Here is a 72,089-nt window from a genome sequence, read left to right on the forward strand (position 1 = left end):
TGCACGACATATGCATACTACCTTACAGCTTGTACTGTATATCCCATTTTATTAGCAGAAAGTGGTCAGCATCTGGAGTGTTTAAACCAAAAAACAAACTTAGGTGAACTGGATTTTACTTCAAAAAAAGATATTCAGTCAAGGCAAATCCTGAAAAAAAAAATATTACACAAAAATCTGCCATGTCCTAAACAGCTGTGCAGTTGTGTTCCTGGCTAACACCTTCTAGTGCCTGATGAACATACAGCTAGGGCTATTCTGGCACCTAAGGGGATAGCAGCTTTAAAATAAAAAAAATAATAAAATAAGACTATTCAAACAATTCAGATCAGCCAATGATACCACTAAATTTCAATCTGTACAACCTAAGTAGTACTTACAAGTGTTCTATATTACAGAGTACTTACACTACATACACATATACAGTAGGCAACTTAACTTCATTGAAATAATTATCCTAGCGTCCAATAACATTTTCTTCTCAAACTGTTCTGCGCATGATCTGCCTTTGAGCAAACGACAAGAACTTCAAAGGAAGGGCTCAGCTGACTGATAAAATAAACATGGCGGAATAAACTTCAATACTTAATTAATAGAAACATGTATGTTGAGGTCTGCAACGTGTTTTCAAGCAGACTCTATCCCATAATAAAACAACAAAAAGGGAAAGCCCACTGGTTATTTTCGGTATCGCTCAATCAACTGTTTTTGCACCCACATACTTGATAATTCTTTTATCATTTACAGCACAGCATAGGCAGAATAAAATCAAATAAAAAATAATGATAATAAACACAGGGACAAAGGTTCGAGGAATCACAGCGTGCATAACAAGAGTTCCTAATATTTACACAACCAGCCTCAGTCCATGCTGGAAATATGGTGTGTTCCCAATTTTCAAAAAAATCAATTAAGTCAAAATAGAAGTTGCAGGTGGAACAGCTCTTTAATACTGAAAAGGAAAAAAAAAAAAAAGAATATATGCCGCAAAGATGGATGCTGAGGCAGAGAGAGGACCGGGAGGCACAGTTGAAACCTGCGTATTCAATATGCTGTGACGATCAGAGGCACATCCAGCGGTGGGTGAATCTTGGGGAGTTTCCAGTTACTGAAATTATCAGGACACTTCATTTAAATAGAAAAGGCTGATGTGTTTGTATGCGCTCCACTAAGTAATGAAGTCAATGCTCTAACGCCCCCAAAAGTTCCCATCAGGTGCTATTTTACATTCCTGTCTTCAGAACGAAATGACCCGATTGTGACAAAAGCCTTCAGTATTTGCTGCTATAATATGATGAGAATGGTCACTAGTAGAGTCAAAGTAGAGGCAGCCCCCTGGGAAAGTGTTAATGACAACGTTCAGAACAGTATGGGCAATGACCATTTCGAAACCTGCTATGCAGAAGGGCCAGAACTTTGTGAAGAGGGTTGAGTTGGTGCTGGGGTATTTCCTGCAGGCTGTGAGCAAGATGAGTTAGAGGAGGAGGGAGGGGAACCACTCTGGAGTTGTGCCTGGAACTGGGCAAGCTGCTCGGGACTTGCCAGTGTCTTCAGCAAGTTGTTCTCCTGCTCCAGTTGAGAGTTCTTCTCAATGAGCTCTTTAATCTGCTCCTTCAAGACCTCTACCTCCTCCCGTACAGCATACATCAGATGGCTCTTCACCAAATCCTGCAAAGTAAATACATCAGTGTGGTCAAATGTCACACACAAACAAAAGTAATAAGAAGAAATATTTTAGAGGGTGAACAAGCCTTGGAAATACTCAGGTGTCTACAACAGAGGTTTTGCTCTGAGCACATTAGATGTTTTAGGTCAGTAAAGCATGCAGTTACTGCTCCACCTGTGCTAATCTGAGAAAATCCTGAAGAAGGCATCTAGATTATTTGAAGACTAACGGAATGAATGTGCTGCAACATCTATACTTTGAATTTAAAAAACGTGTGAAGGAGTTTATACCACGTGGCTTGTTTCTGTCAAACTAGAAGAGCCCAGACTAACAATACATTGAACATCTATGAAGGTATTCCAGCTGCCCTCGAGGGCTAGTATCCACAGCATTCTGGGATTCAGTTAACAGGCATTCACCACATCCGATGGGTCCCACCTCATGGACCAACTATAAAGGCATCTAGTGTACCGCGTGTTATTAAATCACTTGACCAACACACACTTCTTTATGTTTTAGTTAAGATGCCCTTTTAGCTATAAACCACTATTCCAATATTATATATTAAATTTAATTCTACATTATAGTAAATAAACATAGATCATAAGAGCAAATCATGGGTGTCGGGAGGGAATACATATATAGTCCCGTATAACTATCGGGACCAGGACAGCCCCTGAATGTCCAGCACAGGACACGGCCTTCCCTGTGACAGGCACGTGATGAATATGGATGCTCCTCAGGAACTTGACAAGAACTGACGGCATTAAAGACCTCTCACCCAGGGTGCCATATTTTGGGACACTGTGGTATCTAACAGCCTGCCATCTTGCCAATGTATGTGTGTTAAAGTAATACACTGGCACGCATGGGCCAAGCGGCTCTCGCAGCCTTAGCCGGATACTGGCTTCTAGTTGTCTAATTATCATGAACTTTGTATCTATCGCTCTAACAATGCTGATGGGAAAAACAATGCCATGTATGCACCTCACAAACAAAATGAAAACAAATACACACACACACACTAATATATATAATATAATATATATAATATATATATATATATATATATATATATATATATATATATATATAGTTCTATACATATTTTGATATATATATATATATATATAGTTCTATACATATTTTGATATATATATATATATATATATATATATAACACATGTGTGTATATAGTATATAGATTAAATATTCTTTTAAAGGGCCAGCCCCACATTGTGCACAGGTTACAGTGTCCCCCATTATTGTAGACTTGATGCAGCATGGCTCAGTGACAACAATAGCGAGCTCTTCCTGCAGCCAGCCCGGCGCACACCGGCTGCAGCTAGTCTGAGCCGAGCAGGTTGCCGCATAGTGCTTTCCTCCTCAGCGGTGACGTCACGATGCCCGAGAAGCGCCCTCCCACTCAGACTCTCCAGCAGCCAATCAGCGGCGGATATATTTATAGCCGGGAGTTAAAGGTTCTCCTCCTGCCTAGTAACAGCGAGCAAGGAATCGCGTGAGAGCAGCAGCGGTGCTAGCACAACCCTGGGCAGCGCACCAACAACAAAGAGCGGGCGCTAACCGCAACCGTTCTCACTACCCCAGGTGTGCTTCCCGCAAGTGCCCCGGCACCAACTGTTATTAAATACCCCTATTACACCAACACCGTGATGGGATAAGGTACGGCGGGATGATACACATCCTACCCAGCAGGGATCCCAATGCACTGACTGTGTAACAAGCACCCAGAGATACACGTAAAAGCCCTTAACGTTGTGTATTGGTCCGCAATAAACAATATGTAACACGGAACTTACCATGGCTTGCTCGATCTTGTTGTCGATCGCTACAACACTGGCACCGGAGGCGCTGAAAGAGAAACAGAAACGGCGTTATTAGCGCCCACGCTGCTGGACGAGCAAACATCCTACCCGATCACCACACAGCCCTGGGTGAGCCCCGGCACATCTGCCTCTTACCGGGGATACCGTAACGGCTCACACACCGTGCTCCCTAGCAGACACCCCCCCCCGCGCCGATACACAGGTGCTACGGCACCCTGAGAGCGTGATCACCCGCTGATCTCATTACCTATTATCCAACTTCACCGCCGCGCTATCAGTGCCCAGCAGCGAGGACAAGAAGGAGATGGAGAACTGCCTCAGTTGGTAAACTCCTAGATCCATTGCTGCTGCCGCCACCGCGCTACATTGGGGGGATTCATGAACGCCCCTGGCTGGTGGTAGGGAGGAGATGAATGGATGCAGGGCTGCCAGGTGGATGTTGAGGGTTAGACCTCCTGCCGGGTGGCTGCCATACAGGGCGCGGGCAGCGGGAGCCGCGGCGGGCTCTGTGATGCTGGGATGAGGATGCTGCTGCAGGGAGAAATGTCCCAGATCAACGCTTCCCAGGCTCCCAAGATCATTACATAATGTATGCATACTAGGTATCGCCCATTGGCGGAGCGCAACTCTGGCTCCGCCCACCCAGCGATCCGTTGGAGGGGGGATGTTGGTTGCTCTCGGTGAACGAGATGGGGAAGCCCTCATTAAACGTCACACCGCCGGCTATGGGTTGCAACCATTTTCTGGCGACAATGACACCTCTAATGGGGGGGGGATGTGCCATCAAAGGGCCTGAGAACGGTCCCAGCTTCTAAGCCTGGGATTTAGCCTCTACGCGGGCCAGGCTTCTATTAACCTTCTGACTGCCACAAGCACCTGCATGCGCCACCCCCCGTACCTCGGGTTACCATTCATTCATACTGCTGCTGGTCTAGGGACATTTACCCGGTGTCTTCTATTGGTCTCCCCACCACCCTCAAAGGGTTTAACACCCCCCCTCGTTTCAAGCACATCGCTGCACATCGATCTAGGCTGTATGGCGCTATTACCTACATCACACGAGTAGCGAACTACCCCATATCTGCCCAGTATGAAGGCGGTACAGGCGCTTTATAAACAAAGCATAGCTCACACCAACCTGCCACGCAGTACGAGAGACACCTGCCAGGCGATGGGCCACAGGCAGCCTATGGATTCTATGCTGTGGGGCTACGTATTGTACGCTATGAAGCGACGCCAACCAACAGCCGCACCATTTACAATGTTATACTGCCCCCCAGTGGAGCAATGGAGCATTTCAGTCCATTTGTGCTCTATCTGCTTAACGGCCACAGACAGCCCTGCTACACAAAACCTACAACATGTGAAACCATCCAGCTTGGGTAAAAACAGGGGTCTACAGCTAATGTGGACTCTTGGGTCAAAGGTGATACTTTTTTAATCAGACTCTACACTTTATTTCTACGGTTACCAACTTCCTCTAAAGACTTGATCTTCGCTTGGACCTATACAGGTGTATTCATTGTCCCGGTCACTGATAATGTGACCATATAAAAGGGTCCAACATAAGAGTGAATAGAATCTGCACTGCCATGTGTTCTGGCAGCCCGACATACTCAGCAGTGCTTAACTGACTTGCCAAAATAGGTAATGTAATAGAATTAAGTTTTAAAAATATACATCGCTTTTTGTATCTAACCCCGATTATGTCTGCACACAAAAAATTCACTTGTTACAGTAAAGTAAGTTAAAAATAAATTTAACATATCAGTCAAATGTTATAACAAAATGCTGTCCATTTATCAGACGGGATCTTATTAACACATAAAGTGCTTCTATTGATTGAAATGGGAGATCACTCCTGCATATGATTGGCTTCAAGCAGCCACAAGCGGTGTAAAAAAAAAAAAGAGACCATAGATGGGCAGTGTGCTGCAGCTTCTCCTTAAGGTAATAGCCGTAATAGCTCATTGGTTGGCCTGGAAGACACAACTGTCCCTTTACTCTGATGGAGAGTACATGAACGCCATCATGATTTAAGGTTCAATAGGGATATCTGTCACTTTGCAGCATGCCGGATATGTAAAATTATTTTCTTTTTTTAATGAAACGTATACCCATGCTGGCTGGACACTACGTAAACAAACCCAAATTTGAAGCAATTATTGTAGAAGATCTCATCATGTGACGCAAACTGAACTGAAACTAAGACTGTTGAAGGTATCGTATAGTCCATTAAACAATATTCCTTAATATGTTAATATTCCATCCAATTTAAATCCTTTGCATATCCCGCCGAGTGACTACGTTAAGAAGTCTGCCGTACGCACATCTAGTGGGTGTAGTGAATGAGTAGAAGCATTTCTTACATCACCGAGCTTTACTAGCGAGAGGTAAACAAACAGACAGGGTGTGTGGCTGGAATCACGTCAAATAACCAAAAAGAAAATATTCTAACACGTTTTTACATTAAAAGTCTGATGTTTTTACATGTGCAATTCTAGGTAACATTTTGCAATTGCACACGATGGGCGAGCCAGAAAGTTACTGCCCGTATCAGGACGCTCTTGTGCCGAGGGCTCTCGGTTGACGGCTGCTCTCTCGGACTTTATGTCTCCATTTGATTTTCCATTCATTGCGCGCTGTGCATTATACGCTTAGACATTTTAAATATGTCACGGGGGTTTCACTTATTACGCTTGTGGTTTCCAGCCTCATGCTCTAAACACCGGGTCGGTTTGTGTAAGTCAGCCAGCATGCTGATGCAAAGGCTCGCAACACGTATACCATACATGTGAATGCTTTCATGTCAATTTTGCATTGAATCAATACACAGGACTGTACAATCTGATTAGAATAAAAAAACAATCATTTTCATGTGACAACAGATGTCCTGCAACCATCTCAACACCATAAGAAAATGTTCCGGTGACCCTCTCAGAATACCCCTGCGCATCGCACGGACCGCTGATGTACAGCGTGTTTAAGAGCCGTGTCCAACTGCAAAGCGACTTATTATACCTTTACGTTTGTCAGGCTTTTCTTTGTAGAAACGGTGTAGGGCCTTACACATACATACGGTTTGTACTGCGCGTTTCATGGAGGTGGTTGGATGCAAAGTGCCGATGAGGCATTTTTACCCTAAAATGTATAGATCAGGGGACGGCGATTACATACATAAAGAACGTTTACAAAATACATTTAGCTACAAGGTTCCCAGAAGTCGATGCATTTATTCTTTCCCGCGGATTAGCTAAGGTACAATCAAAACAAAAAAAGGAAAGGCGACCGCATTTGGAAAAGGGCAATTGTTTAAAAAAAATAGAAGTGACCTTTGTAAACTTCATAAGTGACAACAGACTATTGTGAAATGATACATTACTACACAAGCATGTGAAAGGTGCCCATAAAAGCTGGGGCCAGATCCATCAGGACAATCACTAGCTTTCGGTGTAGGAAGGTGCAAGCCAGAGGCAGCTGGAGCCTGAATGCGCCGGACAGACGCACAACAATTAAAGTGGTTAATCTTTCTCCTTGTTAGCACACAAAACTGCGTGATGTTATGGGTTGCAGGGAGCAATCTTGGATTACAGCACGCAAGCCATTCACGTTCTAAGTAGCCACTTGTTTGCGTTGTGACGGCAACCGCTCAGGAAAGCACTTGGGTTTGTACAGGATAAATACAAAAACCAATGCTATGTACCAAGAGGAAGCCTTCAAACCAAAAATAGAAATACCTCTTTAGATGCTGCTCCAGCTCCAATACAAGCACCTTCATGATTTCTACGCAACAGCACCCGCTATGGTGAATTCTCCATTGCACTGAAACCTCCAGGGTGAACCTGCCGAGTAGCTTGCAAAGGAAACAGTCATGTGGAATCATTTCATTCGTCTTTTTCCGGGCAGCTCGTTCCCATTTCTGCACTCGGGGCGCTTTGTGATTTCTATGGTACACCGAGGGGGGGGGGTGATATCCTTGCAGTCTAGGACACGCCGGCTCGCGTACGTTTGCTGTGGTTGTTAGTGGATGGCTTGCTTTGTAATCAAGAGGAGGAAACGAGGACAGATGATGACATCACAAGCTGCTGGTCACGTGACATTGTTACATAAAGCTTCAAGAAAGATTAAAATCTTTATGACTGGGAGATTTCATGTCTGAGCTAACATGGTGCTCACTTTCAACGGGGAAGGCTAATCCAGTTATGAAAATTTCCCCGTGAAGCCTGGCTGCTAATTGAAGGCTTTTTCCCCTATAATCGACTTATGGAGCCAGTTACTAAATATCAGTGAACACCGAGAACAGTCCACCACCTACCAAATCAATTCTAACACCAAAAATCAACAGGCATTGCTTGGGTGATATTAAATTCACATGTAACTAGCATTAGGACAGAAAGCCCGGCAGGGTAAATATACCTTTATGGCAAAAATAACCATATGGTTTTTAAAAACAATGGGACATTTTACAAAAAGCAGCACGTTCTAGGTGTTCTCAACAAAACAGGTTAGTATAGAATGGGGTTGCTAGGATACGGTACAACAAGCCGGTCCGCACCATAAAGCGCTCGACCAGTTTTACCATTGAAGAGCAGAACGTCAATGGAAAGTCGTATTCGTGTTTGAACACCAATCCAAAGAACCAGACTAGTTACCAGGACCAGAAACCAACAATTTGCTTCAGTAAATATTTTCTAATATTACCGTACAATGCTATGTTTTAGCGTTATGACAGGCCTACGTACATTTACACATGCTCTACACTTGCTCAATGAAACGTGCCAACTTCAACTAAATACACGGCTATATCTCTTTGCTTTATTATTTCAGCATTTAAATAACATTTCACTCCTCAGTGGCCAGCAGCTATCTGACACGACTAGTCCAGCGACGGGAACACGAGGTTTGAGTGTTCCTTTACGTGTACACGCTTTTGAAGAGACGTCTGTAGCACGTTTTGAATGTTCCAAGCTCATTTTCACTTCGCTTCCACACTGACCTCAGATGCACCATGCCTACACCATTGTTTTATTTTTATTATTATTATATGCTTGGTATATCAGTTTACAAATGTTCCAGGTAAGACCAGTTACCAGAAGATGTCTTAAGATTTAACTAGTCATTTCTTGTGCTTCCAACCCTGTGCTATACTCTAAATCCTTGTTTAAAGATTGTATACCATGCAACAATAGGCAGAGTCAAACGCATAATAGCACAATATATTTATTTTTATTCCTTTCTTTTAGACATGCCCATGCCAGTACAAGTATTTTATTTTGCCTCTTGTACAAAGTCTCAAATATATGTAATTTCTGAACAAAGGGCACACAATCAAGGCGATCTGAATCTATAACCTACACGGTTTTATGATAAGTCATTCCATATACCCCATTCTACACGGCTGCGGAATACGATGGCTCTATATAAAAATACAATAATAATATGTTGACACAAAATCACAACACACAAAACCTGCGTTGGCTGTGTGAATCTCTAAAGTAAGTCATGGTCTCCTATCTCCTTAGCACAATACCAAGATCCAGGGACCTCCAACAACAGTAAAAAGAGTAGCAATGAATATCTGCTATAAGATTTTTAGAGTGTGACATCATAACATTAGCCATGTTTTGCAGTAATTGTTTCCACAAACAGAGGTAGGCATCTTGAGACCATACTCAGCCCTTCCCATGGGGAAAGGAAAAATAAAATCCATAATGGAAAATTAAATCAGTTATAGTGTTGATTGAGCGTTGCTTTACTTTTGTTAAACTGGTTTATCTCTCAGGCATCCAGGAAAATGTTGCAGTGGACACAGCGGATGCTGGTTCGGGGGACCTATGCCTATCTCTAAATTGGGTTACCTGCTATGGTTCCAAAAAATTAACCCAGAGCGACACCAACATTTTCTAAAAGCAAACTCCATGAGAAAATAAAAAAAAATGTTCACTGAATTAGACATAGAAATGTGTATGTCTGAATTAAAAAGTACAATTCTTACACGTTTCTGCACCTGATATAGAATCTATGGCTTGAAAAAGACTGAATTCACGTGAATTTACATTTGCATACATCATTAGTTATGTCATCAGTATAGTGTACAGCACAGCAATAACACCTTTTATTAACCCTGTCATACGCAAGATCCGCATTATACTACCAAAAAAGGGTAACAGCTGCAACCGAACTGAAATCATTGCTAAGTTATGTGTGAACACACTTTAGATGTAATAGAAACCAAAGTAAAGTTCTTAAACCAACTAGATTAACCAGGGGACCGAACGTATTGAGCTGCTATGAAAAACAACCTCTGGCTACAGCTGAAATGCCTCAAGTGCAAAGATCGGTTTTCTTCTGCTGTCACATTCAAGAACTCAGCGCCGGGCTACGCGTTTCTCTCATTGTGCTGAACTGATCAGCCTCTTATATAAAGTGACAGGTCGCGCACGCATGAATCACCATTCCGGGTACATCCTGGCAAGTTCTAGCCACGGACAACAACGAACAACGCAATATATATTTCATACTTCAGGGAACTTACTGGCAGCTTGTTTTCTTGCTAAAAAAAATGTGTAAGCATTAAATAAAAGCAGGGTATTTGTTTCATTTATAAAGCTCAGAAATCCCACTAGAGTTTTATTCACTAAACAGAAGTCCGGAGGAAGGCCGCCTTTTCAACATACAGACCTCACTACCTACTACAAAGGACAAATCTCACAGTCTCTCCTGTAAAAGTACTTCGGCCCTGTACGATGTATAGTTAAATCTGATTTCACGACAGTCACCCAACTATGTATTACACATGCTGCCCCTCCAAAGGCTTTCATGAATAAACCCCTCTACCAACGTAAAAACAACGGATGGAAAAGGGACTCCCGCTAGCCACCGCGACCATGGATTTTAAACAGAGGTGTAGCACTAAACGAGGCATATGTAAAGCAGACATCAAAAACGGTCCTCAAGATCCTGGCGGACTCTGCGGACATGTATGAAAATGTAACGGTTACTTATACAGAGCAATTCAGGTGCAAGGTGGTAAAAGTGGGGCAATCAACATGGACATTCCATTGGTTGCTATGGTGACTGCACCAAAAGTTCTACGCTCTAAGAGTATATTCTGATATTAGACTAGTCTGAATGTGCTCATTTAGCAGTAGGGTTTTGTGCATCTAAGTATACAGAAATGGACTGAGGAATGCTAACACCAGCATATTATTTTTATGACAATGCACCAAAGATAAATATTTAATCCTGATTCAGCCGCAGGTGTCTGTTATATCATTCCTTCCTGTGGCCAAATTTTCAAAGCTCTCCGATTTATTACGCTAGTGCAAAACAAAGACTCAACAGCTAAGGATGTGCTGACAGGACGCAAAAAGTAAAAATACATTGATCAGACATTAAAAGTGATAACACTAAAATGTTTGTGATCAACACAATTACCGGTATTACATACGTTAAACATTTAAAGTGTTTGTGTGTTTACCATGAGAAGGACCTAAAACAGACTACCTGCATGTCATTGCTTTAATGTGGTTACATGGCTATCCACAATATTATAATTATATGTATATATATTTTTTTTAAATGCCCAATTGACTACTGCAGAGTTACACTTCAAATAGTAGACCCGGGGAAGGGGGCTGCAATGAGCAGACAATAATGCAAATATTGAACCCGCTAACGAACATCCTGATGAGCCATTTACAAAGAACACTCTAGATAAGGGCTGGGTGTTATGATTTACCAGTGGGGCGTTCGGCATATAGTAGGGGAAATATTTTTCTCCTTGAGCATAAAATTCAGTGCTGTATAGAGTTATGTAGGTTAGCATTGACAAAAAAATGGCTTTGTCTCCTTGTGTTCCCGTAAACCTCCTTTATCTGCCAACATGGAGGCCGCCATTGTGGTCAGGTGATACGTCTGGTGTCTTTCCCTGCGCAAACACTGCTTTGAGCTCTATTACAGTGCTGGTGAAGGTTATTTTTCTCTTCATGGACTGTCGTTAGTCAGTGTCCAGCTGACTGAGCCATTCTGTTTACCAGGAGATGTATGATAAGGATGGCTAATAAGACAGCTGAAGACATGTTATGAAAACACACAATGTTTTTGAAAACATTTAACCCGATAGAAATAACAAAAACAAAATGTGAGTTACCCTTTATGTTTAAGGCTACAGAACTCCGGACTCATAACAAGGGACAATAGTAAAGGGTTAAGTCAAGACACCATCAGCTCAAACCCATCCAAAACGAATACAATGCGTCAATCCTCCCGAGAGCAGCTCACCACGGGAAGCAACAGAATACGACAGTGCTATATAAATCAATGCGTAGCACCTTTAAATCGTAATGTTATTGTTATGTTATATACTACTTGTTATGTCCTGTTTACCCACTGTACAGCGCTATGAAATACGATGGTGCTATATAAAATAATTCCTTAGGGAATATCCAAGTGGATTAGAGGGGTTTCCATATCCCTTGGGCTCTTTCCTCTTTATCCAATTTAATGAGGACATCTAGCGTTGTTATCCACCAATCACCCTACCTCTTCCTCTCCTTCCCTTTAACCTTTTAGCTCCCTGCAGCACATCAGATTCACTTCCATTGTTAAAAGCGGTGGGAAGCCCTTATAGTGAAATATAACAACCTATGGTGCCGTCAGCCATATTTCTCATGTACCTATTTTTCCCTTCCTAATAGCATTCTGTGCACGAGCTCTCCCTTGTTGACTTCCTTTCTCTTTCCACTCCCTAGCCTTTACCCTGCGCCTGCTACTCTATTGTTCGAAGTCTCAAAATAAACCAACAGCAGCTAAATGTTGTTAAAGGTACATGCCGGCCATCATATGCACTTTAATTGCATTGAAGGTTTTTGTCACCAGGATTGCATCCAGCTATTATATTCATCCCATACAATACACATACTGTGTGCCGAGCTGAGGATACTACGGTCCAGTTTTCCTAACACGTTATATGCTGCCCGGATCTAGCCTATGATTTAAAGGAGATCACTTGCTGTCTGAATCCTGCATCTTACTGTTCCATACAGTAAACATGATTTCAATAGGCATGATAAACATTGGCACCCCCTCCCACACGTGTAAACTATGGGGAAAGGGATCCCAGCTTTCTGCTCCAGCCCATGAAGTGATCACTGCTTTATTGTTAAGATGCTAATTGTTATGAACCGGTTCACGCAGCCATTGTAACGGTGGGGTGAAGGGAGGAGTGCTAACTTTTGGACAGGGCATTTATTCGATAACGCTGAATGCGACACGCTGCCTTCTATTAGGGGAACTTAAATAAAATAAATACTGCCAACAATTACACCGATTAACAAAGGAAGTGCAAGCTAAGGATAGTTTCACTTTACTTAACCCAAAGCCCACGGAAACTCCGGCCATCACACGCAGCGGTCCAGGAGAGTAAGATAAACCGATCATAGGGAGCATTTATGAGAGTTTCAATTAACTTAAAATACCCTGGATCTACATTATCAACAAACTGCCCACCACTGACCGATGTTAACATAGTCAACCATTTCACTTACTGAACTGCAATCACACGCACCACATGCAGCGATGTATTTATCTTAAAATTGGAGAGCGTTACTCTATTATAAAGCGACAAGTATTTTTTTCAATTTTATACACTTATAGTTTTCTGTTGAATTTTTTTTTTTTTTATATAAAATACAATGTTTTCAGACAGATATATAGTTGTCTTGTGAATGTGTTCTAGCTCTGGTATCCTGTTAGACAATCACCCAGACTCCATACATGTATTGCCTTTCGGTAAACACTAGAAAAACATAATCTTTGCCCCCAGCCGGACACTCCGACTAACGAAAGCCTGTGGAGGAAAACAATGAAAGCAGGAGTTTGTTAGCCTTGCCAAAATGAATCAGCTCAGTGTGGGGATTATACGGGAAAGTCACCCAAAATAGCACATGATTGACACTAGCAGCAGGCTACAGGCCGACAGATAATTCTGTTCCAATCAACTTCCTTTAAAGAAAACAAATTTCCTCCAATACTACACTACAGTATACAGCATTGTTCTCGGGTCTTCTCCTGTAAGTACTGTTATATGCCTGACCCAGGGCAGTGCCCCATGTGTATATGTTCTCGGGTCTTCTCCTGTAAGTACTGTTATATGCCTGACCCAGGGCAGTGCCCCATGTGTATATGTTCTCGGGTCTTCTCCTGTAAGTACTGTTATATGCCTGACCCAGGGCAGTGCTCCCTCTGTGCACTTCTGCTAAACCGTTAGACAACTCTTAAAGAGATAAACCAAAAAAAAAATAATTATAAATTATTATACGCATTTGTGTAGCGCTGGAGACCAGAGTCCCAAGGACCACCAACCAAGGGTTATTTAATGAAGAATATAGTGTATATATTAATAAACACCTAAAACCAGGACAAAATACATTTCGTGTCTTTTAAAAGTGCACTTTTTCCTTGCTGTTAAAAGCCGTAAGGGGGCATCCATTAAATAAGAAAATGCAAGAAGAAATAAAATGTGTTATTTTGTCTGGCAAACATCGAAGATAGGACAATAAAAAGAAAATGCTCTTGTATATGCAAACATACAAAAAACATACACTGCAAAATAATTTTACTGCCGGTGTCGTGTTCTGGTATTGGCGAGTTCTGGCGGTTCTCTCCCAAGGCTACCTCCACCCACCTTGGTAAGCCACAACGTGCTTTATTTTGTAGGTCTGTAGGCAAGCTGGAGGCTTCCTAGTGCTTGAAACGGTAGAGGAACACTGCTGCCACACGGTGGCTACCATTGGCAAAGCATACAAAAACCTAGTAAAGAGAGACGGCCGCTCAGTAAAGGGAGACGGCCGCTCGGTAAAGGGAGACGGCCGCTCGGTAAAGGGAGACGGCCGCTCGGTAAAGAGCACCGTGCCAAGACAGCTTGATACTATTGTGTTTGCAACAGTCAAGTTCCAAGCATCATTCTACGTAAGACAATGCAGGCAGAACAAAAGATACCACGACCAAGCTGGAAGCCAGAATGGGTGATTTTAAGTAGGATGTATAAACTACATAATCACATATTCTTTTAAGCCTTAAACACTGCCCCCTTACACAATAATCACATGTATGCTGCCTTCACTGCACTGCGGCGCAGCGAAACTGGTGTCATACAGATACTCTAACGTACCACCGGTGTTCTTGTGCTGCTATTTTATTTAATACCTGTGATCCCTGAGAACCCCTTTAATTCCAAGGGATTGTTGTACCCTAAAAATCATACTATTTTGCCATTTTTACCATGTGTTGGTTCAATCAAGAATCTAGTTTCTGTGTTTGATGTAGCCTACACAAATTATACATATTTTTTTTTCAGGACAAGCAGGGCTTTCTCTTGAAACCACAGAAATACACTAAAATAGTAGTATCATGTGAAAAAAAAACCTAAAATATTTTCTGCAAGTTCACTTACATATTTTGTGCTACTGCTGAACAATCATCCAAGTGCACCATCCATCCCGATTACCCTATAGTGCACTATTTTTAATACTACCAGCTTACAGGGTAATGATGATAGATATATATATAAATGAGAGAGTGAGAGAGTATAATATATATATATATATATATTTCATTTAGATTTAATTTTATAAAAACAGAAAGTCTAATCCATCAATAACCAACATCAGCTGGTCAGTGGAAAGAAACGTTGACAAGCGTATATTAAATCTGGATGCCAAGGATAGTCTTTGTGGGTCTGCATATTTATTACCAACATACGCATAGCAGAGCAAACATGAACCATGAAATGCATAGGACAACCACCGAGCTATCTCAAATAAATAAATATTATATTATATATATATATAGGATTTTCAATGTATAATTCTAATAAAGCATATAGGAACATTAGCACCCATACATATTGCTGGCCCCCAATCATACTCCAACCAAATATACAGCGAGAATAATCTTCCCCAAGTTAAAATAGCAAATTTCTTCATACTACTTATCCTTTTATTTAAATACAAGGGATATCTTTTCCCATCAAGAATAGAAATAGTCAAATTAAACATGTCAAATCATTTAGCCACATAAAACCACTATTATGCAAAAGCATGTATTTCAACAGGCTACATAAATACATTTCGTGGTACAGAGAGAGTACCAGGAATGTTGAGGTTGGTCACACGGTGGCAGTAAAGTATCAGCTATATGTCCTACAGCCAGAATGCTCTGGAGCGCCATCTAGCTGCAGACACAAAAAGAACAGTAAGAAATCTACAAACCTGCACTATAAATACTGGAGGCACTTTGTACCTAGTAGCTTGGTACTTGGATATAAAAACAAAAAGGTCAGGACAAGCATGTTAAGGGTGCATTCACTAAATCAGATGTTTGCAGCTCACAGACTTCAATACACACTGATAGCACAACCCAGTGAGCGTCTCGAAAATAAGTCAGAAGGAAGACCGAAGACAATCTCACCTCTTGCATTACACAGGACGAGCTCAGCCCTTCTTGGAGGAGTTTACTAACGCTGAACCCTCATGACAAAAATAATTTAGGGAATTCACCCCATAGCGAATAGGGAGCGCATTTAACCCCTTAAGGACAATTGCCTATTTTCTTAAATGTTTGTCTGGGACAAGAGCGATTTTGCTATTTTAGCTATGTGTGCATTGAAACAGAATTGCACACATATTTTTTGAATGTATCCCCACATATTATATATTGTTTTTTTAAGGACAGACAGGGCTTTCTTTTGAAACCATCTTTAGAGAATTAACCCTTTGTTTACTCTTATTATAATGGACAAATGGATGAAATTACACAAAAAAATTTTTTTTTTCCAGTTTTGTTAAACATAATTTATAGAAAACTAGCGCAACTAAAGAAAACTGCCTCAAAATACATTCACATATTTGTCCTGAGATTGGAAATACCTGACATGCCTAGGATTTTCATGTATTTTTGTTAGTTATGGATCATATATTGAAAGGAACAAATTTCGACAATTTTATGTGATGGGCCCTTGTCTGTTTCTGGACCCCCTGGCAGTCCCCAAGTTTAATTTACCCCATCTTGGCAGTCTGTTTGCAATAGTAGACCCCCAAGGCAACGCGGCAAGTGGTATTTTGTACCTCTTCAAGTGGTCATTTTTTAACCATTTCCTGCCAAAAATTAGAGTAACATTATTTTGTCATTTTTTTTACACAAAAAGTGAACTTTTTGTGTGAATTGTGTACACCTGGTGGGTGCCGCTGCCACAAAACCCCCCATTTTGCATTCTGCTGTGTCCCCCCAGTACAGCGGTGCCTCCAGTTTATGCATATACCAGGCTTTTCTGTAGTTATAGGGTCCTATAGCAGACGTGTAATTTTCAGCTTTCAAACGTGGAATTTGGACCATTTGATTGTAGAGGTCCATGTCTGGTTTTGGACCCCCTGGCAGTCCCCAAGTTTAATTTACCCCATCTTGGCAGTCTGTTTGCAATAGTAGACCCCCAAGGCAACGCGGCAAGTGGTATTTTGTACCTCTTCAAGTGGTCATTTTTTAACCATTTCCTGCCAAAAATTAGAGTAACATTATTTTGTCATTTTTTTTACACAAAAAGTGAACTTTTTGTGTGAATTGTGTACACCTGGTGGGTGCCGCTGCCACAAAACCCCCCATTTTGCATTCTGCTGTGTCCCCCCAGTACAGCGGTGCCTCCAGTTTATGCATATACCAGGCTTTTCTGTAGTTATAGGGTCCTATAGCAGACGTGTAATTTTCAGCTTTCAAACGTGGAATTTGGACCATTTGATTGTAGAGGTCCATGTCTGGTTTTGGACCCCCTGGCAGTCCCCAAGTTTAATTTACCCCATCTTGGCAGTCTGTTTGCAATAGTAGACCCCCAAGGCAATGCGGCAAGTGGTATTTTGTACCTCTTCAAGTGGTCATTTTTTAACCATTTCCTGCCAAAAATTAGAGTAACATTATTTTGTCATTTTTTTTACACAAAAAGTGAACTTTTTGTGTGAATTGTGTACACCTGGTGGGTGCCGCTGCCACAAAACCCCCCATTTTGCATTCTGCTGTGTCCCCCCAGTACAGCGGTGCCTCCAGTTTATGCATATACCAGGCTTTTCTGTAGTTATAGGGTCCTATAGCAGACGTGTAATTTTCAGCTTTCAAACGTGGAATTTGGACCATTTGATTGTAGAGGTCCATGTCTGGTTTTGGACCCCCTGGCAGTCCCCAAGTTTAATTTACCCCATCTTGGCAGTCTGTTTGCAATAGTAGACCCCCAAGGCAATGCGGCAAGTGGTATTTTGTACCTCTTCAAGTGGTCATTTTTTAACCATTTCCTGCCAAAAATTAGAGTAACATTATTTTGTCATTTTTTTTACACAAAAAGTGAACTTTTTGTGTGAATTGTGTACACCTGGTGGGTGCCGCTGCCACAAAACCCCCCATTTTGCATTCTGCTGTGTCCCCCCAGTACAGCGGTGCCTCCAGTTTATGCATATACCAGGCTTTTCTGTAGTTATAGGGTCCTATAGCAGACGTGTAATTTTCAGCTTTCAAACGTGGAATTTGGACCATTTGATTGTAGAGGTCCATGTCTGGTTTTGGACCCCCTGGCAGTCCCCAAGTTTAATTTACCCCATCTTGGCAGTCTGTTTGCAATAGTAGACCCCCAAGGCAACGCGGCAAGTGGTATTTTGTACCTCTTCAAGTGGTCATTTTTTAACCATTTCCTGCCAAAAATTAGAGTAACATTATTTTGTCATTTTTTTTACACAAAAAGTGAACTTTTTGTGTGAATTGTGTACACCTGGTGGGTGCTGCTGCCACAAAACCCCCCATTTGGCATTCTGCTGTGTCCCCCCAGTACAGCGGTACCTCCAGTTATGCAGATGAAATTTAGGGATGGGCAGCTGCTCAGGGGTGAACGGGAGTAGCATGGTACTCCCTAAAACAATCGCCGACACAGAATCCCGGCTGGGAAGGGCAAAAAGGACAGTAGAATGAAGTGTCCTTCCTTTTGCCTTTCCTTCGGCACACTCTGCATTCCTTTTGGGGGGTTCTCTTTTTGATTGTTGGGGGGATTTTATAAATAAAGTGGGCTTCAGCAGTCCTTCCCACTGCTGGACCTGCTGAAGGGCGGGGTGCATCAGAAGTCAACACCTCGGAGATCAACTGGAGCTGAAATTGGAGAAAAGTTTTTCCTCCGGGGTGTGACTTTTTAAAAATGAGGAAGGCATTGTGGGTGGCGATCTGCATCATGTAGATTGCCACCTTTTTGTACCACGCCCTACACTTCCTCATGATAAGGTATGGCTGTAGCAGCTGGTCTGCCAGGTCCACACCTCCCATATGCTTATTATAAGCTCTGATGCACGCTGGTTTCACAGTAACCCCAGCTCTGCCACGGACAGGAACGCGCATAGTGCTCTCGTCATGGATGGTGCTGAGCATGCACACATTCTTCCTGTCCCTAAACTTAAGTGCCAGCAGCTCCTCCTGGCGCAGAGCAGAGCATTCCCCCTTTTTTAACCGGGTCTTTGCTAATTTTGCTGGGAACCCCTTGCGGTTACTCCTTATAGTTCCACAGGCGACTGTCTCGAAGCAGTAAAGCAGTCGGAACAAAGGGACACTGGTGTAAAAATTATCAAGGTACAGATGGTACCCTTTGTTCATCAGGGGTAGTATAAGGTCCCACACAATTTTAGCAGTGGTTCCCAGATGTTCTGGGCAACCAGGAGGGTCAAGGTGGCAGTCCTTTCCCTCATAGACCCGGAATGCATGAACATACCCACTTTCACTCTCACAGAGTTTGTAGAACTTAACTCCATACCTGGAGCGTTTTGAGGGTATATACTGTTTAAACGTGAGTCTCCCCTTGAACTTCATGAGAGACTCATCAATGGTCAAAGTCTGCTGGGGGGTATACAACTCAGCAAATCTGGCCTGAAGGTGGGTAATCAGGGGCCGTACCTTATATAGCCTATCATACTGGGGGTCTTCTTTTGGGGGGCACAGGCTATTATCATTGAAATGCAGAAAACGTAACAGCATCTCATAACGTAACCTAGGCATTGTATGGGGGAATATCGGGGTAGACATAACGATGTCTTTGCTCCAGTAGGAGCGTATAGAGGGTTTTTTAATGATGCCCATGCAAAGGCTAAGGGCCCAAAATCGGCGGAGCTCCATGGCATCCGTTGGATCCCAGTTTTGCTGCTTGGAGAAGCTGCAAGTTGGTTGGGCAGCAATATAATTCGCTGCATAAATATTAGTTTGGGAGGCTATCATAGCCAAAATATCCTCCCCAAGAAAGAGGTCCAGATATTGGACCGGGGTAAAACCTGCCACATCCACCTTTATGCCAGGCGTGGCAGTAAAAGGTGGGATGACTGGTGAGGTTTGGTTTGGGGGAACCCATACTTCACCATCACCAGCATCTGCGGCAGGTGAAGGGCGAGTGGTATGTCTCCTCTTTGCCGCTGGCTCAGCAGCAAGAGGAACTGTGACACTGACATCGCTGTCAGTGTCAGAACACTGACCTGCGTCAAAGTCTGACGCGGTGTCAGTCTCACTACCATCAGAGGCAGATGCCAACATGGCATAAGCCTCTTCAGCAGTATACTGCTTCTTCATTTTCAAAAAAAACTAGCACTAACTCCTAACGCAAACGAATTCTAACTGGATATTTGGGGGAAGGGTACCTAAACTAGTACTGATTTTTTTTTTTAAAACCAAAAAAGCAATACAATAAAGATCAATCAAATGATCAAATGATCAAATAAGAAGATAAACTGTCAATAGCAATGGAATAATGAAATAATTGCTCAGTAACACACAAAGCAACCTCTCTCTCTCTGATACAAGATCAAAGTGAACGTTAGGAAGAGGTTTGGCTTTGTGGGGTCACTGAGCGGTCATTTCTTTGGGATGTGACCACTGTGATTGGTTTTCACAGCAATCACATAACTGTAATTTCATATTGGATGATCCTGGTTTGCCTAAACTACCAAGGCAACCAGGATCAACCCACCCCATCAACCCCCACGAATGTGGGGGCTGATCCCTGGAGATTAGTGACAAGCCCCCTAGGCTTGCCTAATCCTCCATCCAATCAGAACACTCCTTTGGGCATTGCAGGCTTGCCTCAATGAAGAGGCATCCTGGAATGCTGGGGGGGGCGTGATTGACAGACCAGTGATATGAATCACTGGTCTGTCGTTTAACCCACCGATCGCTGCGATTCACAGTGAATCACAGCGATCGGGGGGGTTGTGAAGCCCCCTCTGGGGCATTGCAGGCTTCCCTCAACGAAGAGGGAGTCTGGAATGCCCTTCACCAGATTTGCATCTGGTTCGGGGGCGGGGGGGAAGCGTGATTGACAGACCAGTGATATGAATCACTGGTCTGTCGTTAACCCACCAATCGCTGCGATTCACAGTGAATCACAGCGATCGGGGGGGTTGTGAAGCCCCCTCTGGGGCATTGCAGGCATGCCTCAATGTAGAAGCAGCCTGGAATGCCCCTTACCCGATTTGCATCGGGGGCAGGGGCAGGGGGAGCGTGAATGACAGACCAGTGATATGAATCACTGGTCTGTCGTTTAACCCACCGATCGCTGCGATTCACAGTGAATCACAGCGATCGGGGGGGTTGTGAAGCCCCCTCTAGGGCATTGCAGGCTTCCCTCAACGAAGAGGGAGTCTGGAATGCCATTCACCAGATTTGCATCTGGTTCGGGGGGGGCGTGATTGACAGACCAGTGATATCAATCACTGGTCTGTCGTTTAACCCACCGATCACCGTGATTCACGGTGAATCACAGCGATCGGGAGGTTGTGAAGCCCCCTCTGGGGCATTGCAGGCATGCCTCAATGTAGAAGCAGCCTGGAATGCCCCTTACCCGATTTGAATCGGGGTCGGGGGGCGTGTTTAACAGACCGGCGATTTGCATCGCCGGTCTGTTGGTTAAACCGCCGATCTCCGTGAATTACGGAGATCGAAAGGTTGCAAACCTTTTTTTCTGGGTTTGCCTGGACAGCCTCACTTGTGAGGCTTCCAGGAAAACCGCGATGCCGCCGATCGCGGCGAAAACGCCGCGGTAAACGGCAAGTAACGTTACCACGTACATGTACGGGCATTGTCGTTATCGCGTTGCACGGCAACCCCGTACATGTACGTGGATTGTCGTTAAGGGGTTAAGCATGCATTGGATGGGCATAACTGATGAAGCACATGGGGGAAAACGTTTGTAACAACTTTTTTTTGTTCCCTGAAGGGTTGACCATGCAAACTATAAAAGCACACACACACACACACACACACACACACACACACACAAAAGATTTAATAGAAAACAACCTCAGTTCATTAATGAATTAAGCTTTGGGAAACTGGGAATCTAGTTTTGTTCCCAAACCACTGCCTACTTCCTACATACCAACCTTTGTCCAGATTATTGCACCGGTTAAAATATTTTGCAGATGTATATAGAAGAAGCAGACACATGATAAAGTGATCAAGTGGACAAAACTGGAGCATAGGCGTTATTACCCAATCTCTTAAACTGGACTTAAGGTCAGTAACATTATTTATGCCTCATGTTCTTCCCTCGCCCCTTGATTTCAGGTCCACTTCTTTGTACACTAGCATTATCTTTGAAATGGATATGAAAGCCAACATGGCTTCCAATGAATTGAGGTGCAAGTCATCCAACAATTTTAAACTCACTAGCGTTGACATGTTCCGAGGGTCTCTGTGGCATATTTCCCGGGGTAAAAGCACTTTGCCAAACCAAACGTTTGATGTGCTTTGATGATTTATAAAAGCCGAGTGGCCTTGTAATAAGACCTTCATCGATTGAGGATATTTTTAGTAGCTTGTATTCTAGAGAAGTGACAAAATAATGGACCTTTGTGTAAAGCAAGTCTAACTGCTTCCATGATTGGGGTTATTCGCTTAATAGGATGAACACAGTGTGGAAGTTTTAAAAGCAGCAGCTATGTAGCTGCTACAATACTTTAGATTAATGGTCGATCTACTCCATAATTTTTGTGACAGTGTTCAAGGGCAGAACACTCACCCAGCAAGCCTTAATCTACCATGTATTTGCTCTACAAAGAGGGCAGATTGTGGGTGGCCACAATCCGATGTTTCATGAGCACTCAAATGGCTATGATATGTTATTCATGGAGAACATTCCTTTTTTTGCATTCCTTTGCCATTCAGGAAGGCATCCATCAAAACAAAAAACTAATATGGGGCTTTAATAAAAGGCACAATGAGGTCGCCTACCATCTTTAATGATTCAAAAGAAGTCCTGCACAAAAGAGCTCTGCCACCGCACGGTCTGCTGGCAAGCTGGATCTGGCAGATTTTATTCGGCGGCTTTCTCTTTTTTGTTGGGATGTCTATACATTAGCATACTTGCTTACAACAAGGGATTACGTTTAGAGCCTGGAATCTCATTTTATAGGCCTCTGTGTATTACAGTAACTAAGCCAGGCGGGAAAACCTCTGCAGGGTGGGTAACACGAAAACTTTTAGAAGTGAAAAACACTAAGTGAGAAGAAAAAAAAAAAATAATGACCAGGTCAGCCATTTTTAAATTATACGCAAAGGAACCCCTCGTATGCAGAGAAATTTTGGTCATTCAGGGCATAAAGTTTAACCTAACTATTAAAAAAAGATTAAAGCAACATTAAACTTTTTCACCCTTAAAGAATTTGATGGCCCATCTAAAGACTAAAGTCAGAGAGAAAGAAGGGATGAGGAAGTGAGCGGTGGTAACCAACACATATGTTCTACACAAATGCCAGCCATCATAATCACTTTAATGCATATGATAGCAGAAATGTCCCTTTATGTTCATTGTGTTCCCCTTCTACACAAGCTGCGGCTGGTTGAATAAATGTATTCTATGGATCTATTTTATGACCTCAGGCCTGAAAATGTTCAGACTCCTTTCTTTATGTTTTCCTTACAATACACACAGCCATTTTCCAGTCCTTGATCAGTCCTTCATAAGACAAGACATTCAGGACAGCACACGCTCGGCCCCACATACTGACGCTTTCCAGGAACTTTAAGGAAACGCTGAGATAGGACTTCTTTAATGCACATTTATTTTATTGCAAAACACCCTGCCAAGCAGAACATTACTAAGTGAGCACCCAGGGAAAGCACTCACGTACATTAGAGACAGCCAACTGCAAAGTTACGCGGAAAATGGAAAGCCATCCGCAGGGGTTCATTAATAATGGAGGCGACCAGGGGAACTTTCTTCATTTAAAGAAGAGTTTATTGTTCATACTATCAATACAGCCATCACTGTAGTCAAACAAAAAACTCGCTCATTGAAAATATAGGCACACGAGCTTGACAAACACTTTTCTAATGTGCCGCTGCCACACATACGCAGGGATGTTAAACAATTTAGCGCGTTTACTATGGCTTTGATAAATACATTTGATGACAAGATCAAATGTTTATGTGAAGAAGTTGAGAAAAGCACCTGTAATAGCAGCATTAGCATTATTAGGCGTGGTTAATAACTAAACATTTTAGATGTATCTTAAACTTTGTTAATCTAAATTATATACTTACTGACAAAAAGAAGTTTAAAGGAAGAACTGTCGCCATCATCTTTCACAGTAACTAAACAGTTTTCATGACGTCACAGCTTTTCGCAATCGTAACATTATCCAAACTCCCCCTACCCTATGATTTGGGGGGGGGGGTTATTTTTTTTTAAGCATATTTGGTTTAAACTATAGGACTTTTACCACAGGGAGACTAAAATGCAGGGGCGGATGGCAAATCAACAACTAATTTCCTTTCCTGAAAGCCTCTCCCTTCTCCATAGTCCAACTTCCAAGAGCTGCCAGGACAGATCCGACTCAACAACTTGGAAATAACCACACAAACTGGTAAAAATAGTCACACACACACATATATACACAGCATGCAGATAGTTTAAAAGAGTGTTCATTTAGAAATGACTGGTTTATTAACTACACTAAACTGGAAACTGTAGGGTTTAAGTAGAATGTAATCCAAATGAACAGCACTGACTGATTTTTAGCACTTATGGCAACTAAACCACAACTTGGCTTGAGTTTGACAGACCTCATACTCTAAATCAAGGACACATCTGAAAAAAGAGTGAAGAATATTATGACAGGGGGTACTTAAGTACAATCAGTCGAACGGCTTAAAATAGAAAGAAGGCTGATCCACTTATCTAAGCGATCGGCATCCACCGGAGTATTTATGAAACCAGAAAACCAAGAGGTCTACAGCCTCTGAGAACTAGATGAGGGCCGAGTACCGGGAGGTAATTAGCAATCTAACAAAGTTGTGTGTAAATACTATTCAGCAGGAACCATTATATAGATTAAGGAAGAACATAAGCACACACACACAGAACGAGTGGTAAGATCAGAGCCATTTATAGTCGCTTATGTTTCACAGAAAATCACGCCTGTGCAGAGGGTTAAGGAAAATGTTTATAAGTCAAATACTTTCTGCGCTGAACTTTTCAGCTTATTGTAAGCAGTTACCATACATATAATGGACACATGCGTAGCCATAGACAACTAGGCTATTAGACATTACCAAGACAATGATCAACTGTTAAATACATATAAATGTAGATCTAATCTTTAATCTTTATTTTCCCCAGTTGTGCAATATGGACAGAAATTCCCAGATCTTTTAGTGGATATCATTTATATCATGGTGACATCACTTGCGCAATAACTTTTGCCATTTTATATTACCGTATTTGCTCGATTATAAGATAAGGTTTTTTCCCCAGAGCAAATGAAAAATACCCCTCGTCTTATAATCGGGGTCGTCTTATAATCAGACCTCAAACAGGTCTGACTATGAGACTAAGATCCAGATCCCCCGCAGCGATGCAGGGGACCTGGATCCTCCTGTGTTATGCCCCCCCCCCCCAACTTACCGGTGCTTCTGAGTCCCTGGTGCATAGTCCAGGCAGCGTGTAGAGCTCAACGCGATTCGCGTAGACAACTTCTGCTGCAGCCGGCTGTCAAAGATCAGAGTTCCCCGCACCGGGGAAGGTCTGTGCAATGGACGCAGACAACCACCACACCTCCTCCCGGCTGCAGCGGAAGTTGTCTACGCGAATTGCGCAGAGCTCTACACGCTGCCCGGACTAAGCACCGGGGACTCAAACACCGGTAAGTTTGGAGGAGGGAGGGGGAGGGAGTGTTAAATGGGGGGCATAAGGCATTTCTGGAGGCAGAGTGCTCTATGAAATGCCTTTTAACCCCCTTAATGTCACTCTGCCTCCAGAAATGCCTTTTAACCCTCTATATGCCACTCTGCCTCCAGAAATGCCTTTTAACCCTCTATATGCCACTCTGCCTCCTGAAATGCTTTTAACCTACCTATATGCCACTCTGCCCCATAATATGCCACATAATATGCCTTTTAACCCCCTAAATGCCAGAGTAGCATATAGGTGTATAAGGCAAGTCTGGAGGCAGAGTGGCACATAGGGGGTCAAAGGCATATCATGGGACACAGTGGCATATAGAGGGTTAAAAGGCATATCATGAGGCACAGTGGCATTTAGAGGGTTAAAAGGGACATCATGGGGCACAGTGGCATATAGGGGGTATAGGGCATTTCTGGGGCAGATGTGCATACTGGTAAAACTTTTTTCCTATAGGCTCGTCTTATATTCAGGCTTTTTTTCATAAATTAATATTCAGATTTGGGGGGGGGGGTCATCTTATAATCGAGCAAATACGGTAAGTGCTTTAGGTGTACATTGTTCTGGCTCCTAAACAAATATCAATCGAGCTCTTAGATTTGTGAAGTCCACCTCATGTGGTAGGGCAGTGCCACCGGCACGGATATCTCCTACGCATGCTAGTGTTTACATGTGAAAGGGGCAGAACATCAGTTAAATCAAATTCACCCAGAGTCCAAGTCTACTGGTTCCTGCCATGCTGTAATATAGAAATTCTTGGCAGTTAGGCATGATTAACCCGCAACAATGTACCGTTTTGGGGTTTGTTTTTTTTTTTTTTTTTTTTTTTTTTTTTTTTTAAAGCAGCTTCTAGTGGAAATTCTGAATAACTGCATTGTGTTTTACAGGACAAATAGAGCTCCTCAGTGTTAGCTGCTGGGCATGGCTGGACTTTGCATCGCATGGAAGAATACAATGAAACCTACCTCTAAAACGTCGCTTTTACCAAAGGATAAACTTAAATATCCAGCCTTCTCAGATAATTGCATTGAGTTGAAAAGGTCAGAACTAGCTTGGGTTAACAAAACTGCCTGGAATCCGAAGTAGTTTTTCTATATCCAGGACATTCCCATATACTCTCCAAAACTACACCGACAGTTTAAAGATTAATATTTTTTTAATGAAATTACAAAAAAAAACTGTTCTATATAGGAAAAGGTTAAAACAAACGAAGATCAGTCTGCACATAGAACGGTTACATAATTATTCGCCCGAGTACAATCTAATCCTAGCAACGGTGTCACAGTCAAACATTTCTTTGGCCAGTGGCCATATTTCCAAAGGATGTGAGACATCACTAGCTAACAAACATTATAAATAGAATTATTTTTTTCATTTTGTTGATCACTTCACGCTAACCAAAGAAAAATAAAAAGGCTAATTTTTAAGTGAATAAAAATAGTACCAGTTTTCAGATCACCTTGACATGATAAGATCAACATCCTTCTGTTGGGTACCATTAAATCTGAAGCTTGAGAAGGGAGTCATTTAGGTAGTGGTTATGACCCTCTGCGGAATTGCGCCAAGCTCCTTAACTAAACCCAATCTATCTTTGTTCACCTTGTATTTGAAAGATAAGGAGAGCATAGCTGCATGTTAGTTTATAATTGCCATAATTACCCTCCCCTAATTAGCAAAACAAGACAAAGCCTGGCATCCCGAACGCAGAAGAAAAGTACAGTAGGCAAAACTGGAGGGCTTAGGGGAAGAGACCAAAATGTCAATAACATAATGGGGATTTACTGCAACCCACCTCCTGTCACTTCTAAAAGAAAAGAGGACAACATAACAGTTGAAGGGGTAAAAAAGCTGCTCACTAAAAAGCGTTGTGGGTTAAATATAGACACTGACAAATTAAGTTAATTAACTTTGTGGGAACAGTTGGGGGAAGGCCCTTTTCTATTCCAGAAGGACTGTGCCCCAAAGCAAGGTCCATAAAGACATGAATGGAGGAGCTTGGTGTGGAAGAACTTGACTGACCGTCAAAGCCCTGACCTCAATCCCTTTGAACACCTTTAGGTCAAACTGGAACTGAAACTGAGATTGCAAGTCAGGCCTTCTCATCCAAAGCGCCTGACCTCACAAATGCTCTACTGGATGAACGGGCAAAATTCCCACAGAAACACTCCAAAATCTCATGGAAAACCTTCCCAGAAGAGGGGAAGCTGTTATAGCTGCAAAGGGGGAGCAACTACATATTAATGTCTATGTATTTAGAATGTGGTGTCTCGCGGGATGCAAACACCTCACAAAAAAACTGGTTACAAAAGGAACTGTGGGAATGGGGCCTGTAACGCTCAACAGAAAGTAAAAAAAGAAGTACTATACCATATTGGTTCTTTAACAGTTGGAGAAACAAAGAATTCTGTTCTTCTACAGACAAAGTTCTAGTCATACAGAGCGGGTTATCGACATGAACTATGACCACACATTCCACATTCCCATGTCTAAAAGCGGAAGCCTGCTTGTCCTTATTTAGCATAGTTTAGAGTCTCGATCAAAACAGAACATCAGTATTGATGTTAAATGTAAAGTTTCCTCCAACAGAATTTATGCAATGCTTTGAGATTTCTCATCTTTGTAGCACAAAAAAAGCTGTGAGAGAAAATGGCTATACAGTTATACACGTTAAGAATTCCCACATACATATACACACATATATATATATATATATTATATATATATATATACACACAAATAGTTGTGTGGCTTATTACACTGCATTCTACACAAGGAGAAAATGAACCCATATATTTATGAACTTTATGGTCAGATTATAATATAGATAATTTATGACACACACAAACACGCACAGTTACATGACCGGTGTCTATCCTCAGCAACCAGTGTGGAGCTGAATCACTAGAGTTGTGGCGAGATAATGGGATTGTGTGTGTTTTGCATAGCTAGTTAATGCAATGAAATGAAAGTTATTAGCTCTTCCACCAATCAACTTTTAGTGAATAAATCCATAAGCGCAGAAAAACTGTTAATCCAACACTTTCTGGAAGCATTATCCACAGCTAGTCACACAGCCTAAGAAAATGCTTGCCAGATATATACAGTAACTGTATGGAGACATGCCCCCTGAACAGCGGGTCTGTTTGTGTTAAAGAGTAACAAATCACTTCTGACTACGCATTAAATTTGCTGTAAATGAATACACCCAGAGGATATGGAGCTCCAAGGTAAGAGTTTCATTAGTTCCAAAGCACAGTTACTCCATCTCTGTATATACGTGCTAATGTTCCGATCTGCAGTGTGATAAGCGAAGGCCATTAGACTTGGGGCAAAGAGAAATACCTCTTAATTCATTGGCCCAGTTTAATAATTATTCAAGACAATATCTCCCTTTTCCATTAAAATACAAATCATTACAGAAGCATTTCTACCTTATGACCAAAAGTTACTTTGTAATTAAGTCAACTTTTTGTTACACCATATTTAAAGGAATAAAATGACAATAAAGCCTCTCTTTTGCTGTGAATTTATGATGCTGGGGAATTTGCCATTACACAATAAAATGTTTTATTTTAATTCTTTTAAGAATCAGTATATCTAAAGAACAATCAAGACCCCATTAATTCTGCCTTTATAAGCATACCTCCATGTTAATAGGTCTTATAAAGCTTATGATAATATAAACATGGTACATATTTCGATTTTTTTTTTTTAATTATACCATACACCATGTAATAACGATATAACCATCTCAAGATAAAAAAAATGCTGCTCTGAATTCCAAGTGCAACCTTTCAAATGAACTTTAAAATCCTAGGCAGAGTCTTACAGATAGCACACTAATTATATATATATAAATATAATTATGAATTCAATAATTATGTTCACTTCATCATGTGACAAAAAGGCAAGCACTAATAGGTTGTTGCCATAAAAGAAATGTGTGATGCAAATAAGCCTTCGGAGAAACGAATGAAATTGAGAGATCTGTTTATTATATAGAAGTTGGCGGCTTGATGTTTTGCCGAAAAGTACCTTTTTTGTGTTTAATAATCACAAAATAAAGCACACGAAAACAAAATACAAAACCTGCCCCATGATTCAATACACGTGAACGCACCGGCGCACAGATATATAAACGGCATCAGCTGTTCTTCATATTGTTGTAAGCCGTCCATTGAAAAATAGACTGTTTATGGGGAACTCTGAAGCAAACCCATTAACCTTTCGCTGGCCAATAAAATAAATAGGGAGCAGACCTCCAGCCCTTTGATGATTTCAATAAATCAAACGCCGTCCAGAAGATGAACACGTTTTTTCAGAATATGAATGCGTATCAAGACAACAAAACAATGTTACATAATTAGAAAGAACTCTCCAGCCAATTTAGACTTGTTTACAAAGTACCAACAGAATGTTACGCATCAGGATCTGTTTAACCCCTTAGCGACAGAAGGGGGTTTAGCCCCGAAGTGAGCAGAGCTTTGACGTTTTCAGCATATATCTTTGTTCAATCATGTTTAGTGCACCCACACATTATATGTTTTTTTCATGGACAGCAAGGGCTGTTTCTACCACTTTTTTTGTATGGTCTTTAATTCTGTATGAAAAGTATGGCAAAAAAAACTTTATGCATAGGTGTTTTTTTGTTTTGTTTTGTTTTGTTTTTTTAAACTATTCTGTTTGTTTTTACACTTTTTTTGTGACTGGAGATCCCTTTGGGGTCTTTAAATATCTCAGGGATCTTTCTTGGAACTGTATGGGACCCCTTATAATGTCATGACATCACTGAAGTCCATTTAACTATTTATTCCCCTCGTTTATTTAATGTTATACAGTAACAGACCATGATAACCTGTGGTGTGCACTACATGTTATAGTTGTATATCTATATACGCATCTGTACTCAAATGTAGAGAAAATGCAAAGCTATTTACTAATGCAACACTTATCTGGTTAACAAAACCTTTTACTACTTTTTTGCTCTGCGCTTCGTTTTATGGCTGGAGGCGAGTTCAAGGCATTGGATGGAATGTGGGTGAAGCTCTGATTCTGCATACAAATGCAATCACGTTTTGTAAATATTTTCTTCTACATGAATTGGGTCATTTAAAGATCACCGAGCAGTCATACTAAAAAGTGCCAAGCACTGCGCGGCCAGGAAACTAACATTTACAACCTGATAAGTTCAAAACCTTGGCCAAAAAAAAACAAAAAGTCAGGCAGGCAAATTCCACCTTAACGCAAATAAGCATGTGCTTGGGACTAACGGAACATTAGCTTTTCCTTGTAACATTGGGAGTTATGTATAAAGGGACCACCAGAATGTTGACGGGACAATTCCACTGGTTGCTATGGTGTTAAAACATTTTTTTGCCACTGTCTGTGATGGTATATGGTGATATGATGCTGAACTACAATATTATCTGGCACGATACATACCCAATCAGCAACAGTCTCAAAGTACCCATAACAATCTTACATTTCACTTGCACCCACTCGACAAGTAGTGTCATATCTCCAGTGCTGCTACCCTTCAGAAGACTATATTAGCCCATGGCAGGAACATAATATCTGTGTCATCAGGAGTGGGAACACTCCATGCGACCATCTATGGGAAGGTGATGGTTTAAACTAATCGTATAAAAAACACAATAATTCTCTCTCAGTACTAATCAATATATTCCAAGTAGAGACCAAACTTCTATAAAAGAGCAAGAAAGCTTCTAGGCTATTCGGTCATTATCTGTAGAACAACAATACATTCAAATATTCCTCTTACTGCAGCTAGTCCATAACACTTAAAAATAGATTGCTTGACCTGTCAAGAAAATATCACAGAAGGATGCCATGAGAGGAAGAGACCCACATTCATTCTCTACAGCAGAAGTTTGTAGGTTCCACTCATCACCTGCAAGAATAGTCTCACCGGCCTATATAACGCAGCGAGACCTCTCGGCGATTAGTTCACCGAACGGACGACAAGGCTTTTCTGCAGGAGAAATCTAATAGGGTTCGCTCTTCATAATACACAGCGCCATCTGCGAGCTTACCACATCTCTGATGTAAACCCCTGCTTTAGTGAATAAACCCCTCTTAGTGCAAAACAATAGGGAGTCTATGCTGTGTCAGAAACCCTTAAACATTGATGGCTTCCGCTCTTAGCTGGACTAAGCAATTACAGTGAAGCTTCAGAGTCATAACTACAAAGCTATTTTAAAAGGAATCAATATCACCCTATATATATTGAACATCCCATTTAAATATACAACACTGCTCGTCTCATACAAAGGGTTAGGCATTTACCTCCTGCAGTTACCTGAAGGGTTATTGTTTAACTTGATGCATAGTTAACAATAGAGGCCGGTGAATACGTCCATAATGTCTTCATATATATGGGGGGGGGCTCATAGGGACAGATCATTAAACTGGGAGAACTTCAAGAAGAAGATCATGAGAGTTGGTCGCCCCCATTAAAGAGATGAAACGAAGTTCATCCTTTGTGCGATATATGTAGTCTTTCTTGTTGTAGATCATCAAAAGGTAATTGGTGAAAAAAAGAGGGCAATTGTCTAAGCTATTAAGTGCTTCTTACAGTACGAGAATACCATGACAGTATAAGGATGTACATGCGACATTTCTTTCTCATACTTGAGCATTCATAAGTTAACAAAGATTACCGATTTAATTAATTTTGCATTGGCATATCACCAGTTCATCCAGACAACATCCCTTCCTTTGCTACAGGCTTCGATTATCTGAACAGTCCAGCACAGACACCACAAAGTCTGATTAACCCCTTAGGATGAACCTATACGTCCTTAAAACATGTGGCAAAAAGCTCATTAGGACTTCCTGGTATGTCAGGGAATTGTCCCTGCTGAAGCAACAACCAGGAGATCAATAGTCTGGACTCTCCCCTGTCGGCAGAAGCCAGCATCAGTGTCTTCATGCCGAATTATTGAGTGTAATGGTGCTTGCCATGAGCACCGCTACACCATCATTGTCACTGTTGAAGTTCACTTACGGACAGGAAAGCCTCAACAGGGTCTTTCTGCTGGGCTCTTCCATTGCTTCCCCTGCTGGCTGATTGCAAGGGGGATTCAAAAGTTATAATTCCTTGAATTTTAGAAATTATGGGGAGAATAAAATAAAACCTCCCCAATATTCCTTCTGATAAAAGGGCATTAGTCTTCACAAGATTAGAGTCATTATTTGGCGCCATGTTTGTTGCAACCCGTCTAAATTATGCAGTATTGATACGAACAGGCAAGGAAACATAAGGGGCCGGCAGATGCAGAGGGGACTAAGAGCAGGCATCTCAGCCCAAAACGCGTTGGTTATTCCTTCCGTCCTGCCCCACATGAAAAATTGACAAAGCTCCTGAAAATTAGATCATCAGGTCACACCGAATGCTAAATTTGAAAGCAGCCTACTAAAAATAAACTGGAAATTACGTAATTTTCCCACAAACACTGTCTGCAAGGAAAAAAATTCAACAGTTACTTTTGAAGAACAAAAATTACAACAGATCCAGACTGGTTTTTCCAGCCACTTTAATTTCAGATGCTGTTAAATTATTAATTATAGCTTTCTTTTATTACAAACCGGCTTCCACATGGGAAAAATCTTACGAAAACCTTACTCAAAAGGAACCATACTAAAGTGAGAAACAAAAAGGTGTTTACCGACAGACCCAGCAACCTATTCTTTAGTCTGCCGTGTTTACATACTAAACACACACAAAAAAGGCTTATTCAAGACAAAGAAAAAATAATCAAACATTTACAAGCACTTAAATGGGGGGGACATACCTTAAACGGACAGTTTTAATGTCCTGACAGGGAGATGTGTTCTGCCTGTATGTAGAATGGGGGGTAATGTATATTGAGGGATTCTGCAATAGAACAGCACACAGATGTAAAGAGGCTGCTCAGCTATGTATTAAAAGCACGCATGGTCAGAGTGTCCCTTTAATGTACAACAAATTAGATGTAAGCACAAATAACTAGTAATGCCTATTTATTTTTTTATCCAAATTTATATTTTCCAGCTCAGACATGCCTCAGCGGAGCAAGATGTTGCTTTACATGAACGCTCAGGGAAGATTCTTCATCTCAAACTAAAAGCTTAAATACTTCCTGGACCCAACCTGCAGCCTCTTAATTTCTAATGGACCTTTAATATGTTAGGCCAAAGCAGCGATTTACACAATGTAATAGCAACTCTGCATAACAGCACAAAAATCCAATCCAATTACTTAATGATAAAGAAAAAAAAAATGATTTATTCAATATTGGGGGTAAGAAATACAACTGGGTATAATCTGTGGTGCAACAGGCCATGTCTAACGTATAAACACTAAACATCATACATTTTATCAATATACGTAACCAATATGGCCATTACTGTACTTGGAAACGTGTGAGCAGCCAGACAATCCATATGTTACGTTTAACAGCTAACATCGTAATACAGCAGTACTATAAACCATCCGACACGCGGTCAGCTCATTGGGAACGACTACGTGCATCATGTAACATTTTGGATCTTTTCTCTTATAATGATGCAATATTACAATGTAAGAGTGATCCAGGCCATGCAGGGGTCTTTAATGGAAGCTGGCAGGGAAACCAAGTGAGAGGAAAGCAGTTTCTCCCTCTTAAAAGAAGACGACCCCAGTGGTGTTGCCATGACATCATATTGTATACCCTTCGGTTAGGGATCCAAGAGGATCTCTACTCACGCTGCACCTATAATTAGAAGAAATAAACTCATCATCCAGCAAAAGTGTTAACAATAAACACTGTCTTTGCCTGAATAACAAAATATATAATCCAAACAGATTGGCGGTTATCTATGGAAGGTGTTGCAAGCACACAACAGATCCAATGCTTAAAACAGCACTAGCAACCCATAGCTATGTATACACGGGTCACCAGCCTTTACACATGTGGATGCAATACCAATACCTAGCATACAGCAGTCACTTTCCCCCAAAAATAAAATGATTGATTGGGTGCTGCTTTAGTGACTTCAAACAGGAATGCTAATGCACATGTGCAAGAAGTTTACACACTACAGCTACAGCAGAGGCATCTGGCAGAGGGGTTAAACGAGACAGAATCCAATTGCACATTGGGGTCAATACATAAATATTACATGTATTATATATACATACACATATATACACACTGTTGAGGACTAGACTGTTCTTTTATGAATTAACACTTGTTAGGCAAACCAGTGCCACCAGTATTCAGCACTGTCAATATACTAACAAAAATACATAAACATAAACACAAATGCCTAATTAACAAAAATGTTCCAGCAACCATCTATTCTGCTTAACCCAGAGGTCAGGATAAATATTCCCCACTACATCTAGGGAAGCTTGTAATAGATGCCTAGTTTAAACAAACCATGCATCTCATCTCATCATATAATGACCCTTTAGTAAAAATATCCACAAGGTAGGCACATAAGGAGTTAAAATCCATTACCTACAATTCCCATTACCTCCATCATTAGTCCAGCTGACAGTGATGGGAGTTGTACCTCACCAATGCTCATTTTTTTTTAACCAAGCTGCCAATGGGCAACTTCTCTACACTAAGTATGTTTGCTACAAACTGCACACAGTCTGCCAACACAGGGCACAGATTGGCAGCTATGTGTGGTGTCCATAATGGTCACTGTAGAGGTTAAAGCACATTTTAGCAATACATGTTTATTATAGAACATTACTGGGGGGGGGGTAGATGTATCTGACCAAAAACGCTAAACTAAAAATGAATTTAGCCTTAGTATACACACAATAAATTACAGTAAGTTTTACTTAGGTATACAAGATTGGTCCTAGTCTTATTTCAGCTTACTTCAACGATTTCATATACAAGCCAAGGTCCACCGGTATGCACCCATTCACACCATACAGAGACACTGCTGGCCTCTCCGAGCTCGTCACACACGCTTATCTCCAGCAAAACACATTACAATACTAGGAAAAGGATTTGCACGCTCACGGGCGACTTTCTGCGTACACTCCAGGCACTATCTGTGCTGCCATTTCTGCCTTATGGTGACCCCGTTTGCGTCTTCACATTATCAGGTACTAAAACCATTTGCACGTAAGGAGCATATGTTTAGATAGGATAATGAAAGGATACATTTTAAAGATCAAGTGATTAATAGAAGGCTCGCATTAAAATGGGTTGGCAGACTATTGTTGAATGGAAAATTAAAACAAAAAATGAACACATACATTATACATGACTGAAAAAGGTACTATAATTATATTATAGAGCGCTCACACTCACCACATACTAACGCAGGAGTTGGCAGAAGCTTATGATTGAACTCCTGGAATTCTCATGGAAAAGCGGAGTACAGCTAAGTGAGATGACATTGAAGGAGTCTCACCTACTTACATACACTTTATAGAAGGGCCATCACTCACTGGAGTGGTCCATTCGAACATAATAGAAGTCAGGGAGATGACAACTCCCCTACCAGGCCTTCTACAGATATTTTAGAAAATTCTCTACTACAGACCCCATTTTATATATAGAAGCTGAAGCTTGATCTTCACTGCATTGAACTACAGCAGTTAAAGTGTTAACAAAAAGCCTTTTGTTCACATCCAAGTTTGGCAACATCATCAACACTCTTTATACACAGTGGCAGTGGAAATTCACTGGCTTGTTTCTAGATTACAGTTAGTAAGGAAGAGTGACCTATTCTTTGTTGCCGTGTTACACTAGACTGCATGCACACGCAGAAATACACAAGTCACCATAAAAAAATAAATACAAGAGTTTGTGGTTCCAACCCCTCTACTTCACCATTATAATGGTCTGATGCTGTCAAGTGTCTCCAGGAACAAGGGCTGAACCGGTCAAACATAAGGTATAAACTGGTTTTACTGTGTGTTATACAGGGCCTGCCACACAAAGGGAGCATAGAGAGGAAAAGTTGGGGTTTCAACTCCCTCACTTCCCTATCATGAGGGGCCAGCACTGGCATGTTTTCCAGTAAGGTGAACTAAGATGGCTCCTTAAAGAGGTCAGGAGACAAAGTCAATTTACCATCAAGTAGACACCAAATGAAATGGGGTTTATTCACTCAACAGAGTGTCTTGTTTTAACACCTTGACTTCACTATACATAATGAAGGTCCAACCCCAGTGAGCTTTGGCTACAGGAAGAGCTTTCCTGCCCTGTATAGTGTATAGTGTATAGATTAATCAGCCTCCCCAATTAAATCGTGCATCATGCAGGACCAGCTCTGCACTAGCTGGAGAAACATGCCAGTGTTTGCCCTTCATGATGAACAGTGATGCATGCTAGTTGAAAGCACAACCCTTTTGTGTCCCTTTACTGAATAGACCCCAGAGTACCAAGATACAGAATAAAAGTACAACATTTTAAAAATTAAATATATATATATATATAAAATATTGTACTGCGATGTACTATTTAATTATGCACCCCAAAAGCAAAACGGACAAACGATGTTTAGCACAACTTGAATTGAAGACTATTCCAGCCAATGCGATATTCTGTGTTGCCAGGAGACAGTCTATTTAAAGATACTGCAGACCAAACAACAAACGTCTGAAATTTAGAACACCGTACTGCAATTGCTGCTTTCACATGGTCATTGTTATTATTTAAATTAATTCGTACCCAGGAACAAGTCGCTGAGCATTACTCTCACACAAACGCTAATACGCTATTACCAGGGAAGAAGAAAATGGTGCATAGTGACTCATGTACAGCTCATGGATCTCACTCTCCGCAAGGGCTTCTAATGAGGTTTGTCATCTAATAGCACTTCGACTGAAGTCCAATAATAACTGGCCAATCGCAACTTGGGAAAGTGAAACGCTAAACCATAGTACCAATTCCATGATACGCGGGAACACATTTCCAGAAGTGGAAATCAGAGTTGGGCCTCTCAAAAGACGGTGTGAAGATCTCTCCACTGGTGTTGGTCATCCTATTTAGCTTTCCAGGAAGCCAGAAACAAATACAAATGACTCTCCATCCATAGGCAAGAAGAAATAAAAACCTAAACTTGATTATATTACCAATGTCACAGGTTCATAGCTTGAGATAGCATTAAAATATAGCAGTTTCTCGTCTCATCAACTGCAAGGCAAATACACAAAATATACCTCTTATATGCGAGGGATAAAATGGGAGCATGGAGACCTTCTCACCTCTTATGTGCCGACGCTAACGTAAATAGAACTGCTTTAAGGGGGAATTTGGTAATAGTTTAAAAACCTTCAAAGCTTACAGCATTGCTAGATATGTAGCACATTTAATATGTGACCTCCCAATGACAAGAACAAAGTAGGACCATGAACCCAATTACAGCCTGAAGCTTTTCCTTAAACTTATGTAATGATTAACGTTTCTTTCTTCTTTAAAATAGACAAAATAACAGTAACAGACAAGGTTATGAAGCCACCCATCATTCCAAACACAGCTTTAAGAGTCTGCTTTCATGTTTGAAGTATGCACCAATATACAACAGTAAACCAAGTAATTGTCTTTTACAGTTACGGGATTATTGAAGACGCATGTAATGTGTCAAGAACCTTCAGCCCAATAAAACTAGCAGAGTACAGTATAGCATAAAAAGTAGCCAAATCCACTATGAATGAACTAGGAGGCCTAGAAAACCTGAGTTAAATTGTGATGAGCAAATCATAAAATATTACACAGGATGCGGTTCAAATGCTGCTCACATGCTACCTCCTTACCTTTCATCTTCACCATCAATCAGAGATGTTGACAGGGGCAGGGACTTCAAGGGTAGCAGGGAACCAGCAGCACTACTGTCCAAACCAACTCCCTCGCCAACATGAGGTAAGCCAGCCACTGAATGCGCCATCAGACGTCTAGCATCTTCAATCTGACTTGCCACAGACTGGATAAGTGATGGTGCCAAGAAGTGCCCAGAACTTTGTGCCATTGGGGGTGGCATGTTTTGTGCTACTGGTAAGCTCGCAATCACAGGTGCTTGGCTCACATTCTGACTCAAGTTGCCATTTTGAACAGCTGAAGGTTGAGCGACAGTTGGAGGAGGACCCAAAGTTGCAGGAGGTATACTAGTACTCAGTTGTTGAACAGAAGGGACACTGGTGGCTGTAAGCAGAGTACTAGCTACTGGTACTTGCTGACTTGCCATTCCTTGAACAGCAGGTTCAATGTGTTGGGCCTGAGGCTTTGCAGGAAGCAATGGGTTTTGAGGTGCAATAATTGCTTGCTGGGGAAGGCCTGGAGCACCCATCGATATCCCTTGCGAGGGAGGCAACACCGGTTGTGAAGAAACAGGAACACTTTGCTGCATAACAGATGCTGCTTGACTTGCAGGGGCCTGATGGACTGCAGTAGATATGTTTGCTTGTTGACCAACTCCTATAACTTGACCACTTGTTGCAGGCAAGGCGGACTGCGCATGTGCCACAGACTGCGTTGGCGCTACAGTTGGAGCTTGTGCTGTTGAAGAATGGAGCTGAGCTTGCATTACTTGAGCTTGGACAACTGCAGTGTTAGCAACGCCTGCAGAGCCCGGCTGCACTGGGGCCACTGCTCCTTGTAAAATCTGCGGATGCTGTATATATTCTGGTAAATTCCCTGGAACAGAACTCTGATTCACTGGCATGACATGCCCAGAGGTCATCTGAGTAGGAGCACTTTGTTGATGTGCATACTGTAACTGTTGAACAGCTGGCAGACTTTGTATGGGCTGTGGCTGTTGAGTATATGGCAACTGCTGTGGGATCATTGTAGAAGCTGCTGGCTGTTGATGCCCTAAAGAAGACTGTACGCCAATTACATTAACTGTGGCTGGCTGAACACCAGCATTCAAATTAACTGTGCCTGGTTGCCCTACTTGTTTTTGGGAAGAGTAGCTAGCATCTTGGGAATGGATCTGTAACTGAGCAAGCTGGGGTTGTGAAATACTCTGTGGTATATTAGTTACTGGGACATTCTGAATAATGGTGTTGCTGAATTCTATTTGCTGAGGACCAAGTCCTTGAAAACCTTGCTGTTGCATTGTCTGTGCCCCTATTTCTCCACTTCCAACGCTCTCAGTGTAGTGACTCAGGGTGCTGATATTGCTACTCACTGAACTCCCACTGGTGCTCTCTCTCTCAGACGTCACTTCAAGAGGGGTTTGTTTAATGCTTTCCACTGCCTTGTTGATTGCAGCAACTGTTTCAGGAGGAACTGCATTTTCTTTATCATAGAATTCCATACATGTCCATCTGCCTTTCTTAAACGGTTCCGTACTGGAGTCTAATTTCACAACTCTAAATCTTGATGTTGCAGTAGAATGCGAAGCAGCAGCCTGTTGCCCTGTGGCAGGACCAACTGCTGTTATCCCTGCTGCACCACAGACATTGTTTATGCTACTAGATGTAGCACTGCTGCCATTGCCAGACATACTTGGTAAGTTTGTATTAAGGTTAGCAGACACGGCAGTTACATTACTGCTACTTGCGACACTGGGTTGATTTACATTTACGCCACTGGGTAATGTAGTGGTTAAACCTGACATGTTTGAGATATTACCACTACTGGTCGCACCAACACCTAGGGCAGCGTTGATGCCCATACTTACAGGGCCACTTGCTTTACGGACCATCGGTGGTACAGGTCCTGCAGCTGGAACAGCAGCAGAAGGTGCTGAAGATGCAGGTACTGATGTAGTATTACTACTATCTGAGCTTCCTGCTGTTGCCATTTTCACAGGTGCAGTAGTTTGAGTAGTTCCTCCAGGAATAGAGGCAGCAACTAGTCCAGGGTGTGGGGGCTGATGGTGTCCATGAGGGTGGTGATGGTGGTGGTGTTGAGCATGGTGTACATTCCCATTGATCATGATGCTTTGCTGAACATGTGGAGGCAAATGATGCTGGGGGAGGTGTGGTTGATTTGGAGATACAGCGCCAGGTGTTTCAGCCTCCTGGAAGTTATTCAAAGTCTCTTCTGAACTACTTCTTTCTGGACCCCCGAGATCTGTGGCTCTAGATAACGAGACATCCAGTATTTCAGAGGAGGACAAGTCCTCCGTGTGAGACTCATCCAAGTCGTCGTAGCTCTCAGTGTCTTCAGCTATGCTGTTGTTGGAGCTCATATTAGCCGAGATCTGAGCAGGGGTTACACTGGTGATCTGGAAGCCGCTTTTCTTCTTGATCTGGGCCCCGCTCTGTACAGGAGGCTGGGGCATCAAGTTCAGTGTCTGGGGGGGATGTTGCTGGGGTCCAGAGGGTAAAGATGATGCGGTTTGAGGCTGCACCAAGTGAGAAGGCTGATAATCCTCAGCGGACAGAGCATGGCCGCCACCAACCCCAGCTCCTGTTAGATTCAACGTAGATGGGTTGCTACTGGCACCGCTGCCCCTTCGGTGAATATCTGCCGGGTGCGCCATCTTCCTGGCAGCTAGATCTGCGGATGGATCGGGCTGGTGCATTTCAATTCTCCTCCTCTAGCCGTCAGCCCACCCACCTCCACTCCTCCAAACGTGAGAAGATGTACTTCCCTCAACGAGGGGGACAAGGGCTCTCCCACCGAGATCAGACAGCTGCAACTCTCAGCCACAAACCCGCAGCCGTATATTCCTAAGTAGGGGGCCAATATATAGAGCTATAGGGGCAGGTAGGTTTCCGCCACTCCTCTGCGCAGGATCCAATAGATACGGAGAATCCAGGGACAGGAAAGGCGCAGTGTCACTTCCAATCAGCCGCCTCCCTCTCTCCCCCTATTAATTACAGTGCCTTCTTAATGACACCCTCCCGTCCCAATCCTCAGTAGGGAGCCGCGGATGCCTTGTATCCGGGTGTCGCAGCTGACAGACGGCGCCGGTTATCTGTCGGTCCTGCAGAGTCGGCGGTAAGCTCTGGCGTTGGAAGCCAAGCTGAGTAACAGGGTGCCTGGGGCAAGCGGAACGCAGCAGCCTGGGGACGCGGCCATCACTGACATCCATCAACATGCATCCTGCCCCAGGCCCGGTGGCGGCCCCATCCTCATAGCATAGGGAGGAGGAGTGATAGACACAGAAAGGAGAGGCAGCTGCTCTGCCCGTCTCCTTCCTTTCACCGTTACGGTGTCCGGGATCCTCTCCCTCTGGTAAACTGATACACTTGAACTCGGACGAACAGGCTTCGGGCACAGAGGAGGCCGGATAGAAATGGACTCTCCGCTGTCTCTGTAGCCCCCTTGACTCTGCCTTTCTTTTCTCTCGTTGTGTCTCTCGGCTTCGGCTCCCTGTTACACGGTGCCTGTCCCTCCCCCTTTCTCTTTAATCTCAAACAGCATTGGAGGATAGTGGCTCAGAGCCGGGGAAGCAGCTCACTAGAGGGAGGGGAGAAGGCCAAGATGGCGGCGACGCATGCGCAGCTTGGCTCCTACAAATGGCTTAGAAAGAGACCCGGCCTGCAGAGGAAGGGGGCGTGGGTGAGGATGACGCAGAGGGATTCGCGGCGGAAATTGCCGAGTGGACTAGGGCGAGGGTTTCGGGAACCCTCGGTTTCTCCGAGCGGTGACGTCAGTGTAGAAGCCGAGCAGACGTGTCCGGCTTGTCTAAGAGTCAGGGAGCAGTTGAGTGCTTTAGGAAACGCAGTCTATTGTGCAATGGCAAGGCCACGTGGCTGCATTGTGTGTGAATAATCCATTAAATAACACAAAGACAATCATGTCATTAAAAAAGACAATGGAGGGTGTAGAGTAGGCCTGCAGTGGCTGGATCAGTTATGCTGAGATGCCCCCCAGATGCCTGCACCTGTTGTCTCAGGCATGTTTGCTAGAGGGCTATGAGCTGGTTGTTACTCATAGATATAAATGTCTATCTGCGACACATACTGAGAGCTGCCCAGTTGTATGTTTGCAGTTTATGTCATAGTCTCTCATTTATATCACTTTCCTCAACGCCGTTTTACTTATTTTTCGAACAATAGACGTTTGCCCTCGGTTTCCATGGAATACGGCTAAATTTATCTAAAATACCAGAATTAAATATTAACACCCTCAAAATAGATATGTCTATTAATAGCCAAATGCCCTAAAGGCTAAGTGTCGCTTATTAAGACATTTTGTTGGATAGGGTATCATTTCCAGTGACTAATTGAAGGCCTCGTCATTATGTGTATATGCATTATGTGTGGCCACAATAAAGGTTTGGGTAATTTTATGTACCCGCTGTCTCCCCCCTTAATAAAGGTCGGGTCATCCTTCCTACTATGATTATTTTCTAGGCGCTCGTAATGTTTGGCGAGGATGAGGTTATCGGCGTACAGCCAAGTATATTCATATATCACACTGTAAATAGAACACATTCTCCATCTAAATGCTCTATTATATAAATATCTGCCAATAGATCATGGTCACATTAAGTTCTGTTCCCCAGCCACAACTTTGGACCCATCTAGTCTGCCCATTTTCCCTGTTGTAAAGGCTTTAACCAGTCATTGGGCTTGTCTAAGATTCAGGATACCCATATGTCTTTCCCATGTATTTTTAAATTCACTCTATTAGCCTCTATCGCTTCTGATGGGAGACTGCAAAAGATAGGAGGGACCTGCACCCAAAAGTCCACATAATGGAATATTTTCTCGGTCCTCAAATGTTCTTAAAGGGAAACGCACATCTTTTTTTGAGTAGGTGTCTCATTGTTATCAGGGTACCTAGTGGTGTGTCCTTAGTTCCTGTTTTCCTAGTGTGATTTACCGGCAGTAAACCTAGTTTTTGCAGCAATTCAGTGTTGCCCTTCCAAGCTGTACTTCAAGCACTAAGGGGAGTCAAGAAGTGTCATATGTGAAGCCAGGGTATTGTTGCTAATAAAGCCTCCTTAAACTATTTGCCACAATACATAGTTTTCGTATGGATATTTGGCACCTTTTGCGGTATTTTGTTAAAAGTAAGGTCTGCAGAATTGTTTCCTCAAATGTATAGCATAAAACACTGTTTACTTAAGGAAACAACGCTTGCGAGCCTTTAACAAGTAAGGCTTACTTAATCATGTTGTTGAGAATACAAAAGAAAAAAATAAGGTCACTTAAATTTTATATGTTTCACATAAACTCAAATATTACCAACCAAAAATGATGACTTTTAGTTTTTTACATACACGAAAAAGCAGGCCAAGGAGTAAAAGTCATGCAGGTTTTTGAAATAAAAGAAATGGGATTCAGCCCTATGTTTCCTGAATAAAATGTATGTGTATTATCCTCTTCTTTGTGTCCTACCAGTCTTTGACATACAAGAAGAGCTGATTCTCTACATACGAGAGGGATAGTGCGCTGATTACCTGTAGCACTAGAGGTCTGCTTGCCAGGAACAGCATAGTATTGTGAATGAACTATAATGGCCATGGGATTTGAATGAGGGATCCTGAACATGGAAGGAGGCTCTACCTATGATTACCATCAGACGTGGAAACAGGAAGACACAAATCTTTTGAGGTTTGTCGGCCTATGCATGTAAATATGGGAATAGCATTAAGCGTTGGGTTTAGTATGCTAGTGGTGCACAAAAAACTTTCACCATACAAAGTTAAGCCAACAAAAAAAAACACTTATCAATATGTGCATATCTAAAAAACAATTCTGTTCTGAATATAAAACATGTATATTTCCAAAGCACGTTAAGGACTCTTAATGGAGATGCAAAATCCTTGGGTCTCTGAATTATTGCCAGTGTCCAACAAAATGTGCAAAGCAAGTACCATCCTATTCCCCCATGAAACTAATTGTGGTTAATTTTAGGGTCAAAAGGGCCACCAGGTATTAGAGGCATGGTTGGCAAAGTGTTCCTCAGAAGTCAACTACTTACCGTATATATGTGGATGAGCTTTTAACCCCCCATTCTCTCACAAAATCTGATTGTTTAATAATCCACTCATTGCCTAGGTGTAGAGATGGGTTTATGGGACGAGCATCCATCATTCTTGCCATTGGGGTAGAATACCATAGATAATGTCCTACATGAGACTCTGTAAGAAGCAAGTCATTTTTGATGGAACCCAGACCTCATAGTAAGCAATCTGCTACACAAGCTTACTTCTCTACAAATAAGCTATTTTTGTAAACTTGGTACACGCAAGGCAATACCTGATTCACAGATGTTTCTACAAGCAACGCCATCAGTTTGCGTCCCCAGGGACTTTTGCCTAAAATCTGAATAATATCTGAAATGCTTTGATTTTATATTCCTGATTCTGCACATTCCAAAACTGTAAACTTGTCATGATCTATTCAGAATTTTAGGCAGGGTCTGCCTAGCAGAGATTATGTCTTTACTTACACATAATCTGTCTTCATTGGAAGAGTTTGTCTGTATTTGTCTTCATTGGAAGAGTTTTTTCATAAATTTGTTTTGTACACAAAATAATTCAATCTGCACCAAGAAGCAGATAAGTGCATTATCTATGTAGTACCGTAGGCTTGGTACCGATCCCTTTTAAGTTAGCATTTATTTTAATGTGCACATAATACTCATATGGTTTGGTATCCAGTGAGGACTGGATACAATGATGACGCACACTTTTGGTCCTTAGTTGGGTAAATGTAGCTATTTTAATAACAACCAATAATATATCCATTGCATAGAAAATATTTATTGTGCTTTGAAAATGTAAATTCATTAGATATTCATGATACATTATATATTATATTTTTAAACTGTAACATTATAGGTAGATTTTGGTATACAGATTAAGTAAAGGGTGTCTATAGTACATGTTATAATTTCATTGCCAGATTGGTCTAATTCACGGTTCGTGTTGACTGTTTCTCCGCTTAAAGGTTTAGAGAATACAGGATATCATCATATGCAGCAGTGAAATGTAAAAGTTATTGTATGCAATATATTTCCGTGTAACTGTTAAATTAGACATGTAGGTGCTTGCATTTAATATTACGATATTGTTGTTAGTTTATATATGCTGTGTCAGCACACCCCACAGCACTGTACAATAGACATGCACAGGGTGATACTCAAGGTGTATTTGAACAGTCCAGTCGTACGAGACGCTTTAAACACACAATAACTCACCGAGTCTTAATCCTTTACTTTAGTAAACCGATCCTAATCCCTGATCTTTTTGTTTGATTTGTTTGTCTGAGATGGTACCATTTGCAGACAGTTTCTTTTTGATTACATTTTCTTTACAGTCTTGTAAATTATTGTGACACATGGCAGGGATCCTAGGTTGTGCTTTTAAAGGATCACAGTGTACAAGAGTTGTGTGTGTTACCAAAATGACAAACAGTTACTCCAATCCCAAACTGAAAATGTAAACTCACTACTGTGGATCCAGTTTACATTAAGCCTTGTGGACCGAGGGTTGGGAATTTACTTAATTGGCTGAAATTACTTGGTATTGAGAATTTGACAGGCACATCTTATAACAACTATATAACTATAATGGGAACCTAAGCATAACCCCATCCCAGTCCAGTTATACCTGCTGAAGTACAAGGTTGACGGATGTCAACACATCCACTAGCAGTTTCTCCATCACGGTCTGTGACTACCTAATGCTGGGTTCCAGAATATTATGCCCCTGGTGGCAGTTAAGGAGATCCAAGAGACAGCTGTTGTGGTTTGTAAGGTTAATCAGGGAGATTTCTCTTTTTGTCCCACTTTTATGACAGCCCTGGACATGCACCCAACAACATGAAGAACATTACTTTACATAGACATGTGTAATTGTTTACAGCATATTCCATGACAGTGAAAAACAGTAGGTAATGGGTTAACGCTGAGTTATTCTCCCGGTGTTAACAATTACCTAGCAGTAAAAATGTTAATGAGATGAAACGCCCCTGTAGCCTTGTAGTGACAGAGCAAGATTAAAGTATTTTTGGGCCTGGAGCTGAACCACTGTTATTGGTTTAGGTTACTTACCTTGTTAAGACGACAAGGCCATTAAGTTTTAAATAGCATATAAATGGTAATGGCTTCTGTAGTAGTTAAAGGTTTTCTTTCTCCGTAACTGCTTTAAAATTAAGACCTTGACTTTAATTGGCCATGTATCTGCATGCAACTAAACAATCTGGTGGAAAGTTCTATTGAAACTGCTCCACGTATGTACAGGCTGCTTGTTCGAGCAATATTATGGAGCTGTACACGTATTGTGTCACAGGAATTCTTTTATTTGGGGAGCTGGTTTAGGTGACATTCTTGATTTATGGTACTCTTTACAACATGTTTGTGCATCCCCAATAAAGCCTTACCAACAGCGTGGTAGCAATGAGAGGCAATAAGCATATGGTATTTTATAGAGTCTCTGATTAAGTTTTTGCATTTTAGGCTCAAAAAATTGTTAAGTAGTGGCCGTCAAAGCATGCACGTTGTAATGTGTTCCAGCCCAGCAGGGGCCTGCTTGTAAGCTATAGACATAGTGTTTTTATCAAGATAACAGAAAAATTCAAAACTACGCATAGTAGCCGACAGTTCCCAGAGCTATGGAAATGTGCTGGGCCCAAGCTAATTGCTTTGTGACTAGTTAGTAGGCATGTGTTCATGGGCACTTATTCAGTAAGTTCTGAACATAAAGCACAAAACTGTTGAGAGGTGGGGTTTTCTTTGGACCTTTCTCTAAAGCAACGTGGAGACAGCTGGGCACAGCTTGAGGAATATCTATCAAGATGAATGACAGCCACCAGCTTAATAAAAATTACCTTTAGCTAAAAAAATATAGTTTTATTTTATATTATTATATAGTTTTTACAGTATATTTAAGGGGTAAGCTATTACAATGACCGTGTTCAGTCAATGAAGCTACCTTTAGTGTGTATGTCTTTTGTACATACTGAGGTTTATTCACTAATGGGAGAGTTGACACAATGGCTTCCAGTGGCATTGTGGTTTCAAATCCTTGATTTCACTGGGCTTCTGCTGTAGAAAGCATTTGGCTGGTCCCTGTATAATAGATAGTTCAATCAGTCTGGTTTCTTCAAAGTCTCCTCATCCATTGAACTATGCATAATACAGGGTCAGCCCAACCCTTCTTGCTGGGAACACCAGTGTTGTCATAGTGAGGGCGAGAAAGTTGAACCCAAATCTCTCCTCCAAAAAGTTCCAGCTCTCCCTTTAATGAATAAACCCAATTTAGTTTTAAACGTAATGAACTTAACATTATTATTAACAATGTTATGTCCTGAAGTTCTCTCCCTTCCCTTTACCGATCCTTAAAAATACTGCCAGATCCAAGCAACAACAGAAACCTAAAAGAACAAATATAAAAAAAATGGTTCAGCGCTGGGAGTAGTAGTAAACCTAAAATGCCTAAACAAATGAGAATTAAATGATTTCATTAGCATTTCAATATGAATTCTTTGCCTGTCTGCTCTATCAGGGTTGAAGTGGCATGGTTTTTCCAGGGTCATACAATCATCACTTAACAAACATCCTAGCAACATATTTCTTCAGAGGCAATTGAAACGGTTATTGAGAAGATAAGACAGCCGCCATTGTCATTAAAATATGTCTTTCATACATTTTGCCCACTTCACTCCGAGATCTTAACGATATCATTAGACGCACTTGCTTATTATAGACATCGCGCCCCACGCTTAGTTATTCATTTAAATGGCACGGCTTTATTTGTATGGGACATGATATTTACGTGAGTTGAGTGGACATAGTTGGTGTTAGTGTGAAAAGTAATTAAGGCAATGTATCTTTTAAAGAGTTGCTAATATCTATCAGAGCTCATTGAATTGGTCTAAGAATTAATTTCCCATGCATTTCAGTGGACATTATGACAAGCATTTATTTATTAATCACCCATGTTCTGGATTTGAAGCCACCTTCCTGTGGAGCCCATTGAATCTTCATAGCTAAGAAAGTAAAGTAGTCACAATGTAATAGTTAAAGGCAAATCATATAGTAATAAAAGCAAGCAGTGGACAGTACACTATTAACTACTCTTTTGGTCCAAGGACCAGTTCATGATATTGTCATGCAGTATTCAACCCTGCCTCCTGGCCAAAAAGTGACATGAAGAATTCTTGGTTTTATTATCTAAAAATCACATAGAGCTGCCTAGTGATAAATTATCAAGAAAACGTAATTACAACTTAGAAGGCTACAGCAAAACTGATGGAGAACTTTTCATTATACTTTGCCTAAAGGGTTAATGGTTTCAATGGAACACAGATGTTAAAAAGCTAGAAGACTGGGAGTCATAGATCTCAGTAAGATTAATGTGTCTGCATTTTGTACCCTAATGTATAAAAGGCTTTTGTCTGCTCTGCCAAATTCTTGTATAGTGATGTATTTTTATAAAAGAAATTTTGTGTATGAATGTACAATAACCAAAGATAAGTATATCAACTAAATACATATATTAAATTATGTATATCCATATGCTAAATTAAATAAACCAGGGTATCACAATGTGGTTTTAAAGAAGCCATCTAAATTTAATAACATTTTAGTTACATAGTTAAGGAACACCGGCAACTTAGTGGTAAAATGTTACATTTTTTTATCTATTTTATTAAAGGATTTTTTCAGTTTATATTAGTTTAAAATAACTTTTACTTTATTGAGAGGGTGGTAGATAAATGGAACTACCTCCCAGTAGAGGCTAACGCAGTGAGGGAATTTAAACAAGCGTGGGATAGGCATAAAGCTATCCTGAATCTAAGACAAGACCAAGGACTGTTTAAGTTCTGAGTCTCTAAATCAGGAAAGCTCAGGTGCTGTAGTCCGATTGGGCTTCCACGTTAAGTGTGGTTGATGTGCAGGGGATGAGGCCCATACGCTAGATTTGTTTATAGTATATTGTTTAACATATATATATATATATATATATATATATATATATATAATATACACGTAAACCCTACATTATACATTGTAGTTAAACAATATTTTGACTTAAGCATACATTCTAAAAATGTTTAATTACTGAAGTAAAGATCATCGTTGACCATGTTAAATACAGTGTGTTCAATCCTTATTGTACATGTATGTAATACACCTCTACTTGACCTGTAAGAATGCAGGCTCAGATATTACATCTATATTGAGATTGCAATAGACATCTCCTGAGTGAGAATAGGATTAGATGACAAGGCAAAGAACACAAGCTTATCTGCAATGAATTTAGCAATGTTTTAATGCAACCGTATGACCAACAAATACATTGTTATTATTGTAAATAACTTTTACGTATTTGACTGTTACCTATATCACTGTATGCTGCCATCTTCTAAGATATTTAGGGGCATTAATCAATTAAACATTTATCAATGTTTAATTAAAAACATTCATAAGAAGTTCTTCGCTTATGTTAAAACATCATACTTGCCATTATTTTAATTTAGTGATTTGATAAACATCTTATACGCTAGTATATAGTGCCTGAATACAACATCTAAGCTGAGAATTCTACAGAATGTACCAATCCTTCTGTATTTTAAGGATTTAGCCGTTCCAGTTTTATCTATTTTTAATACTTTACCTAATATCAGCTAGGTAGGTGTATGTGTATGTTATACCTTGTCCATGGTGCTGAAAGGGGTCATTGGATGTGTCAATGTTATATTCCCAAGTAAAACACAAACCTCAAGTGCAAAAACATGGTCTACAAAATGATATCTGTTATCTGTTGCTTTTCTATTTGGTTGGTTAGATAATAAAATGTCATATGATGGTCATTGGTAGAGGCAATCGAATGATAAGTAGGACATATATGTAACACTTATAGCGCTGTCTAGTTTCATCTAGTGCCTTTTAGGCAATGTCTTTCAGTGTTAGTGAGTTGGTAAGTGATAAAGGAGATTCAAGGTCAATATTCAGGAAACATGAGGTTAGGTGGATTTGGTTTATAGCCAGTGGGAATATCAGAGGTCATACACACTGAATACAAATTAGCTATTAGCAACTTACAGATGTGAATAATTCAAACCATTTGCATGGACAAAAGCAAATGTTCCATAACTTTAAAAAAATGATGTGCCATGTATATGCCCCAATTGTGTATGGCTAGCCAATATTCTGGCTCCCAGGGAAAAAAAGCCTAACAATCTTCTAGGTACAGTTGAATTTACAAGTAGCATGATATATAGACCATAAATAACCTATCCTTGTGTAAAGTGTTACCCATTTAAGGATAATTGAAAAGGGAAGGGAGAGGACTTTGGAACAGAAAATGAGTTGTGTGTTAGTCTATGGTAATAGCATGATTGTGTATGTTAGTTGTTGTTACCAGGCATGTAGGTGTATGTTTGCATGAGTGTGTGTCAGCATATGGTGTTAGAGTGTGTGTTTGCATATGGTGTTAGAGTGTGTGTTTGTTAGTGTATGGTGTAAGTGTGTGTGTCAGCGCATGGTGCTAGAGTGTGAGTGGTAGGCCTAGGGTTAGTTGTGCGAGGGTCAGGGGGAGGTAGTATGTATGTATGTATGTATGTGCAATTGTATGAGCATTCCAGTGAGTTTATGTGTTAGTATGTGGATGTGTTTTAGTTATGGAGTGTGCTGAAGAAATACTGCACACAGTGGCTAATAACCCTAGGCTCACCACTGACCAAATAACGATACTGAGAATAACTGAGAATTGATGAAAAATCAAAAGCGATGGCCCTCTCAAGGCCCTGTACTTTCCTACTAACATTACTATTGCAACATTCTTTAAAGTGCCTTCTTATCAGAATGGATCTGTCTAGGGATTCATGAGTCATAAAATAGAGATTCTCCCTGCTCCCTGTTTTTTTATACATGGTTTCTGCAGTTTTTACAAGTTAACACATACAGTTCACACTGTAAATAACAACTCTAAGCAGCAAGGGTCATTATATAGAATCTGAACATTTTTTAATGATTTCTTTATCATCTGTTTATTGAACACGGTTAAATGTAAGAGCTACAGTCATTTAAGACGGTAGATGTTTCTGTCTTAACAAAATGGATTTATGACCCTTGAAAACTTTTAAGCTAAACCAATGTCTTCACCATGCATGAAGCATTGGATAGTTGTATTATTTAATAAATTATGTGGCTTGATATTTTTGTAAATAATTCTACTGTTTTTTTTTTTTGTCAAAGTCCGATTGTCTGAGTTGCAGGAACTTTGTGTTATTGACCATCTTGGTCAATTTGCCTAGAAATATAACATTATTCTTTAAGGCTGAACAGGTCATTCTGTTCTTTTTACTTTCAGTGCAGTAGGCCATTAATCTTTATTTTCTTCGTGTTAAGAGACATTTTTCTCTTCATACTCTGAAACAAGCAGCTGCTAGCTTGACCTATTTTTTTTTAAATAATTGAATCCAAACAACCTGTTTTTGCTTGTGACTGTTTGTACGTGCTCAGATCGTTGAGGGTCCATGGCAGTCTCATGGGTGTCTTTCCTGGTGTGGTAAATAGTCCTTATATGTCATTGGGGCAAACTCAAACACCTAGTATTGGTACTGTCACAAAAGGCATTTACTGCATTGCCTTCCAAACTTTGGCTGCTTCATGCGTTAGCTAGCTACACCTTATTTTAGGAGCACCCATATTGGAAATTGCCGGTAGAAACTTAGTAACGTAATCGGTTTATAAACCCTACCTCATAAATTGGTGAGGCAAGAACCCACATCTAACTAATATGAGATATAAAGTGAACGTGTGAGGTGGTGCATACATGTACCATGTAATAAAGTACACTTCATTTGTATAAACAGAGGACAATTATTACTGATTACCTCTGTCATCTGATCCTTAAAGTGACCCATTCTTTAGATTTCCCATTTCCTATCTCCCATGCAGAATTGCTCCACTGCCTCTTAACCATAAGCGCTCTTCAGACCATTGACTGAATGCTTTAGTGGAACCAGATAATGTAAAACGGTAGTGTCTAGCCACATATGCCTTGCTTACGTCAACCATCATACCTGGGAAGTTTCCCAGGCTAGCACTCCTACTCTGTTGCTCCTAGATGTGGCTGAAACAAGAGATGGGGTTAATCACTCATAGTGGAAAGGCTAGCCCTAGGAAGACTTTGAAGGGTGGCAAGTGATGGAGAGAAGGTAGAACCTGGCCGAGATTACTGTATATAGAACCTGAGGGTATGGTCAAACTCAGCCTCCCTGCCCTGAAATTGAAGAGCTTAACCCCGAGCCCAGGGGAAGCAGTGTTTCACTCATAGACTCTGAGTTAACTCAGGTAAGTCTGTCTACAATGCAGTCTGTATCATCTCAGAATGCAATGCGTGTGTCTTGCATACCGTGGGGGTATGGATGTCTGCTCAGCTCTCTCGCCAGCCATACTTTTTATTAAAATTCTTACATGAATGCCATACTAACATTCTTCTATATTAAGCAAAACATTTTTATTCTCCCTCTTCAACAAGTCTTTATATATATATAAATAACAACGTAGCTATACTTTTGCTAGCAATTGGCTAACACCGTGTATTCAAACATGATAAAGTCATTACTAGTTGGTAGACATAGTCTCTTACATGACACAAGTGGTTGTCCTCAACAAAGAAAGAACATTAAGTTGTCATCACTTAATCATAAGGTACATAATGTAACCAAAGATGTGTAACTATGGGATAAATGGTATTTCGGTGAGGCATGACACTACTGAATGAACATGCATGAATATATAATACATAGGAATTATATATAAAGGTGAAATAAGGTTTTTGTTGTTTACACAGTTGTGTAGAATTCACGACTTTATTTCTCCAAATATAACTACGATATACTTCAATATAATGTTCTTATTCTAAAACAAAAAAACACTGAAACAATATCAAGTTTTGTCTCAAATGGGTCATAAGCCCTTCTTTAAAGGCAATTCGATGTTTCCAGGATGAAAAGTACTAGAGCTTATAGTGCAGCTGTCATGGGGGGAAAACATTAAGCTAATTTGTTAGTAAATGTATAGATGGAATGTCACTTGAGTTGATTATAAAACATGTGGCTCCTCTACACAGTCTATAGCCACGTATATGAGGAAACCTGCAATATACAGCTTATAATTATATTTTGCAGCCGTCCATTACTTCCCTATGGGGTTTATTCACTAAAAGGAGAGTTGACAGAGGTTGCAGTAGATTTGTGTTTTAGTTCCTTTCTGCTGCAGAAGAGCTTGCCTGGCCTTGTAAAACGTATAGTTTAATAAGGGAGAGTTCTTCAGTCTCTTTACACACTGAACTATACATTATGCAGGGCCAGCTGAGCTCTTCATGCTGGAGAACCGTGCTCCCTTTGTGAATAAACTGCACAATCTTAGTAGAATTAATTTGGAGATTTGCTCAGTGTAAAATACTGACTAACACTTAGTCAGTATTAGTCAGTAACACATGGGAACTGTGCCTCTATATATCTGCCTGCCTCTAAGATATTGTTCTTACAAGGATATATTTTACCACAGAATAAAAGGAGGGAAATGCACAATTACAAAGAAAAATTGCCTCATTCTTCTTAGGACAGTCTTGATAAGCAATGAGGCATAAAAAGTAAACTTACAAACACTGCAATCTTTCCTCAACATATTTCAAGGACAACCTAGAAAAAAAACAGGCCTGACCTGTTCTGAACTTATTTGCGAGATATGAAGATTCAGGCATGGAAAGAATGACGAAAAGCGAAAGCGGCCACGTCAGAGGTCAAGGAGTCAACACATTTTTTTTTCCTGCCACTACATGCAACAATAACTCACATCTGTTTGTCAGATCCGGACATGATGATATTGTTCTGATACACCAACATAACGAATGACTAAATGGTTCTCCTGTGTAGCTTGAAATTTCTTTTAGGACGTTTAGGTTTAATAATCATTGGTACTGAAGCTATTTTAAAATTCATCGGCGTCTTCCACATTAAGAGGCGTGTGTAAGACTTGTAGTTTTAACATCATATACCGTCTTAAACATCTTAAAGCCACGCAGCACCTTTTAATGCAGTCTATGGAAGCTATGCTGAGTCGGCACTGTGAACGGGCCGGGTTGGTGAGATCAGAGTTGACCATAGCAACCGAATGAATGCTCGGGTTAACTGGACCTTTCCATTAGTTGCTTTTGTGATAAGAGCATTTTGAAAGTTTCCACCACGATTGGCTTTAACCAAGTACTTACCTAATCATGCTTAAGCTGAACATTTTGTCCATAAAACTTACAGACCCATAATACATATACTGTATGTTGTTAATGAGCACAGGCACATGCCATTATAAGCCCTTTAGAATAAAAAAAATACCAACTATTATATAATTTGGGAATTGCACTAGACCTGTATATTTGGGAGTTGCAATAGACCTGTATATTTGGGAGTTGCACTAGACCTGTATATTGAACATTATGAACAGCCAACACTGAGCAATGTGTAGTAAGGTTGGGGCATTTCTTGAAAGTCTTCCCACTAATTGAATTATGTATTATGAAGGCAGAGCTCAGTTCTTTTTAGAACAGAAGCTTTTTGTGGTTGGTCTATCATCGTGCATAATCCGTTGTTTCATCTTGAAACTGCTGCTTTGGTGTCATGGCTGCTGGTACTGGATCAGACAGGAGTCTCTGTGCAAGAGCAGGTGCTTGTTCAGAACCAGGGGCAGGCCGCTCCAAAATTCTTCTAAAAGGCCGGTCCGACCTGGATGTGGACCTCGTGGAGGGAGAAACTGTGTTACGTGACCCAACATTAAAAGCCCTGCTGTGCGAGCAGCTAGAAAGAAAGCTCTAGGAAGATAAAGGGAGAGAGGAGGGAGAGGAAAGGAAGGAGCGAGAGGGTGTGAGTATGTATGTTAGAGTGAGCGTGTATGTATGTGTGTTAGATGGAGTGTGTGTTAACATAAGTGTGTGTATGTTAACATGAGTGTGTGTTAGGATGGGTGTGTGTGTTAGAGGGAGTGTTGTTAGCATGAATGTGTATGTGTAAATGTTTGTGTTAGCATGAGTGTGTATGCATAAGCATGTGTGTTAGCATGATTGTGTTAGTGTATATTTTAGTGTTTGTTAATATGTGTAGCATGAGTGTATTAGCGTTAGAGTGCGTGTATAAATATGTGTGCCAGTGCGTATGGTAATTACCGAGTGGGGCAATGGGCTTATGGAGCTGCTTGGCTTTACCTAAAACCATGTAACTTAGTGAGTTACATGAGAGTAACATATATTTATCATATTCTACACGGCATGTATTTCATCCTTCTAGCAGCAAACAGACATAAAACATACTACTTTTTACATGGCAGAGGCCATGAATGTGAGGGAGTTGGACTCTGTTTTTCACCTAAACGATGTGTCTTTTTTTAGTAAATTTGTTATTAACATACATTGAACACAATCTATAGATTTCATCTGTACAATTACTTCAAGATGTCACAAAGCACCTAAAGAAATGAGTCATTTTAAAGCTAACTACATTAGGCTTATACTGCTATCGGATGATTTATTACAATGTCTTTTGGCATCATTGTCACATCTTGTAAACATTATGATTTTCAGGGCACAGACCAATGTATTCTTATAAGACCAAAAAACGGGAAAGTGAATTAAAATGTCTCAAATGCAAGCAGTAATCTCTGTGTATGAACCATAAGTAACGCATACGCAGGTAGGCGCATGACTCATGATGCTGCTGCTGCTGCGTTTGACTCACTCGCAAGGAAAGTTAACCTCGTGTTATTATTTACCCTTTCATTCTATGTGGGTAGTGGACTTAAAAAATTCAACTGTAAAGTGCCAGTTGGTTGTGTAGCAACGTCCAAGCATTCTAGTGGCTCAAAGTGTGTTATATTTTAACTCAGATGGAAAATATTGACTGACAATCTATAATAGTGTTCACTTAAAAATAGCTCTTAACAGTAATCATTGTGTTTTTGTATAGCGCTAATGTCAGCATATTGATATTATTCACAAATACAACAGTGAAGTGGAGAATTTATTTAAAATAATTTTTCGGAGAGAACTGGTCTACTAAATTGGGAATTTGTAAACAGAATAGGTAGCTCGACAATATAGAGGGTAGGACTAAATGAGAACTGGTATTGAGATAAGGTTGTGTACCCTGTACAACCTAAAGCAAATGAGTATAAAGACTATTACTGTTCTCTAATAAGGTCCCTGAATGGTATGTTAGAAAACAGATGGTGTTGATATAGAATGTTTAAAAGTATCCAATCAGTAAAACTGTGTGCAGTGGTTTAGAAACATAGATACATTTATTAAAACAAATAGAAAAAATAAATACAAAAAATAGGGTCAGCTGCAGGGCCCTTGCAGCTAGACTCTAAAAAAATTGCATAAGATAACTTTCCTATAAGATAGGGTCTCTCGTTATGATAAAAATTGAAAAATAGGTATAAAATGGAAAAAAAAATGGTTATTAAAATGACACAATATGCTCAAGGCAAATTGGGAATTTGCATGGGTTGATTGAACAATAGATCAGTGGTAGTTATTAGTCTATTGTGGTTTACTTGTTTTCTGACACATTATAAAAATCACAGTTTTCAGGATGACTAAACCTCACTGACCGCACATAATATTATGCAGGGCCAACACAGACCTTCTTGCAGGAGAAGCCCATAATATTGCATAGTGATGTCATTGAGTTGTAACTGCAACTCTCACCTGCAAATGTCAATGCCAACCATGTGATACGTGTTCAGTAAAGTGGACCCAGGGTGCCAACTTCATATGACATATGTAGTGGCACTTCAGGGCCTCCTATCCATGATCTTTGAAGGCAATTGCAGAAAATCTTTTTCTGGAGTGTGGGTGGTGGGGTTACTGTTCAGCCCCCGATAGGTCTAGCAGCCATCATAGCCTCTCCCAGGGAAAAGCCTGCGTGTTTCATTTTACAAGCAAGACGAAAAAGAGAATGTTGCAGATCAATCACAGACCCATTGGCAACTTCTCTAAAAATAAAAAAGTAAAACAAAAACCCAATCCCTGTCTTTAGGCAGGGGTCAGTTTATTGAGAAGGGACTATAATATGGCTTCCTGCGGTAACCACGGTAACAAGTGTCAACAGATTTTTTTTTAAACAGTATAGCGACAGCATGCTGCCAGCTGATATAGTATGAGATCATCTGGTCAGTATAGATATAAATATGGCTGATCACTGCTGAGCACCCCTTCCACTGTCAAATTCCCTCCCCACTGTCAAATCCCTTTCTTTTTTTAAAGAAACAACCTAAAAACTAAATAAGCTTATCTATGTTTTAGATTTTTATTTTTTTTTTAAAAAGGGGCTGATAAGCCTTTGTGGACTCTCATCAACCTCAGCCAGCATGTCGATGGGGGTGATGGGATTTGTAGCTCTCAAGACTTGATTCTCACTTTGCCTCTTTGTTAATGTTCCTATTTGCATTAATATATGTTAAGGTGTCAGAGGAATCATCTGAACATATGTCTCTGCAATCTGTAAATTATTAAAGCTAATCTGGAACGCTATAAACTATATGTAATTTACATTTCACAACGGATCAACCGTGATTATAATTGAATTTATCAAAGGCTGTGCTAACCCTTGTTACATTGTGTTTAAAACATTTTATTCCTTTTCAGAAGAGATATATGACACCTAGTCAAAGTATGTTCACAGGGCATTCAATGATACAGGCCTTCTAAAGACATTATGCTTTAACAGTTGCTTAACAATGTCAATGTATCCAATATTAAGTTTCATAAATAGCAAGAGACATTGAACTCATCTTGTGTCCTTGTTACCTAGTTGAATGACATGTCAAACATAAACAAAAATTAAGGTAGGGGGTGAGATTTAAGAGGGGCAAAGTAGAAGAAAGTGGGACTGGCTCATAGGATGACATTATTACCCGTGTTTGTAGTTGGTGAGAATTTGGTGATTTCCTGGAATTTAGCAGTTTTGCAGTGATTTTTTCCATTTTAAAGATCTGCCAAACATTCTGTATGACTTCTTTTATAAGCTTTTATAAGTTCTTCAGACATTCTGAAAGGCATTGTCCCACTCCTAGGCTGACAGTATGGTCTGTAGGTAGGTCTCCCGACTGTGTAACCCAAAAACATTAGAACATTTGTAAGTAATCACTAAAGGAAGGCTCATTTCATTATAGATTTATTTTGATACTTGTTTCATTTGTTAATAATTGTTTCATTTGTTCAGTCGTTTCTATAAGGTTCATGTATATAAATAACACAAAGGATTTATACCAAGGTAAATTGTTTCTATACATATATCTAAGGCCTTATGTGATCACAAATTACTCCTGTAACAGCTATAAAATAAGGTACAAATTGATTATTTTACAGTATGGCTTACCTTAAATACTCCTATAAGTAATACCTTTAAGTTTTTGGTGTCTGACATTACTAATTATCGGTATGAGAAAGTAAATAATTATTATTATTAATTGTTCATTATGTAATATTAAGGAATTGTATACCATGCAACTGAAACCGTGCATAGCTTTATACTCTGTAAATAGCAAACTGAGCCTAATAATAGTAGCTGCATACACACAGAGAATATCATTTCTTGGGTTCTTTTAGCAGCTTGTAATGACAGGTGGAGATAGATTGTAGTTCAAAACATTGTCAAGATACTTTCCGGCTCTGCTGTAGTCATATAATATTACATTCACAGACATATCTAATTCCTACAAACAGTTGTGGAAGACTTCTATATTGTTTGGGAATGCATAATTCAACTTAGAATGGAATTCCTGGATGGAATTCCTGGATGGACAAAATTAAAAACCGTTAACGTTACTTTTTTCTTTGTTTCTTTTTATATGAGCTTCTATTTTGAAAATTAATAAAATGAATAAACTTTAATTCACCAAAAAAAATTCCTCCATTTTCATCTGCATCCATCTGGCTCACCCAAGTCCTCAAATTGAAACTATAGTTTTGTATACTTCTTTTATGCCTTATTAGTGATCTACATATGCTACATTTTTTGCTTTACGGTGGGTAGAAAACCAATCAATAGGAACCATTCTGCAAGAACTCCATCTGTTTGTGGGATTATATTCTACTTTTCTGTGCTGAATCCTGTGGTTATTTTATTTCTGTTCCAAAAGCATGTAAAATACGAGGAAAAGCATTCCAGCTATTGCATTGTGCTATAGCGATGCGTTAACATTGGGCTACCCAGTGGGGGAAATGTGAATAAGTTACACGGTGTAAGTGAAGCCAAATTCTTTTAATACGGATATATTATACTGTAACCACTTTCTATTGTTAATGTGTAATCATATTCATTCAGCAGTTCACTTCTATTTACTTGTGATGTTTGCATCTGTGACGCATCCTGGAACTTCTCATTAGTGTTTACAAAGTTTCTCTACACGAACAAAGATGACTAACCAAACAGTTTAGAAAATCATATCACATGCTGCTGCCACATGCCCTGATTCATAGTGTTTACGCTATAATGCATTTCTGTTATTCATTATACATTTCTTTCGACAGTCATTCATTAATTAGGTCAATAGAACCCAAGGTAGCCAAACTGCCCATCTACATACCAAGTCTTTAAAATATCAATTACCCTATACTGATGTTCTACCTCAATCATTTACAGTTTTCTGATTACATTCTCTGTAGGTTTCTGTTTGCATTGAAACAAGGTGATACACTGAACGCGTTGTGGGACCGGTAGAACACAGCTTCAGTCCGTAAAGGATGCAGGCAGGCCAAGAAGTCAGTGTGCCTGAGAACTAGTGATCTAATGAATGTTTAAATGAGATACCAGTGTTGAAGTTGGGATATCCAAAAACTGTGGCCTCTTTGTGATCCTTGAGGTCTTAAATTGTGCGCCACTGTCCTACACCATCAGAACAATTACCCGACAAAAATACATTTAAAAACACTGTTGTGCTTAAAATGTTTTCTTAAATTTTCCTATTTAACTTGATGATTACTCCATAAATCCCTTTCAGAATGGTGAGATTCGTTTTAAAATGAGGTTCCTTCTACCATCTACAGTATATCGCAAAATCCCTTTTATGCTGTGTTGACTGCTGCTTTAAAGGAATAGCTGGGAGATGGCTGTATTTCTAAACTTAACATAAGGTTTCTTTTCATTTTTGTGATGATGTGGAGACGCAATCATGCCTTCCTTAATTTGCCGGCTCCTCTGCTGCACCGGCAGATGAGGACTCCTTCAGCACAGATTTCCATAATTTGGTGTGGAATACAAATATCTGTTCTCTGCCAGGTAATGTTCTGTGGACCACCTTAGGCATAGCCAACTATACATAAATATGCCATTGGCAGAAGTCAAGGTTGCTAGTTTTTCAGAAATTTTAGACAAACTTTAAATACTTGCTCCACTTTGTTAATAGAAATATTACACTGGCTCCTTTATCTCGTAATGATTAATTATGCACATGTTCGGGTCTGACATTTTTGACATTGTAAAGAAATTGTAGGAATTACATTACATTATATTTATTTATATAGCGCCAGCAGGTTCAGTAGCGCTGTTACAATCAGTAGGATAATATAAAGTGACACACAATAACAAATTGGTACAAAGGAGAAGAGGGACCTGCTCTTGCAAGCTTACAATCTATAAGAAATTGTAGGCTTTACAATCTTTGGCAAAACTAGGTCTATTTATTTAAAAGCCAGCTTCATATATTAGAGATACCTTGTGCTTTGTTAATAAGCGTAATTGTTTTGGAGATATTTGGTTTGAAAAAAATTACTATTGTCAGTTATAGAAACTTTGATCTGAAGTAAAATTGGCTGAACTGGTATAGCTATTTATTTTCTGTACTGACTTTGACTCCCCTTCTTCTTCAAAGGTTACCATGACAGAGGGAGAGTAACCTAGCAAAAGGAAATAAATAATGTAACGGGGAGGAATAATCATACAAATTGTGCAAACAGGACAATAGCTGTAAATAAAACATTTTTATTGTTTTGACGCATAATTTCAAAGTGGAAATACAACGCCTGATACGGAGAGTCTTTCTATTTTTTCTAGTTCTAGTAACACTGTGTAATGGTAAAGGTTTTATCTTTTCTAAATGCAATATTGTGTATCTGGATGCCAGGAGAAATAAAAATGTATTTCCACATCAATACTACAGAATACTAGCTGGAGGCTAGTTATGGGATTGCTAAGTAATAAACATAATGCTCATAAGCCCCCTATGCCAGTGATGTATTTAAGAGGGATTCGGAGTAGAGTAGTAGCCCTCAACCAGTACTCCTGCATTGGGAGTCTGGCTGTGCAGAGAGCTGGCGTAACTACTGCGACCCCAATACGCTCCTGTCTCCTTGTACCGGTTCAAAATAGTTTAGAAAGGGTCCTTCCAACCTGGACCACAGCGATCCAGGTCAGAAGGGCCCTTTCTAAACTATTTTGAACCGGTACGAGGAGACAGGAGCGTATTGGGGTCACGTGATATCACGCAGGGGCAGGATATATGTATAAGAAGAGTAAATTAAATGTAATTAATATTACAATAAATGCATACTATAAACTATAATACTAATATATAAAGTATATTCCATATATATGCAATTAGTTAAATTATATGCTGTGCTTCATTATTACAGCATAAATATGGCAATCTGTAATAAATTACTACAGCTTTGAATAAATACAGAATTTATATAAAGCAACATGAACAAAGCCTAGTTCATTAAAGTGTCTATATGTAATATTCTTTCAGTAGTTTTTGAATGGGGTTTGATTTCTTTATTGGTCAAACTGTGTATTATAATGGCATGCTTGTAAATTAGACAATTAATACAAAAATATAATGTACATGTTTTTACAATTAAAATTGTCACAGAAAACACCAAGAAGCGTTGAAAGAAATGATAGGAATGTATAAGATGATAGGAATGTATAATGATTAAGTATATATATATATATACACACCCACACACACTATATAGACAAAAGTATTGGGAGAGCTGGCCATTACACCAACAGGGACTTTTAGGACATCACATTCTAAATACATAGACATTAATATGTAGCTGCCCCTCCCCCCACTGCCACCTCTGCAGCTATAACAGCCTCCACTCTTCTGGGAAGGCTTTCCACAAGATTTTGAAGTATTTGTGGGAATGTTTGCCCATTCATCCAGTAGAGTATTTCTGAAGTCAGGCACTGATCTTGGAAGAGAAGGCCTGGCTTGCAAACTCCGTTCAAGTTCATCTCTGTGCGGGCAAGTTCTTCACACCAAACTCAACCAATCATGTCTTTATGGACCTTGCTTCAATAATTAAGATGTGTGTCCTAATACTTATGTTCTGATAGTGGTGTACAAAGCAAGGTTAAAAAATATTATTTATTTTTATATAGAATCATCATATTCCTGTACAATGTATCTGTTTAGAAGGATCGAGCTTCTAAGTAAAGCACATTTAAAGTCCTTGCTTGCAATTCTTTTTATTTTTAAGCTTACAAAAACCTAGCTGCTTGTATCATATTTTAATCATTATTGTGTGAGTTCAGCAACCATGTTGTAGTATATTTTTTAAAAACATAGCATAAAATTGTAATTTAAATATTACCTTTATGTTTGTCACCCCATTTCCCTCTAGATTGTAAACTTGCGAGCAGGGCTCTCTCCACCAAATGTATCGGTTTGTCTTAGTCTGTCAATTCTTGTCTTATCCCTTGAATTTATGTATTGTATTAAGCGCTGCGTAAACTGTTGGTGCTATATAAATAAAGGATAATAATAATAATAACAATAGCAAAACAATGGTTAGTCATTTACTGATTTCAGGACCCCGGAGAGCAGTAATATTCACTAGGACAGGTAGTAAATCGCGTATGCCACTAGGTCTTATAAAGACTAATAATGAAAGATGAAATACAAATTATATAAAAATATGGAGCTCCTGTCTATAAATATTAGAATATGGCATGTTTAGATCTCTGTTTAGTCATCATCATTTTTCTGTAGCAGTTGGGCGCATGACACCTGCAGGTAATTGCTGTTGCCCCACGGCAAGTTACTTTTTCCAAAGTTGCCATATGAATTGGAATCTTCAGAAACTGCATAATTCTATCGCCAGGCCAATCTCTGATAGTCAAGTGATTTTAATACAAGGATTTGAATACACAATCTTTTATTATGGTCACCAAAGCATAGCCTTTTTCATCAGTCCTCAAGTGTAGGCATTATCATACTATTAAGGAAGAAATCTTTTACAACCTAATAACAATGCAGTGGCCCTGATAAAAAAAATATTGTGGCATGCACACCTTGTTTTGTCTACAAGATCGTTTGTCATCTTAACACAAAAGCTTTCGCATTTCAAGAGGAAATCTATAGACCTGTCTAATACTTTTACTCTGTGGACATTGCAATGGTAGCTGAATCGTCTGTGTGTCTCTCACCATTTGTGGCTGGTTGTTACTGAAGCAGTTATAGTGTCACAGCCTCACCAGTCATGCTAGAATCCCACTGTTACGTCTCCTTACATCCACTTCCATCATCATGTTCATATACATCATCTGACCCCATTCAATATGATCCACTGAAGTGAGACACACACCTGTGTAGCCTTTACTTTTTCACATGCCATGTTTAACAATTTAGTTGCAGCATGCAAACATCCCTATGAAACCCAATGACGCGTAAGTTGGTGTTGTTATATAAGGCACCACTAACAGCTGTGTTGTGTCTGTTCATTGACTGTTAATTATTTACTCAACTTTCCCTGACCCTTGGCTATTACTGACCATGTGATAGTTTACACCTTGCTTTCTTGAATATTGGTGGAACAGTAAAAACCAAACTTAGGGACTTCACATTGAAAGAGAAGTGGCAATATTATGGATTAATTAGTCAGAGCCAGCCATTACATGGGTCCCGGTGGGATCCCCAAGACATCTCGTGGAGAAAAAAAAAGCAGACCTGAACCTTTTTTTCTGAAAAGCTGTCAGCGTTACTCTAGCCTCTTGGCAGAGCCACGGTGACCACTTCTCTACCATTCCTCCAGTCAAGGAAGGGGTATGCCCAGAAACTCCAACCTTTTGCTGAAGTGCATCTGGAGGCCAGGTTCATGGAGACAGAAGAACAGGGGCAAGAGCAGAAGCAGAGCTGCTGGAAAAGAGACAGGGACACGGAAGCCGTCGGCACAGAAGGCAAGAATGATATCGAGAGAGAGCGTGTGAATGAGAGTGTGAGAGGGCACAAGAGAATACATTTATTAATCATAATATAAAAAATGGGAGGGAGCAGCATTTTATCCTTGAACCAAAGCAGCACAATGTATTCGGCTGGCCCTGTAACTAGTTATTGTATATAGTAGTTCGTTCTTTATTATTATTACACAGTCCTTAGTGAAAACTCCATGACTTAGACATCTTTAACGTACATGCCTTAGCCTGTCACAGTTAAAATATACAACTGTATTTTTATATGAGTTTTAAAATAATTATTTGTGATTACAATACTGAAAAGTTGTTACTGTAGTGTTTCCTGATTGTAGTGGCAGTAAGAGATTTTATATATTGGCTTCTGCTATCGAAATGCACGGATGTGTGAAATATTAAAAACAACCATGCTATGCTTGCTTAACTCCTTTGTGAAAATTCATGAGCTAACAATTTCACTGAAAGTAACCATACAAGCAAATTAAACTGTATTGTTTGAGAAGTGTGAGTTGCTTTATAAATGTTGGTGATATTTTGAAATGACAGTGAATAATTTTATCATATAATTTGATAAATAATGCCTTATATATTAACTTTTATACTGTATTACAACCCCGTCACCCCAGAAGAACCAATGCATTTACTAACAGACATATATATATATATATATATCTTTTACAGTATATATACAGTAGTGTGAAAAAGTACACCCTCTTTGAAGTCTATGGTTTTACATATCATCTGTTCCTTAGCAGGTCTAAAAATTAGGTAAATACAACCTCAGATGAACAACAACACATGACATATTACACCACGTTATGATTTATTCAACAAAAGTAAAGCCAAAATGGAGAAGCAATGTGTGAAAAACGAAGTGCACCTTATGATTCAATAGCTTGTAGAACCATCTTTTACAGTAAGAACATGAAATAATCTTTTTTTCTTTATGACTTCACACATCGTTGTGGAGGAATATGGGGTTACTCTTCTTTACAACATTGACTGAGAGTCCTCTGTGTCCTGGCAACCTCAGCATTCCCTTTAAAGCATCAGTCACACTGTACATCCTACATATGTTAGCCTTTGCTGATAGACCCCAGTGTCCTATTTGTTGAATCTCCCTACAGGGTACATATATTTAAAACAAACTGTCCTCGTGGTTTGCCCCTGAAGTAAGACAGAAAAAAGATGTTTAAAGTCCATGAAGTTCAACCTTTCACACACATGATCTAAATTACGGCACTTTAGCCGTGTATGATTAATGCTATAGGTTTACATACATGGGGATAGAGGTATCACACTTATGCTACTACAGCATTTCATATATCACACTAACCCTATTAATATAAAAGTACAGATTAACAAAGTTGTAACCAAGTTCTGTTCATAGAAGAACAAGTTCCAATGGTCAAATTCAAACCTACAAATAGAAACTTAATATAAGCACGTAAGCTTACCTGTGTCATCGAGGCACTCCATTCGAGTCAGGTTGTAAATGAAATACAGAGTTACTAAACCAAGACCAAATCTTTGAACGTCCAGACCAAGTATCTGTGATTAAAAGGCAGGTAGGCTTTATATGTCTCATCGATCTAACCCTTACTAGGGAGTTCAAACTAAAAAAGATTGTCAGTGTACCTGAAACTAAAACTGATGATATGTTTACCTTGTTACATGTAGCTAAAATATATTATATCGATTTTGAGAGTATTTTATACCTGCATTTCACTATACCAAGGCTATATGCAATGACCTTCAACTTGACAGGAGTCTCCCTTGGGCAAAACAGGTGTATAAGCATTCTTTGAATCTACACTACTTTATAATCGTTGTTGTCATCAAATTCCCATCTCAAATATGTTTTCCTCATTGTTTCTGCATAGGTGCAAACCAAAGAAAAAAAGTAATGAAACACATGGGTCCAATTACATATAGCATAAAGCTAACATAGCATTCCACAAGAAAGATATCATACCAACAGTCACACATGGTGGTGCGATTGTGATGGTCTGGGGCTGCTTTGCTGCTTTAGTACCTGGACAACTTACATAATGGATGGAACCATGAATTCTGCTCTCTACCACGGCCATCAGTTTGTGACCTGAAGCTCAAGTGCAGTTGGGTTATGCAGCAGGACAATGAACCGAACGAAGTCCACCTCTGAGTGGCTCAAAAGAAACACAATTTAGGTTTTGGAATGGCATAGTGAAAGTGCCTAGTGAAACTTGATTCCAATCGTGATGCTGTGGCTCGAAAACCCTACAATGTGGTTGAATTAAAACCATTCTGCCCAGAAGAGTTGGACAAAATTCATCCACAGCGATGTAAAAGACTCATCGCCAGTTATTGCAAACATTAGATTGCTGTTATTTCCGCCAAAGATGGCACAACCAGTTATAGAGTTTACTGGGGCCTGTACTTTTTTTTTTTTTTTTTTTTTTTTTTTTTTAAACTTTTATTTTTGCCGCAAACAGGAGGAATGCAGTTGAAGTATACAAACACACGTATACAAATATCAAAAAGAATAAAGATTACAAAATGATTGTAAAGCAGTCGTCAGTGGTACAATGGTAAATAAGACAAAGTAAGAGTAGGACGAGGAGTACGAAGCGGAAGGGACGCCCGACACAGCACACCGCCAGGACAACAAACGATACATCGTGTACCAAAGTGTATAATTCAAGATACATAAGGAAAACCTTACCATAACAACAAAATAAAATGAGAATAAAATAAAATCAACCTAAACCCGGCAGGGGGTGTCTGCCCAGTAGGATTTGCCGAGAAAACCATCCAGTGTATTGGAACATGGAAAGGAGAGAGGCCCTAGTGGAGGGAGCCAGTGTGGGAATATACGCCGACCATTTAGTAAAGAAGGCACGGGCTTTGGTTTCTCTATGTAGGGAAGATTCGGTCCAATCCATTTGGAAAATATAATTTAGTCGTGACAGGGACATGGCTAAAGTGGGTGGATGTGGCTGGATCCACTGAGAAAGAATGGCCGGGGCCTGTACTTTTAAACATGGGTGAAATAGGTTTTGATTAACTTTTTACCTTTAATGAATGTAATGATCATTTAAAAGATGCATTTTGCGTTTACTCACATCATCCTTGTCTTATATTAAAATTAGTTGGATGGTCTGAAAGATTTAAATGTGACAGATAAGCACAAATCGCAGAAATCGGCTAATAGAGGCTAATACTTTTCCACTGCAATGTATCTCAGTATCAGACCAGTGTGTCAATGAGCTCTGCTGCCGCATCACTGTTACTGAAGCTAAAGGTAATCCAATTATGTAATATATTAACACTAGACAATTACACTAGGTTTCTATCTCTAAGTAATCTGTCGTTAAACTTGTATCTGGCTGCTTAGTATTAGGGTTAGCAAAGCATGCATATTACCAATTGGATTTAACCAAATCTGCTTAAACACAGCCAACAAGAGATGCACTGAATTAACAAGCTAATACCGTTGAAGCTTGTGACATAGAAAATAGTATATATATACATATATATATATATCCTAGGCTGGATTTAAAAGGGGCATAATGTGACTACATGTACTAGAAACACTGATAAAGAATTGATATTACTGTATTTTTGTTGCATTTATTATGTATTTTTAATTGACTTCATAGCATTCATGTTTTCATTTTAGACACACTGTGTAGCAAGATGTATTACCGGTAATTGATATTAAAGTATATGCAATAGAAATTGTCATGTTATAGCTCAGTAAACATATTTTTTACCCCATCACTCATGTGACATCTATATCTACCTATAATTTCCTATAATTTCATACATCGACTACATTAATGCACACAAAGAAGCTGTGTGACAGCAGCCTTATTGTAGCAACTACGTCATGCAAATCTTCCTGTGCCATATCATAAGTATAAAATACACACCATTTCCACAACCATTTAAGTAAAGTTTCTTGCAACTGTAAGAAAAGAAAACTATCATTGTATTTTACATTTTATAAACATTCATCTCCCAGATTCTTACAGTATTGTGTAACATTGTTATTTAAACAATAATAATAATTTATGTTAAAAATTACAATGTCCATTTGTCACTGCTAATCTGCTTAATCACTTTATAGCCATGTTTTATCAGCAAAACCATAAGTGGTTCCATGCTCAGGTATGGCATTGATAGAGGTTTAAGAGATGATGCATGCATAAGAGGCTGCTTCACATAGCATACATGTCAGGACTTCAGGGCTATTTCGAGCATGGGATCAGCTGTATTCGCACACCATTATCAGGGTGGAGATCCTGATCAACCCTACCCTCTGGGGTTCTAATTTTAGTAGCAAAGATTTTTTTGGTGTCTATTCCTGGTGCATCGAATGTAATACTCTCTTACAATCAAAAGTTATTGAACTCCCAAGACTGGTTAAAAGCTAAAACGTACCCAATAAACTAGCAAAAAAGGTACAAACGTATTTCCCTAATCAACGTCATCTATTCGCTTAATATTAGGTATTTCCATTGTGAGACAATACAGGGTATTACTTGAATATTTTTTCTGTAATTCAAATTGCTATTTTCTATTTCACATCACAACATGTTGTCTATGTTGCATAGTATACCCATTGGCACCAATCATTTACATTATTGATATAGCACCAATAAATTATGTAGTGATTTACAGTAATAGTACACGCTACTAATATTTCTACTACTACTACTACTAATAATAATAATAATAATAATAATACCTGCACAAGTTTCTCCATTTTGGGCTCTAATGGGGCCCTATAGGTCACTTCCTATAACCAAGCCCAACTATGATAGTAACGGTAGAGAAAGTCCTTAAATGTTACACTTAATATACATTGTGCTACATCTCTGTGAATGTATGCATCTCACATACTGCAAGGCAGCTCTTCATATGAAAAAGTGATGTATTAAGGGATATATATATATATATATATATATATATATATATATATATATATATTAGACTTAGGGATATATATATATATATGTATACACAAATTGCAAATTTGGCGATTCCTACAAAGCAACGAAAACAAGACCAGACCGCCCACCAAGCGGACAAAAACAGAGCAAAAAGCTCAGAATTTTCGTTGCGACCCTTTCACTCACTCTACCGCACAATTTCACTGACCCTTTCATACTCTCATCCCTTCTCTGCCAACCACTTCAGCTTGTGCCGACCAATTTGGCTGTTGCATCTTCTTGTTCTTCATCTTCTATCTTCTCTCATCTATCTTCGTCCGCACTCCTGCTGAAAGCTTCCTGATTGTGGCGGAAGTTCACCTTAAGGCGCCACTATTTTGGCGGGTTGGTTATGTCAGTACATCACTAAAAGAGTCACAATTGTGCCCTAAGGTGAACTTCCGATAAAATAACAGCACTTTCAATAATGTCCTCTCGCCCTATCTTCCAATAGGGTGAGAGGACATTATTGAAAGTGCTGTTATTTTATGTCCTCGGAAGCACCACCATTGTGAAGGAAGCTAAGAGAAAAAGAGAAGATAGAAGATGAAGAACAAGAAGATGCAGAAGTGGTCGGCAGAAGTGGAAGTGCTCGACAGAGACGGTACAGAAATATTAGAGCGTGAGAGAGTGAATGACAATAGTGTGAGAGAGTTTCTCAAAATTCTAATCAAACTATATTACACCAAATATAAGTTGCATTTTAAATTCTATATATACCTGTTATAGTGGCTGGTTGGGGATAATGGGAGTGGTTACCAAACACCCGTTACCAGATAACATTCCTTCTTAATGTTAGAAAAACAAAAAATACACTTGTCCGCAGCCAAAACTTTCCTGCTTTTTCAGATGCTTTTGCATAATCGTATATTTTTAGACTGTTTATGTCATAAAGTACGAGAATGTTGGAAACTTGCTGAAACTGGTTACTTTTTATTTTTAAAGTGACTGTTTAGGGTTATTAGATACGACGCTGGAGTTTCTGGCTGGATGACAAAAATAATCTGGGATTGAAAATAACATGTGACCCCCCCGGCAGGTTTTTTTTTCCGCATCTAGAGTCAGCTGGTTCCATTGGGCAGATGTGAGAATGTTAATAAACAGACAAATAAAAGGAAGTTGTTGGATTGTAATTAACATATGCCATTAGTATCTGTCTCTTTGGCCAGACACAGCAGACAGGCTGAACCCATACATACAAATCAGTGTCTGCCTGAACTGCAGAGAGGAGAAAGAGAGATGATTTCATTGTTAGCGTCTAGTGTTGTCAGCAGCTTTAAACACTAGTACTTAGAAACAAAAACAATAAAGACCATTGTATTCTAGAACAATAATACAGCATTTAAAATCCCCTTTAACTCTTTGAGTGCCGCACTCATGCGCAACCTTCTCTCTTAAAAACAAGGCTGTCCGCAACTTTTTGGCACTCAAGGGGTTAATTTAATAACCCGTACCATACACTTTTATTTTCTAATCCAGAAAATTAATCTTTATAGTAGTTCTCTTTGGAAGCGAAAATGTTTGCGCACTAGAATAAAATGCTGGCAATTTGGTACCAAAAACAGCTATGAATACTAGCACTTTATTGGTTGTATGTGGAAACCATAGTGATTTTAGCACTTTGATCGGATTATGAGCATAAAGATAGACAAGGCGGAAGAGTATTAGATTTCATAATGTTTATTTTAATAACATTAGTTTAAGTTGAATATCTAAAGCTGAGATTTCCACAGCAACACCGTAAGCAGCTTTGCTATCAATAAATACAGTAAAAAATAGATTAAATCATTTAGTGTATAAAACCGTTTAAGTACAGTGAGGGGGATTTAAACGTACATGGGAGAGGCCTAAAACTATCCTGAATATATGATGAGACCAAGGACTGATTAAGGTTATGTACATCAGGAAAAATAGGCAGACTAGATGGGCCGAATGGTTCTTCTCTGCCATCAGGTTCTATGTTACCTGCTTTTTGGCTAGACTAAACCATGGGAAGTGATGAGGGGTGTGAGCGGTGGATATTGTGGTAAGATCGGGGTAGATCCAAAATCATAGCACCAAGGAACATGGCCGCCCAAATAATTTTTTTCTGAGGGATGTGCAAAACACTTGCCTTGCACGGCGTAGCGGCATTACATGACGTGACGTCTAGGCGCATGCTGCCGCTCCTCTCCGATATTCAGACGAATCGCTACATTCTGCCAGTGCAGTCATCCAGGAGAAGTTCTTATTTGTAAGTAGGCAGGGGAGCTTGAAATAGATTTATCACTGCCATTTTGCAGGT

General features: G+C 40.1%; 1 protein-coding gene across 2 annotated transcripts; it reads right to left on the reverse strand.

Moving 5' to 3' along the window:
- Positions 1 to 1,242: 1,242 nt before the first annotated feature.
- Positions 1,243 to 42,168, reverse strand: TSC22D1 (TSC22 domain family member 1). 2 transcript variants are annotated; one of them, XM_053455480.1, is made up of 3 exons: positions 38,526 to 42,168; positions 3,487 to 3,538; positions 1,243 to 1,668 (listed from the first exon to the last, which is right to left on the reverse strand). In XM_053455480.1, exons 1-3 carry the CDS (start codon positions 41,240 to 41,242, stop codon positions 1,396 to 1,398), a joined length of 3,042 nt encoding a protein of 1,013 aa, XP_053311455.1. In that variant the 5' UTR covers positions 41,243 to 42,168; the 3' UTR covers positions 1,243 to 1,395. The 2 variants fall into 2 exon arrangements, with proteins under 2 accessions (XP_053311455.1, XP_053311456.1); XM_053455481.1 differs by lacking the exon at positions 38,526 to 42,168 and adding an exon at positions 3,761 to 4,270.
- Between the last annotated feature and the right edge of the window lie 29,921 nt (positions 42,169 to 72,089).

This window comes from Spea bombifrons, chromosome 2 (genome assembly GCF_027358695.1).
Source record: "Spea bombifrons isolate aSpeBom1 chromosome 2, aSpeBom1.2.pri, whole genome shotgun sequence".
Taxonomy (NCBI): Eukaryota; Metazoa; Chordata; class Amphibia; order Anura; family Pelobatidae; genus Spea; species Spea bombifrons.

Bases quoted from the DNA above. Each gene is read 5' to 3' on its own strand.
- TSC22D1 (XM_053455480.1), bottom strand. From the start codon at position 41,242: ATGCACCAGCCCGATCCATCCGCAGATCTAGCTGCCAGGAAGATGGCG. The intron at 3,539-38,525 runs GTAAGGAGGTAG...TTTCTCTTTCAG, and splicing joins ATTGATGGTGAAGATGAAAG to CGCCTCCGGTGCCAGTGTTG. The intron at 1,669-3,486 runs GTAAGTTCCGTG...TTTACTTTGCAG, and splicing joins ACAAGATCGAGCAAGCCATG to GATTTGGTGAAGAGCCATCT.